The 63,627-nt window shown below is 34.0% G+C and overlaps 2 protein-coding genes across 2 annotated transcripts; both read right to left on the reverse strand.

The window, feature by feature from the left end:
- Nucleotides 1–1,744: 1,744 nt before the first annotated feature.
- LOC133195810 (dolichyl-diphosphooligosaccharide--protein glycosyltransferase subunit 1-like) lies at nucleotides 1,745–37,152 on the reverse strand. The gene is made up of 10 exons (XM_061331761.1): nucleotides 36,798–37,152; nucleotides 35,122–35,177; nucleotides 32,919–33,231; nucleotides 32,616–32,822; nucleotides 19,488–19,680; nucleotides 16,746–16,845; nucleotides 16,408–16,546; nucleotides 11,445–11,564; nucleotides 4,247–4,492; nucleotides 1,745–1,998 (listed from the first exon to the last, which is right to left on the reverse strand). Exons 1-10 carry the CDS (start codon nucleotides 37,044–37,046, stop codon nucleotides 1,813–1,815), a joined length of 1,809 nt encoding a protein of 602 aa, XP_061187745.1. The 5' UTR covers nucleotides 37,047–37,152; the 3' UTR covers nucleotides 1,745–1,812.
- A 7,754-nt stretch (nucleotides 37,153–44,906) lies between these two features.
- On the reverse strand, nucleotides 44,907–57,718 carry LOC133194732 (uncharacterized). Its single transcript, XM_061330639.1, has 6 exons — nucleotides 57,325–57,718; nucleotides 52,494–52,725; nucleotides 52,081–52,289; nucleotides 49,796–49,963; nucleotides 48,068–48,170; nucleotides 44,907–45,863 (listed from the first exon to the last, which is right to left on the reverse strand). Exons 1-6 carry the CDS (start codon nucleotides 57,365–57,367, stop codon nucleotides 45,083–45,085), a joined length of 1,536 nt encoding a protein of 511 aa, XP_061186623.1. The 5' UTR covers nucleotides 57,368–57,718; the 3' UTR covers nucleotides 44,907–45,082.
- Between the last annotated feature and the right edge of the window lie 5,909 nt (nucleotides 57,719–63,627).

The following is a 63,627-nucleotide window of genomic DNA, read 5'->3' on the forward strand; positions in this document are numbered from 1 at the left end:
CTTGAATACTGTTTGTTATCTCCATATTTCATTTCATACCAATTGTTTGTCCATGGTATATGTATTATTTAAATCAAAAATATCTTGAACAAGAGGCCCATGGGCCACATCGCTCACTTTAGCACATTGGCTAGGGAAAAACACGAATCAGTTCAATATTGAAAAGTTTACAGGGGGGTTGAATTTTACATTACGTGACGATGCTTCCATATCAATATAACAAATGGCGTTGCTGTTCTTCAGCTGCAGTTTTTTTTTAAAAAAATTTCTATATATTCCTTTGTAAAAATTTGACCCCCCATTGTGGCCCCACCATACCCCAGGGGGCATAATTTGAACGAACTTGAATCTACACTTCCTGAGGATGCTTCCATATCAATATGACGAAACATGGCTTTGCTGTTCTTGAGAAGATTATTTCCTATACATGTATATTTCTATGTAAAACTTTGATCCCCCATTGTGGCCCCACCCTACTCCAGGTAGTCATCATTTGAACAAACTTGAATCTACAATTTGTGGAGATGCTTCCATATCAGTATGACTAAACATGGCTTTGCTGTTCTAGAGAAGTAGATTTTAAAAGATTTTTTCCTATATATTCCAATGTAACACTTGATCACCCATTGTGGCCCCAACCTACCTCTGGGGGTCATCATTAAACCAAACCTGAATCCACACTACCTGAGAATGCTTTCATATCAAAATAACTAAACATGGCTTTGCTGTTCTTGAGAAGATTTTTTTCCAAGTTCTTTTCCTATATATTCCTGTGTAAACTCTGATCCCCCATTGTGGCCCACCCTACCCCCAGGGGTCATCATTTGAACAAAATTGAATCTACACTACCTAAGGATGCTTCCATGTCAATATGACTAAACATGGCTTTGCTGTTCTTGAGAAATGAAATATATGGAGATAATGAACAGTATTCAAGCTCAAAAGAAAATGATTTTTAAAGATTTTTTCCTATATATTCCTATGTATAACTTTGATCTCCCATTGTGGTCCCACACTACCTCCAGGGGTCATCATTTGAACAAACTTGAATCTGCAGTATGTAAAGATGGTTTCCTGTAAGTTCCAACTTTTTGGCCCAGTGGTTCTCGTCTCGATTTTTAAAAAAAATTTCCAGTATTTCTTAATTATCTCCCCTTGAATGAGGATGTGGTCCTTCATTTGAACAAACTTGAATCCCCTTCAAAAGGATGCTTTGTGGCAAGTTTGGTTGAAATTGGTCCGGTGGTTCTGGAGAGGAAGTCGAAAATGTGAAAAGTTTACAGTCGGACAGACTACAGACAAAATGTGATCAGAAAAGCTCACTTGAGCTTTCAGCTCAGGTGAGCCAAAAAAAAAAAACAATAGGTAAAGTTTGCTGCCTATGTTCTCAAAGCAATAAATTCAGGTAGGAAGTTAAAAAAAATAAGCCTTCTTTTCTGTCCCTGAGATAAGAAAATTTGTTTTAAATCATCCCTCACACTTTGAATGGGTATTCCAGATTATTTCCCTGGATAGAAGAAAGAACCTTCCACTTGACCTTGAATCATCACACAAGGATATTTTATAGCAAGTTTGGTTGAAATTGGTTCATTGTGAAAAGTTTACATATAACATAAAGTAGTCAGAATCTTGATTCTCTTCCATCAGAAAAGCTCATCTGAACCTTTGACTGAAGCAAGGTAACATTTCAAAGTCCTGTTTACATTGTTGGTTACAAACAAGACAAATTCAAAATACACACAAAACAAGTAAGATGGAACTTTATTGACATCCAATTTGATAACAACTTAATATTTTTGTAGAGTAAAACTCTTAGGCAAGGCTAGATCTTAAAGCTTCCATTTTGCTATCCAGCTCCTCTCGCTTCGCTGTATTGATTTTCTCATTTTCTAGATACTGTTGTTTATTCATTTTGCCATTGACTAACTTCTCTGCTAGAGTTATTGCTACTCCAAGTAGTTCCTTGTATTGTCTATCACTGCTCTGAAGTTCACTCACCTTAAGAAATAAAAAGAGGAATACAGTAAACTCACACACCAGAAACTTGGATATATGGAAAAGACGTAAGGAAGATATAACAAAATTGCATCTTTTCCCCCATCCCTTAATCACTTTCTTGGATATAGATAAATAAAGTTATAAAGAACTAAAAATGTATGTCCCCATGATTCCTTACAGACAAGTTTTACTGTATACAATTAATATACCTGAAATGTTATCTCATTATAGAAAGTTTTAAACACCAACATAACAAACCTTTAAACATTCAGTAAAATGACTATTAAAAATTTCCTGCAGAAAACAAAAATTAAGTGTGCTCTAAAATAAAAAAAAGAGATCTCCATGCTTTCAGAAATGATCAAGTACAAGGCAGTTATTAAGTAGAACACCTATAAATGTAAACAGTTTTATTCTGTGGTTTTGTAACTGAATTCTAAACTGTAATGTGTTATGGTAATACATGTATATCTTTAAAAAGAAAGAAATAATACTTTAATATTTTTATATAATTTATCAAAACACTACTGTTTAATTTGATTTATTACCTAACTAGAAACATTTCCATAGAACATGAGGTTCATTAGTAATGAAACATGAAAATTTGTATTAGTGCATGAAATTTGATGAAAACATCTTGAATAGTTTCTTTAAAACTGAGATTAATTCAGTAAATAGTAAAGTCAAAAGTCATTGGGAAGGTCAAGGTAAAAAAAAATTAGGACACAGTTGATAAATTCTCACCAAATAATGTATCAATGCATAAGCTTACATAAAAAAATATCTAGAACAGTTTCTTTGGAACTGAGCTAAACACTGAATAGCTCTCATCAGGATGTATAAGCATATGAAGTTTGATAAAAATATCTTAAATACTTTCTTTGAAATTTAGCTCAACACGAATTTAAAGTCAAGTTCAAAAGAAAAGGTGAAGGTCAAAAATGTTGATGCCATTCAAATATGCAAGCATATAAAGTTTGATAAAAAAAAAAACTTGAATAGTTTCTTTGAAATTTAGTAAAACACGAATTTAAAGTCAAGGTCAAAGGAAAGGTGAAGGTCAAAAATGTTGATGCAGTTGAATAGCTCTCATCAATATGTATCAGCTTACTAGGTTTGATTAAAATATCTTGAATAGTTTCTTTGAAATTGAGCTTAACAATACCGTAAAGTCGCATGTAAATGCCGCACTCTTGTAATGGATGCACCTACAAAGTTGGGGGAAAAATCCTGGGAAAAACTTAGTTCTTATGGATAAAATGCACCCCAAAATTGCAAACAAAGATGTAGCTCTTATTCTAACTGCACAAGTAATACAAAAAAATTTGAATGTTAAAATATTTATATCATTTTAAAAACTAAAGTTGGACACATTCTTATTTTTGTTCGCAAATTCAATTTATATATAAGCTATATTTACATGTATTTAAGTCTATTTTGTATTTTAATTGTTCTTTTATTATATAAGTTAATAGCTTAAGTACAGTGTACCTAAATATTTTTTTTTCTTAATCACCCCAAGCACATTACGACAATGTGCCAGCTATGCACTCCAAGCACGTCCGTGTTTATATAAACAAATCATCCCAAGCGCAATCAGTGTCACAATACGTATACGTAATAATTGATATCAGGTACTTAAGAAGAAGAATCTAATTTATGAATTTAATTTTTGAGAATTCATGAGGACATAAACTGCAATGCTTCACGACTGCATATTTATCACGAAATATGCCAGCGTAAAGCGTCGTAGTTCATGTCCTCATGAATTCTCAAAAATTTTAATTCATCTCTTAAGTATCAGCATATGAACTTTGATAAATATATCTTGAATTTTCATTGAAACTTAGCTAAACACAAATTTAAGAAAAGGGATGTCAAGGTCAGGAGAAAAGTCAAGGTAAAAAAAAAAATGTTAATGAAGTTGAAAAGTTCTCATCAGTTTGGTTTGATAAAAATATCTTAAAAGGTTTTTTTTGAAACTGAGCTAATCACTTATTTAAGAAAAGAGAGGTCAGTGTCAAAGGGAAGGTTAAGGTAAAAAAATTTTGATGCACTTGAAGAGCTCTCATCAATATGTATTAGCAAAAAAAGTTTTATAAAAATATCTTGAATAGTTTCTTTAAAACTGAGCTAAATGCAAAGTGTGACAGAAGGACAGATGGAATGACAGAAGATGGACATAATAAACACTATTTGCCCAGGGCATAACAAACTGAAGAATCATATTTGTTCTGAATTAGTTTACCTTTTCAGCTAGATCCGAGCCCTCATTCTTTAATTTGGCCTGCAAGTCACTTATCTGTTGTGTTAGGGATTTATAGTCTGCATCTACTTTTTTCCTAGTGGTTGCAAAGGTATTTGGATCTTTGGTACTCTTGTACTTGTTAATGGCATCATCATAGCTCTGATAGAGAGCGCTTCTACGATCATGTGCGCTTTGGACCTCCTCCACTAGGCTAGCAACTCGCATTTTACTCTCCTTGACTTCATCCTATTTAAATGGATAAAATTTTTTTTTAAATATCTGGGAGCTTTCATATTTTTGATTTAGGAACTTTGTCACATCCAACGATACTTAAATGTTAATAACTTACATATATTATTTTCCTTCAATCAACATAAAACAAATTAGGATTTGTGTTCAATAATTTAGGTCCTCCCACTGTTGATTTGAAAAGAAACTTTCATTATTGATTAAACTAAAAAAAATTTAAAAACTAAAATTTAAACTGACAAGACTGTAGCTCTACTGGTTTGAATTCATAGCAAAGGAAGAAAAGAGAAGCACTTGGACTGAAACTTTGGCAACATCAATTAACAGAATTATGTCTTTTAGTGTAGTTTGCTTGTGTATCAAGTTTTACTGAAATCAGATCTCTAGGAATAGCATTTTGAAAGAATTTCACAGAAATTTCCATTCTTTAGAAACCATGGCAACACTTTAATCAACACCAAATCAAAAACCAATAATAATAGAATCATGCATCTTAGAGTATTCTTCTTACTATGTCAGGAGTCCTGAGTCAACAAGTTGTCATTGGACCCTTTGAAAAAAAATTCATTTGATATCGTACCAGCTGACTGCAGCAACGTCTTTTGGGAAAAATACAAATCTTGGGTAAAAAAAATTAATCAATAATTTCTAAGGCACTGCCTGACAGGTCAAAAACTGCTGCATTGATCAATTTTATTGACATACTGAAAAGGGAAATAACACAATTTTCTGTTTTTCCAATTTGGAAATGGAATTTGTCAGGGGTCCAACAGCAACGTGTTGACTCAGGACCCCTGCATTATGAGGGTGACTCTTTAGTAATAAAAGATGATTTTTTTTAAAACGGACAAAACAGAAGAAATGCCGATCGCTTCAAGATGTTGAAAATTCATTTTTTGCATTTTACTTATTTTACTCACTGACAGCAGATATTAAAGAAAATATATTTGTCTTCCTTCTCTACAAAGTGGTATTATTTTTTTTCTACACTACATTTCTCTCCAATTTTTCTCTATTGTTTACTTCTCAACATGTTACCTGGCCAGGGGCTAATTAAGGTACATCCGTGTAATTATGTCACATTACCCAGGTGAAATCATAATGAAAATATCTAGTTTTGTTGACAAAAAGCACCGGAATTCTGAATGTAGAGCAGTCAGAATATGTAAAACTTTGATAACCTATTGTGGCCCCACTCTACTCTTGGGGTCATCCTTTGAACAAACTTGAATCTACACTACCTGAGGATGCTTCCATATAAATATGACAAATCATGGCTTTGCTGTTCTTGTTAAGATTTTTAACAATTTTTCCTCTGTATTCCTATGTAAAACTTTGCCCATTGTGACTCTACCCTATCCCCGGAGGTCATAATTTAAACTAACTAGAATATATTGCTGGGTATCGCGACTGAAAAATCGCATTGTGATATTAAATTTTGTATTGCAATATATCACAATATAAAACTCACATTCATTAGGTTATACCAATATAGTTCGTCGGATTCGCCACTTCTATTTGTAACAATTCCAAATTATAATATTATAAAAAACAAGAGGCCCAAGGGCCTTAACGGTCACCTGAGTATGATACAACAATTTCAAGGATGCATAGAGTATTAAATGAACTGAAAGGTGAAGCTTTGTTGCCCAAAAGCAAGAAAAATAGGGTGATCATGATCAACAAAATAATTGGTCTTAATATTCATTAACAGTTCATAAATTAGGTTCTAATCTGTTCCCCATTTTATCACTATCACTATACAGTATATTAACAAATTATCAATGCTTCTGTACTATTTTAATCCTTTGTTGAAATCTCTTACATTGGCATCTCTTGGTCTTTGATGAATATTTAATAAGACAAGTAATTTTTGTCTCATTTTTATTTATCTACTACTTACAAGTCTATCTGATCATTAAAACTATGAAAGTACTTTTTGTATTATACAATAAAAGTTTTTGCATAATTCTCTTGTTCTATTTACCTTTCAAGTACATTATTTACAGTGATAAATTATCAAAAGTAAATGGCAAAGGGGAATAACTCCTCTCAGTAGAATACAAACTAATAGAGCCCTGGCCAGGACCAGAACACTTGACCAAATGGTCCAGATGTTCAAAAATCTGGTAAAAATTCCCTTCCTTATAAAAACTTTACTCTGTTTGTCTCAGATATGCCCAGGTGCGGAGAAGATTTTTAAATAAATAATGCATTTTTACTACAGATTCACTATATTATCAATAGAGCCCCAACCCCCAACCCCCCACCCCCAAAACACCAGAGCTTCTGACCCTGGGACCATATGTTTGCTCATCATCACTTTCTTTATCTGCTTAACACTAAGGAGCAAACAGGATTATTTAATAGAATTAATGCATTTTCACTAAATTATCAAGAGCCCCACCCTCACACCAGCACATCTGACCCAGGGGTCATGAAATTCACTACTCTGGAAGAAGCACACTTGCTCATCATAACTATACACTTAGCTTCTTTGCTTTTTTAACCAGAAGAAGAAAAGAATATCTTCAAAGAAATTTTGCTTTTTCACTTTATAATCAATAGAAGCCCCCCCCCCCTTCCCCCTCACCAGAACCCTTAAACCCGGGGTCATAAAATTCACAATTTTGGAAGAGGCATCCTTGTGTATCATAACAATGTACTTTAGTCTGTTTAAGCAATACCCAGGGGCAGAGAAGAAGATTTTCAAAGAAATAATTCACCTTCACTATAGGATCTATATAGCCCCGCCCTAGCACCAAAACTCCTGTCCCCGGGGCCATGAATTTCACAATTTTGGAAGAGGCATCCTTGCTTATCATAACAATGTACTTAGTTTGTTTAAATAATACCCAGGTGCTGAGAAAAAGATTTTTAAAGAATTAAAACATTTTCACTTCATAATCAATAGAGCCCCGTCCTAACACCAGAACCCCTGATCCAGGGGCCACGAATTTCACAATTTTGAAAGAGGCATCCTTGATTATCATAACTATGTATTTAATGTGTTTCAATAATACCTAGGAGTAGAGAAGAAGATTTTCAAAGAATTAATGCATTTTCACTATATAATCAATAGAGCCCCACCCTAACACCAGAACCCCTGACCCAGGGGCCATGAAATTCACAATTTTGAAAGAGGCACTCTTGCTCATCATAACTATGTACTTAGTTACTGAACTTAATACCCAGGAGCAGAGAAGAAGATTTTCAAAGGATTAATGCATTTTCACTATATAATCAATAGAGTCCCGCCCTAACACCAGAACCCCTGACCCAGGGGCCATGAAATTCACAATTTTGGAAGAGGCACTCTTGCTCATCCTAACTATGTACTTAGTTAGTTTATTTAATATCCAGGAGCAGAGAAGAAGATTTTCAATGAATTAATGCATTTTCACTATATAATCAATAGAGCCCCACCCTAACAGCAGAACCCCTGATTCAGGGGCCATGAAATTCACAATTTCTGAAGAGGCACTCTTGCTCATCATAACTATGTTTTTAGTTAATTTCTTTAATACCCATAAGCAGAGAAGAAGATATTCAAAGAAATAATGCATTTTCACTATATAATCAATAACCCCCCCCCCCCTTCACCAAAACCCCTGACCCAGGGGCAATGAAATTCAAAATTTCTGAAGAGGCACTCTTGCTCATCATAACTTTGTACTTAGTTAGTTTATTTCATACCCATAAGCAGAGAAGAAGATTTTCAAAGAAATAATGCATTTTCACTATATAATCAATAGAGCCCCCCCCCCCCCCCCCCCACCAGAACCCCTGACCCAGGGGCCATGAAATTCACAATTTTGGAAGGGGCATTCTTGCTTATCATAACTGTGTACTTAGTTAGTTTATTTTATACCCAGGAGCAGAGAAGAAGATTTTTGAAGAAATAATGCACTTTTACTATATGATCTATATAGCCCCACCCTAGCCCCAGAACCCCTTACCCTGGGGCCATGAATTTCACAATTTTGGTAGAGGGCTCAATGCTTATTACAATCATGCTAACAGTTTGACTGCTTGATGTCCAGGAGTAAAGAAGAAGATTTTTAAAGATTGCATTAATTTTAGTGGTTTTTGCCCCACCCCTCAGGCCCCAGGGGGGCAGGGACCATGAAATTCACAAATTTTGTCCCCCTTCACCCATAGATGTTATATGCCAAATTTGGTTGAAATTGGTTCAGCGGTTTCAGAGAAGAAGCTGAAAATGTTCAAATGTTAACGCACGACGCACGCCGACGGACGAAAACGGATAGCAATAGGTCACCTGAGTGACTCAGGTGACCTAAAAATATGTCCTCCCGCACATCCAAAAATATCCAAGTACATTTTTTTTGGTTGACTTTTTACACCAAACGCACAAAAGACTTCAAAACACGTGGAGGAATGACAGAAGCGCGGGATTGAGAAAGTTTGTACTTTGTAACTCAAACTGTTTAACAATGTGTGAATTTTTTTCATGATGCCTGTCTACTCTTTATATGTACGATACGTAAATAGTTAAAAACAGTGGATGTGAATTTTTCCTTATACTGCAATCGAACTAGAAGCCGGGGAAACTTTTGAAGCGCTGTTTGATGTTACTAAAAAGAAAAACACCGAAAAGTCCACGAAAGGTTTGGTGAATATTGATGATGTTTGTCTATCAAAATTTTAAAATATTCTAAAAGAGTTATAATTGAGATTTCAAGACGGACATATTCCTAGGAATTTGCACAGAACTGAACAGAACAACCAAATTGCGAAGATGTACCTCATTCAAAACACAACAAACAGAAAGAAGTCGCGTTTTAACGTTTTATGAATGCTTCCAAAAATTATTCTCCCCCAGGAAAAGTTACAGGCAAACAAGACCACAGAATTTATTTAATGATTTGATAGAATGGACAACAAATTGGAGAGGAAATTCTTCAAAAAGACCTTATTTAATGTAGCAAAACATTACTTGTTATAAATCATCTTTGAAACCTGAAACTTTTTATTTATTGAAAACAATATCCAAAAAAGTTCAAAATCATAAGTTCATGTGGTATACAAATGTTATCTAATAATTTTAAGTCTATATTTTTTTAAGCGTTCGCTCTCTGATATCATGCTTTATTCATAAAAAAAAATTTATATTACTTGTATTCGCTCCCCTCATAATTTTTAACTCCAAAATGAAAAATAATATTTGTAAAATTATTTCGCCCTCTCGCCTCACTTTTTAGTTTTGAAAATATGAAGAACTATTTTACAAATTGGTGTGGCCTTATTGCTTATTTCCTTATATATTAAAACACAAATGGAAATATCGTGTTCTCGAGTTGATATCAACACTGCCAGAGTGTCCTTGGGTAAAGGGGTTTCACATTTGTGCAAACAAAAGGCCACACCCTCTTCCAAGGGGAGATAAACAGTGAAATTTGGTTGGGGTGATTTTAAAGGGGCCAGTTCAGTTAACATTGGCCCAGTGGTTCTGGAGATGATGAAGCCGCTCAGGTGAGCTAAAAAGTTTTTTTTTGTCTTTGTTTTAATATTAATTGAATATTGACTCCAACTTATACTCAGTCATTAATTATAAAACAAGAGGCCCATGGGCCACAATGCTCACCTGAGTAACTTTGGCCTTGCTGTTTTTCACCTGATCCCCCCCCCCCTTGTAGTACTTATTGTGACCCCACCCTACCCCTGGGGGTCATGATTTGAATAATGTAGAATCTACACTACCCCAGGATGCTTCCACATAAGTTTAGCTTTTCTGGCCCAGTGGTTCTTTAGAAGAAGATTTTTAAAGATTTTTTTCTGCATATTTCAATGTAAAACTTGGATTCCCTATTGTGACCCCGCCCTACCCCCGGGGGTCATGATTTAAATAATGTAGAATCTAAACTACCCCAGGATGCTTCCACACAAGTTTCAGCTTTTCTGGCCCAGTGGTTCTTGAGAAGAAGATTTTTAAAGATCTTTACTACATATTTCAATGTAAAACTTGGATTCCCTATTGTGGCCCTGCCATACCCCTGGGGGTGATGATTTGAACAATTTTGAATCTACACTACCCCAGGATCCTTGCATATAAGTTTCAGCTTTTCTGGCCCAGTGGTTCTTGAGAAGAAGATTTTTTAATGACCCCACCCAATTTTTGTCTTTTCTTGATTATCTCCCCTTTGAAGGGGGCTTGGCCTTTCATTTTAATAATTTTAACTCCCCTTCACCCAAGGATGCTTTGTACCAAGTTTGGTTAAAATTGGCCTGGTGGTTCTTGAGAAGAAGTTGAAAATGTGAAAAGTTTACAGATGGACGGACGGATGGCAGACAACGGGTGATCAGAAAAGCTCACTTGAGCTTTCAGCTCAGGTGAGCTAAAAAATGTCCAATTCTCCATCACTATTAACAAATAAATATTTCCAGGACTTGTATTCTGTATTAAAAAGTGAAGTTTTTTTTTTTAACTTTTAGCTGAATGGTTTTCTTTTTCTTCCTAATTATTAATACTATATCATACATAATCAGTAATTAATCATATGGCAATTTGTTATGCTTTACAGAGGATATGGAGTCATAATATAAAACTGATTATTAAATGTTCACGTTGAAAGCTCATAAGTTATATCATTAAGTGGTAGGAAAAAAAGATGTAAATATGGCTGACTTCATGACACACTTGGTAGTCTTGTGAAGAGCCAGTCTTTAATTTACCCACAAAGTAGATCAAACACTAGAACTTGGAAGTTTAGATTCCCATGACCTTTCATTAAATTTTTTTGTAACTACTTTCATTACAATTCTGCTTTGCTGTTCATCCAAAACAATAATGTGCATCATCATCACAATTAAAGTACACAAGCCTTCAGAATACAATGCGACACTCAACAAAATACTTCAGTTCGCCCGTCGCATGAAATTCATCATAAACAGCTCCATATGTACACAACGGTTTACAAAAAAGTAATACCTTGGTGATGGAGAAGTCGAGTCTGACATACACGATGACAGCCAGGAAGAGAAGGTAGAATGCTCCCACCACCAACAAAGGCTCCTGAAGTAGCAACATCTTCTGGAAAGTGTAATGGAGCTACAAAAAAAAAATCACATAATTCACAGTGTTTCAGCTAAGATCTGAAAATGGAAGGGTGCCATGTAAATTGTTGTTTTGTTGTGAGCTCCTGATAAACTGCTTCGTGTGAGTTGTGTCATTCCTTCAATGTAATTAATTTGAAAGATATACCATAATTTATGGACTATGCATTAACGGGGTTAAATTGAAAGACTCCCATTTTTAGTCAACATTTAAAAAATCCTCAGATACGGCAAATTCAGAAAATAGGACAAGGAGTTGTTTATCAATTTTATAGAAATTCCTACACAAGATACTATGTTTCAGAACATGCAAACTTTATGGTATTCCAATAAATTATCAATTTGAGACTGTATGTGTTTAACATTTAATTTTGTTTATTAATTAGTTGCAACATCCTTGAATTTGTGTTATGCCATATTTTCTCCAACTGGCCATTTCAAAGATGTTTATTTATCACTGTTATCGTCATCATTCCTTTGATTTCGACACCATTTTTTATATTGAACATATTCTAATATTTAAACCAGACCTGTACCAAAATCCAGAGAAATGGAGCCGCGCCAAACAGCTTGGACCCTGTTTTTTTGTTATTTTGGGTAACCGTGACAGCCCTACTGTTACGGCACATAGATCTGTTATACCAGCAGGTGGTTGAACCAATACAGGTGTTAACACCATTTTTTGCACATTACGTATATTTCTCTATTGGCCTGACAAATAACAAGAGGCCCAGCGGCCACATCGCTCACCTGAGCACTGTGGCTAGGAAAAAAGAAAAAGTCAGTTTAGTATTGAAAAGCTTAAATGCATAAGTGGTCCCAACCTACCCCTAAAAGGGAGTGGGGGGTATGATTTGAACAAAATTAAATCTACACTTACTAAGGATGCTTACATAATTTTTTTGACTACTGTGACATTTTTCTCTACAAGTTTGAACTTTCATTGTGGCCCCACCCTACCCCTGGAGGTCATGATTTGAACAAACTTGAATCTACACTATCTGAGGATGATTCCATATAAATATGACAAACAGTGGCTTTGCTGTTCTTGAGAAGATTTTTAAAGATTTTTCCTATATATTCCTATGTAAAACTTTGATCGTTCATTGTTGCCCCACCCTACCCCCGGCGGTCATGATTTGAACAAACTTGAATCTACACCACCTGAGGATGCTTCCACTTAAATATGACCAATCATAGCTTTGCTGTTCTTGAGAAAAAGATTTTTGAAGATTTTCCGATATATTCCTACGTATAACTTTGATCGTCCATTGTGGCCCCACCCTACCCCCGGGGGACATGATTTGAACAAAATTGAATCTACACTACCTGACAATAATTCCACATGAGTTTCATCTTTCCTGGCCCATTGGTTCTTGAGGAGAAGATTTTTCAATGATGCTATTAATTTTTTGCTATTTCATAATTATCTCTCCTTAGAGGAGGGCGTGGCCTTTCTTTTGAACAAACTTGAATCCCCTTCACCCAAGGATACTTTGTGCCAAGTTTGATTGAAATTGGCCCAGTAGTTTTGCAGAAGAAGATGAAAATGTGAAAAGTTTACGACGACAGACAATGGACAAATTTCGATCAGAAAAGCTCACTTGAGCTGAAGGCTCAGGTGAACTAAAAATCTTATTGCGGCCAATTTTGTTTCTGCAGGGGTTGAAATATACAGTAGCCCGACACCCGGGGCTAGTCATTTTAAGACTCGGGCTAGCTAATTTTAATGTAACGATAGTCCGTCGGACTAGCAGAACAGGAAAAAATTCAGTTTACTTTCGCTTTTCTGTGTAGACTAAATTCTTTTGACTAAGAACTGATTGTTTCTGTCACCAAAGCATTTGAAACTTTAATTTGTTATGTTTTCATTTTGCATAAAAAATTTTGGGGCTAGTTAGGTTAGGTTTGGGCTAGTAACTTTTACTGATCAGTAGCCCCTGGGCTAGTGGGTTTTCCAGGAAAATTTCAACCCCCGTTCTGTCAATGTACCATAGGGTATTTAAATGAGTGTATTTTTATAGCTATTAATTGCAGTTCAAAGGTGACATAAATCAAACTTGTCATAGCGGTCACCTGTCCTATGCGGTCATTTTATTTCCTCCCAATGAATTTTCCTACATAATGTAACTCTGTTAAGCAGTCACCTGCGTAACACGGTCAGCGGTCATCAAATTTCATGTAAAATCGCCGTTTTACCTCGTATATACCGGCCATTTTGTCCAATCACATGACCAGATCTAAAGTCAGGTGACTCCCAATTTTTGTCACTTATGTAAATACAGTGCGGACTCGTTATTACGGTGACGGTTATTCAAAGCACAAAACCATTTCTTAACAAATCTATACAAAATAGAACTGTTTATTACGATGTCCTAAAATGCCGGGACTCGGTATTACGATGTAAAAATTCTGTCCAAAATTTTTTTTCACCCCGTTTTTATTCAGTGTTGATCGACGGTAGACACTTAAGGAGACACTAAATAAACATTGAAACACCTGTGCTGTGACAGAGTGTTAACTTGCAGGGTCGTTAGGTGATTAGTGACGCTTGACTGCACACACCTTGACTGTTCTAGCGATGTCAGCAGAATTGGAGATGTGTCAAAGCCATTGTTAAACAATTAAACTGTTTATTTATAAATGTAGTCTCTAGTTTATCTATCTCTGTAAAGTTTATTTTATTTTTTTTTTACTATGGATAATAAGTAAAATTTATTTATTAAATAAAGGGTTACATTTAATCGTATGCATGTATGTTAAATACATAATGTGTAATTACGTTTGCAGTTAAACAGCGGGAATTGTCAGCTTGGGTATCAAACATAATTTTGGCAAAATTTGAACTCCACTAACGTTTTAACAGCTTGGATAGTGGCTTGGACTACCTCACAGGTGTCAGCAGAAATACAAATCGATAATTGCTGAACTGCTAATTGAACTCTGTTCAGTAATTTAAAAATTCAAATTTATTTTGACATTTAGCTTGTGTGTTCTCAAATCCTGTCCAAGAATATGCCTATCACACTGCCCACTTTCATCAGTTGTTCACTGCAGCTCTAAGCTCATTGAACACCCAAAACCGCCCAGTGATGTATTAATTGTTGTTATTTATGTAACGATACAAAGACATTGAAAATTTTACGAACGCATTATCTAAACGAAACAAAAGTAAAAGTAAAAGGAAATGGCGGCAGATAAATGAAGATTGCCGAAGTTTTTATAAAAAATGTGCACATTTCTTTTAAAATGAAGGAAATAGAAGAAATAGCATCATGAAGATATCTATTCATGATAAGTTATTAATAAATTATATGTATATAGTGTTTTAATGAAGAATCTGAACAGAAGAAGGAAACAAAAGGAGAAAAATACACCTCCTAATACAACAACAAGCTTTCAAAACGATGTTTTATGGATTTTACTGGGAACTTTTATTACGTTGCCCTCGGTATTACGATATTTTACCATGACAAAATGAACATCATAATAACGAGTCCGCACTGTAATTGGTCTTGTGTGGAGCAAAATCATGGAAAAAATAATTGGCCTTATTAAAACAATTTAAAATATTGGATAATCTATTTATTTTTAACAAAACTAAACAAGGGTGCTTGTGACTGAAAAGGTTAAATTATCAGGAAAACGGACTTACGAGAATCTTAATCTTATTTAATTGGAGTATGGTTTAAAAAATTCTTAATAATACACAAGGCATCCTTATTTATCTATTAATGGATACAATAATTAGGTGTTTCCTAATTATTAGTTTACGTTTGGCATGCCCAACTCCGATAGGTGTAATTGTGTAAACGCATGACAGGCTGATTTTAACACATAGGAAACATATTATTTGTAGAAGCCCTAATTAACTGTTTTGTATACTCAATGTGTCCTGATTATCTCGTGATTTTCAATTAGGTAAGGCGACCGTTAGGATTAGTCACGCTTCATTGCTCACAACACCTGTGAATTTGATATCAGTTTGTATTACGCACTGCTTTGATAAACTGAGAATATTATGACTTGTCTGTTTATTACGCTACTATTTATACATTATTAAACATAAAATTATCAGGACTAACTAAACTTGTTTTCAGAGGCAGTTTAAATAAAAAAAAAATACATTATATTTTATTCATGGCACAACATGATAATGTAATCTTATAATAAAAGAAAGTTTTGTTGTTGTTTGGAGGGAGGATAATGCAATGCCCTAGTGTATTAGACTCAATATATTTTTGTTCGAGTCATCAAACCTAGCTTGAACTTAATCTTGAGACTATTTAAATTTCTAAAAAAAAATCTAAATGAGACCATTGATATCCAAAACACATCTTTCTTTAATATTCTATGATGTAGTGTTTCAAAACTCAGAACTTACATAAATTACAAAAGAATTTTTCATGAAAAAATATGAACCTCTTTTCAAAGGTCACCTTTCTATAAAGGTCACTTTTAATGGTTCCTGCAGGTGACTGCTTAATACAGGTTTGACTGTATTAACAAACAATTGAAAGGTAATGGTTTTTTTTCCTAATTTGTTTTTTTTACTGATGACATATAGTTAAATTAAATTACTAGAAAATCTGTAACATCTATAACCTCCATAAATAATCAACTGTCACAAAAAGAAAGATAACACCTGCTTCAACCCCCCCCCCCCCAAAAAAAAAAAAAAACAAATCAAAAAACAAAGGAAGCTGCCTGTCACATTGAATTCTGAAATTTTTGGCCTGAGAAAGTTTGGGGGGGGGGGGGGGGGGAGAGAGAGAGCCTAAAATAAAAGATTTTTAAACAAACTTGATCATGTTGATGCCATCCTCATTTATACAAACCTGGAAATCTTGTATGTGTTGTTCTACAAGGTTAGACTTGTGGATGACTATGACAGGGCGACCAGTGGTGTCTAGATAAGTAAAGTGAAGCTGATTTTCTCCTTGCTGTACATCATATGGGGCTTCAAATCTCATATTTCTGTCAAAACAAAAAAGTCGTTAAATTTTGGAGGGGTTTCCCCTGAGATTTCCATTTTTCCTGCAAAATGTATTCATTTTCCTTCTAGGTCATTTCTTATCATCATATAGAAAATAAAAGCAATCCCTTTCTTCCTTTTTCCCTCGAATGAACTTAATAGCAAATAAATACCAAGCCCATCTTTTGAAAAAAGTCTTACTTGGACCCCTCTGGAAGTATGATTTTGAGCGTCATCTGGTCCACCACCATGTCATCAAATATATGATCCACGAATCTCATTTTCAAGGCATAGTTATCTCCTACAGACACATATGAACAAATCTTAATTCACATTTGGGTTCATTACATTACCATGAAATATTCAACAGTCATTACCACAGCATTTATATACATATATATATAATACTTCACCAATGTCTCTTCTGTTTGTCAGAACCTTAAAAACATATACCTTTCTATATGCATAAAACCTGTTTCCCCAGCCAGGGCCCGACATTAACTTTTTCCCTACATGTCCATTCGGATAAGTGACCAAGACATTTACTTGTCCAAACTTCATCTTCACTTGTCCGAAAATTTTTCAATAAAGATCTAATACTGTTAACTTGAAAACTAAAATAAAGTCCATTACATGTGCTTGACAGGAAGTAGGAAACATAGATTAGCTGGGGGCAATGTGCTTTTGAATACACTATGAGATCAATCACTGCTGATTTTTAAAGGACATATAAGAAAGAAGTCCTGGTAAAATATCTTGCTAAATGTTCGGTGCACCAACTAGAGAAATTTAGAAGATGCTATTTGGTTACATTTTTGTTGATATTTTCTTAGCTGACTATTCTGATGATAAATTCAACCATTTCTTCTGATAAACGTTATTTTTAGAAGTCTATAAACATTCCAAATAGGATGACTTAATTTCTGAAGTGCAACCATTGGCAATACATTGTACTTTCAGCATATTTATTGTTCGAATCATTCAATTGTCATTAGCGTAAACAATGTTATGCCCTGAAAATGATGCAACATTTGGGGCTTTCTTGATTTTATTGCAAAAGAGCTACAGTACGTTAGATAACTTGAGATAATCGTGATACTTAGTATTAGTAAACTTCAATCCCTATCGAGTGTGAATACAATTACACAGCAATCCATATTGGGATTGAAGTTCAGTTTTTATGTACTTCTTCCATCTTTAAACTACCAATCATTCTTTTTATTATTTGGAACATTCTTTACATTAAAATGCACTTGTCCAATTGGACAAGTGTCCAGCAAATATTTATTTGTCTGTATTTTTTTTTCACTGGTACTGGACAAGCGTTAATGTCAAGTCCTGCCTGCTCACCATAACAATTTTATCCTTTCAATATTTGAAGTCTACACTTAATTCAGGATTCCCTCTAATTGTCACAAACTTCTCTAAGCTGACCATTTCAATAACTGATCATACAGGTGCTAAAGGGTTCACAAGTGAATTATTTTGTGAATAGAACTCATGTATGCAGCATGCAAGTTTAATCATCCAAAGAAAACGTATAAGTGTATGCCTTGAAGACAGTTTTTCAACCTTGCGAGTTGTACATAATTTTGAAATAGAAAAAAATGTCATGTGATGAATATCTCATTTCAAGGGAAAATGTCAGGGTAATAAGTTGTAAATTGTTGCTATTTCTTGGTAATGTGTTCCTCCCTCAAATTCATGTTTTCACATTCAAATACATTTAAGAAATAAATAACAAGTTTAAAAACTTCACTGGGAATTGAAGTGGGTTGGTAACGCAGGGATCGACATTAACGGTTGTCCGATTGCCCGGGACAAGTAAATTCTCAGTTTGGGCAAGTGAAATTGTTGATGTACTTGTCCGATCGGGCAAGTGAATTTTTCTCATACAAATATACATATTTATTTAGTTTACCTTAAGTTATAAATAAAACAATAAATTGAACACTTGATTTCCGCCATGGACCTGACTGACAATGTTTTTGCATTCGGAATTCCTTGGTAGCGTTTCTGGATTATACCACTCATTTAAAACTGATCGGGTTCATTATTTTCTTTTGCAGTAAATACGTTCTACGTCTAACAAAATTTGTTAACTTCTTATTAGGAAATTAAATTATTTATTCAAGCATAGGATTTAAAAATAATTTTTAAAAATATGAATTTTATGAAAAGGAAACGGAGAGTTATTGTTGCATGGCAGTGTGTGTTAGCAGGTTAAATTTATAAGCACAGTGGTATTCATTTATGTACAAATGCAGCATGCATCGACATTTTTCAGGTAGCTCAACTTGCCAAATTGACAGTAGTGTATTTGGTCACATTTTTTTTCTTATCATAACGTTTACATTAAATAATAATTTTCTTTTTAAGTTCTTTCCTAATTTTGGGCAACCAAGTTTTGCATTCGGACAAGTCAAAGTTTGAAATCACTTGCCCGAAGGGCAAGTTAATCTGAAAGTTAATGTCTATCCCTGTAACGTGATCAAATCCAGTGAAGGTCGAAGTAAAAAAAATAAATTGCAACTATCTGTCATCTTTGTGAGACATGACACTCTGCAAATTGATTGTTGAGGAAAAAAATCATATTTAATTATACAAAATCAAATTAATATTGATAACTTTATATCAAATTCATTTTCAAAATAAAAGGCTGGTCATCCAGTAACTATGTATTTTGACAGACTATAAATTAAAATTAAGAGAGTTAAGAGAACAGAGATCTTTATTTCTTTCTGCCCAATTCCCAGGAGACATAGATAACACCTGCTTGATCAGAGATGCTCTAACAGCTTCCCACACTGAACTCATTATTAACTGGATGCACAGACGGACAGACAGAGACGGACATGGTGATTCCAATATACCCCCCTTAAACTTCGTATGCGGGGGGTGGGGGTGGGGGTTATAATGTATTACACATAAAATAGTCATTACCTTTGTTAAAGAGATATTGATAGCTGGGAACATTGTAGCCAATGTAATACTGAGTCTTCCAGCCTCCAAAAAGAGGAAATCTTGGTCTGAGCTCCAGTTCCATGAATTCCTCGCCTTCCTTTAGGTTACTTGTAGATATATTACCTATCTCATCTCTATAGTAGACATCTCGGGCAGAGGCAGGAAGAACAGTCTGTAATATTTGATACATGTGTTTTTATACTCCATTAGAATACCTGTACATCATGAAATGTTTAAAAAATCATTAGGTACTATGTGATTCATCTTAATAGTCAGCATTCTTTAAAACAAACACAACAAGAAGTCTGTGAGCAAATGCTCACTAGTAATACCCCCTGCTATGATGTGAATATACACTCTCATGTTGACATCGAATTCACACAAAAATGAATCCCACCATTAAGCATGTGTAAACAAAGATTGTGCTAAAATTTCAAGCATCTGCGCTGAGCAGTTGCTATGAAAACTGTGACAGAAATTTGATATGGACAGACGCAAGGATAAACAGGAAGTTGAAATCGAATTTGACCAAAATCAAATCCCACCATTTGGCATACCTAAACAAAGAGTGTGTTAAAATTTCAAGTATCTGTGATGAGTAGTTCCTGAGAAAACTGTGACAAAAATTTGTTACGGACAGACGCAGAGATAAACAGGAAGTTGACATCAGATTCAAACAAAAATGAATCCAATCACATGTCATGCCTAAACAAAGATTGTGCTAAAATTTCAATCATATGTGATGAGTGGTTGCTGAGAAAACTGTGACAAAAATTTGTTAACGGACAGACAAGAACACACACACACAAAGAGAGACACACAAGAGTAAAACAGTATACCCCCCTCTCCTTCAGAGCGGAGGTAAGTATACCCCCTCTCCTTCGGAGCGGGGGTATAATTATTAAATATGCAACATCTTAAAATCGTAACACTGAAGCCAAAGAGGTTTTGCATAACTTGAGTTGTAAATGGCTGGCAAAGGTGCAGTACTACCCAATCTTCCTGTTCAGCATAAAAATAGCTCACCATTTACCTCCATCATCAGGTAATCAAAGATGCTCACCTCCACTTATGTTATCTATAAGCAAGGCAAATCTCGCACCAATTTTTTTCTAGTTAGTGTGCATCCTAAGATCAATGTCAAGCAAGTTTGGTTTAAGTAGGACTTGTTAAGGGTGCAATGATAAACTGTTTGACGGTACATTTTTCCACGGTTCAATTCACGATACGCTACACTGATATCGCGGTTCAGTTCAATCGGCCCAGAATTATGCGAATCGTCTGTTTTGTTTCCTTGTTTACAATTTCAAAATGGCTTCCGCGCAAAACATGAGGTTGATGATAACGCATTAATGGCAGTTAAACTCATCTCCAGCATGTTACAGACCTCAGATTTAACACGGTGAAGGACTTTTTCTCATTCCTAATGTGATTAAAAGTTAAAGATGTTAGGACAAGTGATAAACCCTTTAGATCTAAACGTATCTATGGTAATACATGATATCTCATCACACATGTATTTCGATGAATATTCGCTGTCTTGTTGACTAAAACATGTTAACAGGAGAAATTAGCTGCAATAATGTAGCCCTCTCCAATTTTTTTTTATCTGATATTTTCTGGAGAGGGCTACAATTCCACAGCATCTCCGTAATGGTGCAAATATATTTTTTAAATACGGGCGACTGCAGGCAAAATAAATTGTTTTTACATTCAACTTACTTCTAAAAAGGCGAAATTTTTATTCACTGTCAACAACATAGCCCGTTAAACGCGAAAACCAGATAAAATAAATCTGCTTGTTTACCAGTCGCTCTCATCAGAAGCCATGACAGTTCTCGCGTGATGCACTGAGACTTGCACTTGAAAATTATAAATTACTTTGTAAAGTAGATTTTCGGGGTTACTAAATGATTGTGCTGTATGGCATCACTAAATATTGATAAATAAAACTATTCCATATGACATTTTTTTCATAAACAGCGATATTTATGCCTAAAATAAGGTAATTGCTACAGAGATCCGCTCCCTAGAGATCCCTAGTCTCATTGGCTGTCCCAAAATAAAATCGATCAAGGTCAATAAAAATGGCGGATAAATTCAAGTTGTGATATTGACATACACGAAAAATAACCGATATATGGATTGTTCTGTGTATGTTTGGATTGATTTATGTTTTGCATAACTACATTTTTGGAGTTCAGGTAAGAAATGTTAATTAGGCGTAACAAAAAAATATGTTTGTTTACGGTTACCCGACCGACCCTATATTTAATCGCCGACCCAAATTTTATTTTCGTCGTAAAAATCCAGAAGTCACTCACTGGTCAGTTAAACTTTTACATGCATCTTAATCAGTCAACGGTTTGAAATCGAAAGTACTAGAAATAGACTATTTCTAGTACTTTCGATAAAATTATCATAATTTTTTCCCCAGGCCGTTTTTACATGGCGATACCCCCATGCATTCAAGATCTCCCGCCATACATCAAACATTGCCGCTATGCTTCCTGCTATGCATGAATTATTAATGGTATACATTTTTTAAGAAGATGATTTACTTTGAATGTTATCAGTTATTAATCTATTAATAAAACAATTCAGATCACTAGCATCCTACAAACATGTTGCGTACCTGTGGTGAACTCGATGCAAATCACGGTACGGGGTATGATGCAATAGCTGTCAATTTATGTTTATTGCAATTTACTGGTATGTTATTAAACATTAAGTTTTTATTTGATTAAAATATTTATAACCATGAAAAATTAATTGCTGTAAGATAGTATACACTGTGAAAGTAATACACTTGTTATTGCACATGTGGGTTTTTCCAACATTTCCAGGTCTATAAATAGCATTTAAGTTCCGACATCAAAAAGGATTCATTAGTTAAACACATAATTTTTAAACCATATTAAGCATAAATATATGCTTAAAATAAACATGTCCTATAAACATTATCATTGTTTATTTACTCTATAAACTATGGGCTAGTACTTTGGTCAAGCGCACGTGCTTTAATACACAATGACCTACATTCAACAGCTTACGTTGAAAAACAAACATGTTGTCATTGGTGCTACAAAGTGTGCACCCTTTTTTGTTTAAAGATGACTGTAAAAGTAGGGACAGCCAAAAATGAAGTAAATTTAAAAAGGGGGTCACTATAGGGCCTATTCAGTTTATAGAGAACAAGAATAAAACAGCACATAAAACAAGAGGCCCAAGGGCCTTAACGGTCACCTGAGTACAATACAACAATTTAGAGGATCCATAGAGTATTAAAATGAAAGGTGAAGCTTTGTTGCCCAAAAGCAAGAAAAATAGGGTGATCAGGATCAACAAAATAATTAGTCTAGTATTCATTAACAGTTTATAGATTAGGTTCTAATCTGTTCCCCTTTTATCACTATTACCATAAGTATATTAACAAACTATCAGTGCTTCTATACTATTTTAATTCCTTGTTGTAATCTCTTACATTGGCCTCTCTTGGTCTTTGATGAACATTTAATAAGACAAGTTATTTTTGTCTCATTTTTATTTATCTATTATTTACAAGTCCATCTGATCATTAAAACTATAAAAATACTTCTTGTATTATACAATAAAAATTCTTGCATAATTCTCTTATTCTATTAACCTTTCAAGTACATTATTTACAGTGATTAATTATCAAAAGTAAACGGCAAAGGGGAATAACTCCTCTCAGTAGAATGCAAATTGAGCCCTGGCTAGGACCAGAACACTTGACCAAATGGTCCAGATGTTCAAAAATCTGGTAAAAATACCCTTCCTTATTACAATTTTTACTCTTTTTGCCTCTGATCAGGGATAGACATTAACTTTTAGATTTACTTGCCCTTCAGGCAAGTGATCTCAAACTTTGACTTGTCCGAATGCAAAACTTCGTTGCCCAAAATAAGGAAAGAACTTCAGAATAAATTTTTATTACTGTAAATGTTATGACAAGAAAAAATGTGACCAAATACACTACTGTCAATTTGGCAAGGTGAGGTACCTGAAAAAATTTCTATGATGCGTTTGTACATAAATGTATACCACTGTCCTTGTAAATTTAGCCTGTTAACACACACTGCCATATATAGCAATAACGCTCAGTTTTATAAAATTCATATTTTTAAACTTATATTCGGTAGGATTCTTTTGTGAATCGTGATTTTCTGAGATAACTGTGAAACAACGCTGAAGGAAGATAGTTGCTACGTAACATACATCGATCTTTACCTTAATGATCAGGATACATCGTGTTACTCTGTACTTATATTCTGTGAGTGAATAAATAATCTACTATCCAAATTTCCTGAGATGTTAGACGAACAGCATATTTACCAGGGAAAAAGCGGAATAACGAACCGGATTTTCAAATGAAAAGTATAATCCAGAAATGCTGACAAGGAATTCCGAATGCAAAAACAATGTCAGTCAGGTACCTGGCGGAAATCAAGTCTTCAATTTATTGGGGTTTTTAAATACAAATTAATGTAAACTAAAGAAATATGTACGTTTCTACGAGAAAAATTCAGTTGCCCGATCGGACAAGTACGTCGTAAGATTCACTTGCCCGAACTGAGAATTTACTTGTCCCGGGCAATCGGACAACCGTTAATGTCGATCCCTGCTGATATGCCCAAGTGCAGAGAAGATTTTTAAAGAAATAATGCATTTTTCCTACAGATTCACTATATTATCAATAGACCCCCCCCCTTTCACCACCAAGAAACACCAGAGCCTCTCACCCTGGGACCAGAAGTTTGCTCTTCATAAGTAATCACTTTCTTTACATGTATCTGCTTAACATTAAGGAGCTGACAGGATTATTTAATAGAATTAATGCATTTTCACTATATTATCAACAGCCCCACCCTTACACCAGCACATCTGACCCAGGGGTCATGCAATTCACTACTCTGGAAGAAGCACTATTGCTCATCATAACTATATACTTAGCTTCTCTGCTTTTTAACCAGAAGCAGAAAAGAATATTTTCAAAGAAATTTTGCTTTTTCACTATATAATCAATAGAGCCCCCCCCCCCCTTTTCACCAGAACCCTTGACCCTGGGGCCATGAAATTCATAATTTTAGAAGAGGCATCCTTGTGTATCATAACAAGGTTAGTTTGTTTAGATAGTACCCAGGGGCAGAGAAGAAGATTTTCAAAGAAATAATTCACCTTCACTATGGGAGCTATATAGCCCCAACCTAGCACCAGAACCCCTGTCCCTGGGGCCATGAAATTCACAACTTTGGAAGAGGCGTCCTTGCTTATCATAACAATGTACTTTGTTTGTTTAAATAATACCCAGAAGCAGAGAAGAAGATTTTTAAAGCATTAATGCATTTTCACTATGTAATAAATAGAGCCCAGTCCTAACATCAGAACCCCTGACCAGGGGCCATGAAATTCACAATTTTGGTAGAGTCACTCTTGCTTATCATAACTATGTATTTCATTTGTTTAAATAATACCCAGGAGTAGAGAAGAAGATTTTGAAAGAAATAATGCACTTTCACTATATGATCTACATAGCCCCCCCCCCCCCCCCCAGCACCAGAACCAATGACCCTGGGGCTATGAATTTCACAATTTTGGTAGAGCCACTCTTGCTTATCATAACTATGTATTTAATCTGTTTAAATAATACCCAGGAGTAGAAAAGAAGATTTTCAAAAATAATGCACTTTCACTATATGATCTATATAGCCCCATCCTAGCACCTGAACCCCTAATCCTGGAGCTATGAATTTCACAATTTTGGTAGAGTCATCCTTGCTTATCATAACTATGTATTCAATTTCTTTCAGGAGTAGAGAAGAAGATTTTCAAAGAAATAATGCACTTTCACTATATGATCTATATAGCCCCCCCCCCCAGCACCAGATCCCTTGACCCTGGGCTATGAATTTCACAATTTTGGTAGAGCCACTCTTGCTTATCATAACTATGTATTTCATTTGTTTAAATAATACCCAGGAGTAGAGAAGATGATTTTCAAAGAAATAATGCACTTTCACTTTATGATCTATATAGCCCCCCCCCCCCCCCCCTAGCACCAGAACCCCTGACCCTGGGGCTATGAATTTCACAATTTTGGTAGAGTCACTCTTGCTTATCATAACTATGTATTTCATTTGTTTTAATAATACCCAGGAGTAGAGAAGAAGATTTTCAAAGAATTAATGCACTTTCACTATATGATCTATATAGCCCCCCCCCCCCCCCCAGCACCAGAATCCCTGACCCTGGGGCTATGAATTTCACAATTTTGGTAGAGTCACTCTTGCTTATCATAACTATGTATTCAATTTGTTTAAATAATACCCGGGAGTAGAGAAGAAGATTTTGAAAGAAATAATGCACTTTCACTATATGATCTATATAGCCCCGTCCTAGCACCAGAACCCCTGACCCTGGGGCCATGAATTTCACAATTTTGGTAGAGTCATCCTTGCTTATCATAACTATGTATTCAATTTGTTTCAATAATACCCAGGAGTAGAGAAGAAGATTTTCAAAGAAATAATGCACTTTCACTGTATGATCTATATAGCCCCCCCCCCCCCCCCAGCAGCAGAACCCCTGACCCTGGGGCTATGAATTTCACAATTTTGGTAGAGCCACTCTTGCTTATCATAACTATGTATCTAATTTGTTTAAATAATACCCAGGAGTAGAGAAGAAGATTTTCAAAGAAATAATGCACTTTCACTATATGATCTATATAGCCCCACCCTAGTACCAGAACCCCTGACCCTGCGGCCATGAATTTCACAATTTTGGTAGAGTCACTCTTGCTTATCATAACTATGTATTCAATTTGTTTCAATAATACCCAGGAGTAGAGAAGAAGATTTTCAAAGAAATAATGCACTTTCACTGTATGATCTATATAGCCCCCCCCCCCCCATAGCACCAGAATCCCTGACCCTGGGGCTATGAATTTCACAATTTTGGTAGAGTCACTCTTGCTTATCATAACTATGTATTCAATTTGTTTCAGTAATACCCAGGAGTAGAGAAGAAGATTTTCAAAGAAATAATGCACTTTCACTATATGATCTATATAGCCCCGCCCTAGCACCAGAACCCCTGACCCTGGGGCCATGAATTTCACAATTTTGGTAGAGGGCTCAATGCTTATTACAATCATGTCAACAGTTTGACTGCTTGATGTCCAGGAGTAAAGAAGAAGATTTTTAAAGATTGCATTAATTTTGGTGGTTTTAGCCCCACCCCTCAGGCCCCAGGGGGGCAGGGACCATGAAATTCACAAATTTTGTTCCCCTTTACACATAGATGCCATATGCAAAAATTGGCTGAAATTGGTTCAGCGGTTTCAGAGAAGAAGCTGAAAATGTTCAAATGTTAACACACGACGCACGACGGACGAAAACAGATAGCAATAGGTCACCTGAGTGACTCAGGTGACCCAAAGACAGTGGCTAATTAGAGGACAATAAAAATACCCCCACCCCCCCAAAAAAGATGATTAGATCTATTTTTATAAAAAAGAAATGAATTTTTTATTTTTTTTAAAGTTAAATTGACAATTTATTTAAAATGTATTTATCATTTAAATTTAAAAAAAATATGTAAATGAATACTGGTAATGCATTTGTAATTTTCACTTATATGTAGATTCAGATACATGTACAAGTAACTCAACCAAGACATGCTGCACGCCGTCAATTCAGCAAAATTCCCCCCATGCATTAAATTTTGTCTGGGGAAAACGCTAAATTGATTAGTCAGTGCAACATGGAATTAAAGAAGAAATACAAAACAGTTTTACCACTGTGTGGTAGCTGTAAGGCAGTTGACAAGAAAGATATTGTCTATCGCCCCTATGGCAACCTAAACAAAAGTAAAGCATCACACAATAGTAAAACTGTTTTGTATTTCAACCAATTCATGTAAATTTGTAAATAAAAAAATTCAATAAAATAAAAAAAAATTCCTACCTACCGACCCTATTTTTTTTCAGCATGTAACAGTAAACAAACATATTTTTTTGTTTGGCCTTAAATAGCCATTTACTGATAATTTAAGCCGAAATCCGTGCGGGAGTGAATCACTCCCGCACTTGCACCATTACGGAGATCCTAAGGAGTTGTAGCCCTCTCCCAAAAAAAAAAAAAAAAGGGAGAGGGCTACATTATTGCAGCTAAGGAGAAATATGATAAATGGTTTTATACGTAAAAAAAAAAGGAATAAAAGAATGAATGTCTTCCTTTTTCATTCCAATTTAAAAGGAATATTATGAGGAAAGGTCTCTGTAGTTCCCTGCAAATGTTCGTCATTGGTTTAGAATATTGTCACATCTCAAAGATCTATCTATCAATCCAATTCAAGTTAACAAATTGATATTTTAATTATTATCAAAAAGTATGAACATTTGATATAACCCTGTCAAGTTTTTTAAAAAACAACAAACTTGAAATACTTCTTAACCTTGTCTTGCATTGTGATATGTATCGTATCGTGAACTGAATACCGTGATACATATCGTATCGTGAGGTTGGTGTATCGATGCACCCCTAGGACTTGTACTTTTTCGGGAATGGACCTGCTCCAAAAATTTTAACCTGTTCACACATCCAGAAAATACAGGTCTGTTCCAACATCTGAAGCTAGTGTCCATCCCTTGTTGCACCATCCATGCAAATTTAATCATAACAGGTCATATAGCTCTAGAGCTACTTCAAAAACTAGGGGGTTAAATTTCTTTTTAACTCTTTCCCCCTCACAAGCACCTCTCGACGCCTAGTCAGGATTTCCGCACAAGCGTCTATCGACGCCCATCCATGATTACCGCACTAGCGTCTCTCGACGCCTATACAGAATTTCTGCACAAGCGCCTTTCGACGTCTTGTTATTTTAAGACTATGTGAAAACAAGACTATGACGTCGGCAACTTTGGGGCAGGTACCAAATTGAAGCGTTATTATTGGCCTACAAAAATAGAGTATGATCACTGTCATCAATTCACGTGTACCTATAAATAAAGATGGTTTTTACCTTGTATGGTAGGAAAAACAAAAGTTGTTAATTCAAAATGGCGGATTACGAACAATGTACGGTGAGATTATTTCTATTCACGCGACGATTTAGATAAACTTTATGGGCTTTAGGATGCTGAATCGAATACATATATTCATAAAGAATTCATTTGTGCAGAAAAAATTAATTTGGAACATTATAATTGGCCAGAAAACCTTCGACATTTCATGGCGTGCGAGTTGAAAGTCACATGGCCAGTATTCTGGAGCCGATTTTTGTGTAAAAACAACTGCAACAAAAGATTTCTTGGGTGATATGTTTTCTCCAAACATTATTATAGACTATGTGCATCACAAAAATAAAAGTGCACGGCGAATAAATGCACAGAAGAGAAAGGAAGACCGTGTCTGGTACAAAATCACTGAAGCAGAAAAGAAGGCTTACTTGGCCAAAAAAAGAAATTAAAAAGATTATCCGTTTGTGTAAACTTCGCAGTGTGCATCTATGCAAAATGTGGATCTTTTCACATACCAAAATAGACATTGAAACCTTTTTATTGACTGTAAAATGATTAAATTCTAAATATTTTGTCACGAAAAATGTGTGTATATACGCTGACTCTTGACATTTACCAAACTTTTTCTTAGTTTAAAAATAAAGGATTGGCTTTAAATTATCATCATTGTAAAGATGAGATTGTGCTGAAAATAAAAATACTTGGTTTTATATACTTTTACCCAATAATTTGAGAGTAATAAGAATAAATATAAAGCACTGTGATTTTTTTCTTTATTTCTGAAAATGCCTGAGTAAATGGGGTTATCACTGATGCTAGACTGCTGTGGAGATAAGGCTGCAGCAGTGGCTTGCTACGGGAGTATACAGTAACGCCTTATCTTCAAAGCTCTGAGGGGGAAAGAGTTAATTACAGGTAAAATGGGAGGAGAGTATGCAGGTCTGATAAAACTGTCAAAACAAAAAAGTGTTCATAGATATACATTTGGACAGATATACAAAGCAATACGACATCAAAATAAGAAAAGGTGTTTATCCCCTTCTGCTGCATTCAGTAAGTCAAACGGTTTTTGTCATTAATTTGAGCTTTCTGTCTGTATCCTCATGTTGGCAATAAATTTCATTATGTTCATGTGATAATTTCTGTATAATATATGATCTATCATCACTGGGTTTTATGTTATTGAGGCTGACCTTTACCTTCTTTGCCAACTCTGTACTGGAGATTGATTATCAGTATCTTCAGATATTTGAAGAATTATGCAATAATTACAAATCTGCAGATATTTTCTGCATGTGAACACAAGAGGCCCAAGGGCCTTAACGGTCACCTGAGTATAATACAACAATTTAGAGGATCCATAGAGTATAAAATGAACTGAAAGGTGAAGCTTTATTGCCCAAAAGCAAGAAAAATAGGGTGATCAGGATCAAAAAAATAATTAATCTAGTATTCATTGACAGTTTAAAAATTAGGTTCTAATCTGTTCCCCATTTATCACTATCACTATATAGTATATTGACAAACTATCAGTGCTTTTGTAGTATTTTAATTTCTTGTTGAAATCTTTTACATTGGCCTCTCTTGGTCTTTGATGAACATTTAATAAGACAAGTTATTTTTGTTCCATTTTTATTCATCTATTACTTACAAGTCTACCTGATCATTAAAAGTACGAAAATACTTTTTGTATTGTACAATAAAAATTCTTGTATAATTCTCTTATTCTATTAACCTTTCAAGTACATTGTTTACAGTGATTAATTATCAAAATTAAATGGCAAAGGGGAATAACTCCTCTCAGTTGAATACAAATTAATAGAGCCCTGGCCAGGACCAGAACACTTGACCAAATGGTCCAGATGTTCAAAAATCTGGTAAAAATACCCTTCCTTATTAAAACTTTTAATCTTTTTGCCTCTGATATGCCCAAGTGCAGAGAAAATTTTTAAAGAAATAATGCATTTTTACTACAGATTCACTATATTATCAACAGAGCCCCCCCCCCCCCCCCCCCCCCACCGAGAAACACTAGAGTTTCTCACCCTGGGACCAGAAGTTTGCTCATCATAAGTAATCACTTTGTTTATTTGCTTAACACTAATGAGCAGACAGGATTATTTAATAGAATTAATGCACTTTCACTATATTATCAAGAGCCCCATCCTTACACCAGCACATCTGACCCAGGGTCATGCAATTCACTACTCTGGAAGAAGCACTCTTGCTCATCATAACTATATACTTAGCTTCTTTGCTTTTTAACCAGAAGCAGAAAAGAATATTTTCAAAGAAATTTTGCTTTTTCACTATATAATCAATAGAGCCCCCCCCCCCCCCAAAACCTTTTCACTAGAACCCTTGACCAGGCCATGAAATTCACAATTTTGGAAGAGGCATCCTTGCATATCATCACAATGTATATAGTTCGTTTAAATAGTACCCAGGGGCAGAGAAGAAAATTTTCAAAGAAAAAATTCACCTTCACTATAGGATCTATATATCCCCACCTTAGAACCAGAACCCCTGACCCTGGGGCCATGAATTTCACAATTTTGGAAGAGGCATCATTGCTTATCATAACAATGTACTTAGTTTATTTCCAAAATACCCAGGAGCAGAGAGAAGATTTTTAAAGCATTAATGCATTTTCACTATATAATAAATTAGGGGTGCAACGATACACTAACCTCACGGTTCGATACGTATCACGGTATTCAGTTCACGATACGATACGTATCACGATACAAGGTTAAAAAGTCTTTCAAGTTTGTCATCATATTTTTTTTAATCTTGACAGGGTTATATAAAATGTTCATATTTTTTTTAATAATAATTATATAAAATTTTGTTAACTTAAATTGGATTGTTGGGTAGATCTTTGAGTTTTGACAATATTCTAAACCAATGATGAACATTTACAGGGAACTACGGGGGCCTTTCTTAATAATCTTCGTTTTAAATTGGAATGAAAAGGGAAGACATTCATTCTTTTATTCCTCTTATTTACGTAGAAAACCAGTTGTCATATTTCTTGTGTTAACATGTTTAGTCAACAAGACAGTGAACACACGTGATGAAATATCGTGTATTACCAAAGAATACGTTTAGATCTAAAGGATTTATCATTTGTCTTAACATCTATAACTTATAATCACATTAAGTCCTTCTCCGTCTTCCGTAAATGCGTTATCGGCAACCTCACGTTTTGCGCGGAAGCCATTTTGAAATTGTAACAAAGGAAACAAAACGGACGATTCGGATAATTCTGGACCGATCGAACCGAACCGTGATACCAGTTTAGCGTATCATGAATTGAACCGTGGAAAAATATACCGCGATATACCGTCAAACGGTTTATCGTTGCACCCTTATAATAAATAGAGCCTGGCCCTAACATCAGAACCCCTGATCCAGGGGTCATGAATTTCACTATTTTGGAAGAGTCACTCTTGCTTATCATAACTATGTATTTAATTTGTATCAATAATACCCAGGAGTAGAGAAGAAGATTTTCAAAGAAATAATGCACATGCACTATATGATCTATATAGCCCCGCCCTAGCACCAGAACCCCTGACCCTGGGGCCATGAATTTCACAATTTTGGTAGAGGGCTCAATGCTTATTACAATCATGCCAACAGTTTGACTGCTTGATGTCCAGGAGTAAAGAAGAAGATTTTTAAAGATTGCATTAATTTTGGTGGTTTTAGCCCCACCCCTCAGGCCCCAGGGGGGCAGGGACCATGATATTCAAATTGGTTCAGCGGTTTCAGAGAAGAAGCTGAAAATGTTCAAATGTTAACACACAACGCACGATGGACAATGCATGACGATGGATGAAAACAGATAGCAATAGATCACCTGAGTGACTGAAGTGACCTAAAAAGTGATTCTGCAGTATCATGCCTGCAATTTAACATCAGGCATCGAAGAAACAAATATAGTGAACACTATTTTAAAATCAAAGTTGACTAAGGCAGACTCTGTTACATATTCCTCATTAAAAATGTATGTATGACAGATAATAAATTCAAAATCCTTCCTAAAATAAAAAAGCTACCTTAAATGATTTAATTGATGACAGCCCATCCTGGGATCTTTGGTAGTCATATCTGGAGAATGGTCCTTTCAGCAGGGCTCCTGTGTGCCTCAGATTAATGTGCTCCTCAACAGCAATGTTTCCCCAGTGCGAAATTTCTATGATCCTTTCCAAATTGGTGACAGTTAGGAAAGGAGAGTTGTTTTCATAGTGTACTCTCAATTCAGCCTGAAACATTAATGATCATTTTAAAGCTCAGTCACTTAATGCTTTTTTTTTTTTTTTTTTTAACTTTTTGTAAATTTTTAGAGGTCTATATTTTACCTCAGCAAATGCTTCCCTCTGTTCATATGGTCCATATGTGATTGTTCTGTCACTCTGTGAGACTGGTTTTGGAGATTTGCTGTACGACTCTATGGCAGTGTTAGTGGTAGTGATCGTTGTTGTCTGAGATTTGGTGACATATGGAGAATACAAGTATACATTGCCATTATACAAAACTTGCTGTTTCTGACTCTGTGTGATTTCTGCTGGGTATGGTGTCAAAGCATGAGCAAATGTAGAGTCCACATCAACTGTCATTGTTTTACCAGCCTCCAGATTGGATGGGAGGTCAATACGCCAAAAACTGACATCTCTGTGGAAGAGATACAATGTTCAGACCAAAAAAAATCTAACAATGAGCTCATGGGCCTTGATGGTCACATGAGTATCAAAACTCAGGAAGTACTTGGTGGCCAATGACTACCAGAGTTCACTGATGGCAACCAAATGCTACTCTAAGTCATTTTCAAATTCATCTGTAATGGTTTTGGCCTGGGTAGCTCAGTTGGGAGACCACCAGACAAATCGTGCAGGGGTCCCAAGTTAGAGGTCCAGATATACACCTTCTATTTTCTTGTTACATAATTTGGTGCCATTGACAACCCCTGCAAGTGAAAGTCCTGTCAGGGGCAAACTGTCTTCGAGAGCAATGCCAATCTAAGGTGGTAAGAATGTAAATCATATACAGTACCAATTTTGATGCACCAGATGTGCATTTCAACAAATTATGTCTCTTCAGTGATGCCCATGCCAAAACTTTGGAATTCCAAAATATTTAAATAAAAAAGACTTTGAAGAGCTGAAAAAAGGTGCCAAAGACTGGAGCCAAATATGTCAAAGGATCAGAGCTATGCATGAGGGAGATAAACCTTAATTCTGAAATAAATTTCTAAATTTTACCACAGCAATTAAATATATATCTGTATTTTCAAGCTTGTACGGAAATACTTAGCTACTGGGCTGTAGAGACCTTCAGGGACAACCAGTCCACCAGCAGAAGCCTCAACCCAGAGGTCATATTTGTAAATCAAGAATGGTACCATTTGATCATGTTGATGCACCAAATGCGCATTTCGACAAATTATGTCTCTTCAGTGATGCTCATGCCGAAACGTTGGATTCCAAAATATTTAAATAAAAAAGAATGTAATGGTTTCAGCCGATATTGACCTGGTTAGCTAGGATTGTAAAGTCTTTTTAAAAAAAGTGGTTTTGGTAACACTGTTGAAAAAATTAGGGTAGGTAGGTAGGGAATTTTTTTTTTTTTATTTAAGCAAAAAATAGATAAAATTCATATGAATATTATTTTGTATTATATTTAACTCCAACATGTACATGTTTGAAAAACACCAGACAACTAAATTTTACAGAGTTTCGTATCATTTTTAAAAAAAATTTCTCTTCATTTCATTGGATGTGGGTGGTTTCGTTCTTATTAAATGTTTGACCCAAGTGGTTATGATCCGGATACATGTTCAATTCCAAATAAAAAAGACAAGTTAACAGATAATTTAAAATTCTTTTATTAAATATCTCTTCTGCTAAGGAAAACTTTCATTTTTACACTAATCACACATGTTGTTAATTATATGATATTTACATTTTGTATGCAGTTTGAATTCAAAACAATATCTAATTATTTAAACAATTTATTATTGTAATTTTGAAGCAATTATATTTTTTACTTGTAAAGAAGGTTTTTGGTCTTTAAAGAAGGCTGTAATTGCATGTGTGAATGTTATCTAATAATTATTTACACTGCAGCATGTCCCCATATTTGTGGGTTCTTTCAAAAACATTAAAATTCAAACAGGCTTTGTTTTATGAAAAAAGTGATCTAGAATATTCCAATATACATTTGAGCAAAATGCTTTAGAAAGATAGAAAATAATTTTTATTGTACATACTTATTCATTATTCATGCTATTTGTATGACAGAAACAACCTAATTGAAAGGTATTGACACGTATATCTATATATGAAGCCGTTTGCTCTCTATTGACAGCTACTGTATACCAGTTTGATTACTACAGAAAAAAAATTCTGATAAAAAAAGATTTTTAATAGGAATTTCAATTGGATAAAAACAGATATTGAAAAAGTTTTAGGATCGGCACATTTTTAAAGGTTAGTTCAGGTTACCCGAAACACACAAATTTTTTCTTTAGGCCTAAGAGTACACTTAAATTTATGAAGTACTTACTTTTTAGAGGAAACAGTGGCCTTTGAAATTCCTAATTTTTCATCCTTGTCTTTAACCTAAGTAAAAGACCACATCATTATGAAACAAAAAGACACAGGGCATGGGATAGCTGCAGATCTGTTACTGTGGCTCGTTGGTGTGAAAAACAAAAATGGATGACCAGAGAGCTTCAGTGCCACCCACTGAAAAAAAGTGTATATTTATTGTGCACAAAAAAGTGTGCCGTTTCTCAATTTCTTTCTCCATATATTAAAACTGCCATCTCAAAATATTACAAGTGGTGTGTTCCTAACATATTTTTTCACTACTTCCACAAAAACATTTCCCAAAACCAGTGTAAATAGCCCTCCTGGGTCTGAAATTGAGACCATCAAAAATTTCGCCTACCTATACTTCCATCTTTGATGGCAAGACAATTTGGTCCAACACACTTCGTACAGTTTTGTAGTTAGAATAATCTAACTGTGTCTAGGGACAAGCCCTCACCACAGTTAAAATACGTCCCATATATTTGCAATATAGCAAATCAGTAGGGATGCGCGATTTTATCGGTATACCGGTATATCGCGATTTTTTATTGCATGATACGTATCGTGATACGAAGACTAAAATACCGGTATTTGGTACATAACTATAAATTCCAGAAATCATTCATTTATTTGTTCAATCTATTGAATGACAATTACAGGAAGTGTAAAAAAAAGTTGAAAACAGTTAAACAACTGCATCCAAACATTCCTTATATTAAATAAATAAAAATTTAAAACGTAAAGTGATATTTTTTTATTGCATATTTTTTTGGTTTTTAAGAAATATTATGGAAATTCATTTGAAATTGTAGTGAAAATTGTGTGTAAAAATATCATGATTTATCGTGATATTTTTGGGAAAAAATCGTGATATATCACGATTTGAAATTTTTGCCAATACTCATCCCTACAAATCAGAGTGGATCCACTCCGAAATGATTTTGAAGAATACAAAAGGAGTTGCACTGAAAATAACTACCAAATTAATCATAACAAACCTTTTTGAGATTGTATATGCCTTTTAACCTAAAAAATAATCCATATAAATACAAAAATTCAACTCATTTTCTCAACGTTTTTTCCTCGCTTCAAATTTAACGCCACGTTGACATTCGGAACTCTCTGGATTGTTCATAGAAAATGCACAGAGTTCGAGTTATCCCGCATGTTTATTTTGCAACACTGCCAATGCACGGAACGAATTCTATCGTTAAACCGGGTCCGTAGGACAATATCATTTTAACGACAGAATGTTCTATCTAACAGTTTTGTTGTGGAAGTAAAAGAATATGTTAGGAGCACACGGTTAGTAATATTTTGATATATATGGAGAAATAAATCGAGAAATAGCACACTTTTTTTGTGCACAATGATTGTATACTTTTTTTTCCCAATGGGTGGCACTGTAGCTCACTGGTCGTCCATCCCAATTTTTTTCATACCAGCGACCTACAGATCTGCTGCTAGGTGTGGGACCGTACATCCAAATTATTACAAAAGCAATGATAAGTGATGCATAAAGCAATGACAAAATGAAGGATAACATTGTACCTGCAGTCAAGACAGGAAGTTGGCAAATGCACACGTTTCAATGTTTTATTGATTAACCCGTTCATAAATGAAAAGCAAATTAGCTGTTGTACTTACGTTTGCACTTAGGTACGAAAGGTAGTTTTGAAGCGATGGCTCGAGTGCATATAAAAATGATTTTATTGGTGTCTTTCCAGCATTTTCTAGCGTAATTGTTGTTGTCATTTTAACAAGGTGGGTCGACAAGTCAATTTTCCTTTCCACTTTACTGTTAATGATAGCATTGTCAATGGTATCTTGTCTCGCATTGCATTCGATACAAAAAATAACGCAAAGCCCGAATGCAAAATGCAAAAGACGCTTCATGATTAAAGATGTTGTGATTGCACCAGATTTTCGTAACTCCCTTTCTTTCAACCCGGCTTCCCGGCGAGTAAAACAGGAAGTTGTTGTCAGCTATCGGCCTCGTTTTCGTAAAAAAATAAAAGTATCAGCTCCTCGATTTACCCAAAGGGACCCCAAAACATTCCAAAGAGAGCTCAAAGAGACTAAAACGGAACCTAAGAGAACAAAAAATGATATTAAGCTACGAAATGCATATTAACATGATTTATACAGCGGCATATAGGTGCCATTTCAATTTTGTACTTAAACTTTTTTTTAACTTTCCACGTCCTGAATGATGCCGATGATTTCTGCAGACTGGTAGAAATCGGCTCTTCTGTATGCATGGTATGCCGACTACATGTTCGCTCTGGGTGGTTTTGCCTCTTGTGGTTTCACCCCAACTATACCTTTAACCTGTAATTTAAGGTGTCAAATTGATTTTGACAGTTTGCTTTGACAAATTGCCAATGTTAAATTTTGTGGTTTTTGCGTGTGTGCTATGGCCGTATGCATGGTATGCAGTTCATGATTTTTTAAAGAAAGGTTATCAAATCCACAGGTGCTAGGGGACGGGACCCCACCCCCCCCTCTCCTCCGAGTACCGTATCCCAAGGGTTCTTTGACTTTTTATACGCCCGTCTTTGGACGAACAAATTTTAGGGCGAACGAACATATAATCTTATGTTATGGCGTTCATGTCCGTCCGTCTGTCTGACTGTTAGCTTTTCTCGTGTTCGGCTAATAACTTTAATACTACTAGGCCTAGGATAATCAAACTTTGTCAGCTGATACTTCTTGAGTAGAAGGTGTGTCGCGCACTAAAAGTAGGTCGCTCTGACCTTTAATTAAGATGCTATGGCCAAATATGGAAAAATCCTGTCGGCTCATAACTAGAAAACTATTGGACTTAGAATCATCAAACTTGGCCAATTTATGCATCTTAGGTAGAAGGTGTGTCGCGACCTATTTCAAGGTCACTGTGACCTTTAATTTAAGTGAAATTTTAAAAAAATCTGTCTTTTTACTATTAGATTACACAATCCCCAAAAATGCAAGAGTGTTGCAGTATCCTTATTAAAAAATGTTAAATCAAGAAAATACTTATTTTTTCATTATATACTTTACAGCAATCTATAACAAATGTAAAAGTTACAAGAGAAATTCCACCTCTCCCATGGGTGTAATTATCAAGCACTGGTCAAGGAGATTTTGATAACAGAAAATTGCATGCCAAATTAGAGAGAAATTAAGAGTTTAGTGTGAGGAGCTAACTGGTAGAGCATCTCTGATCAAGCAGGTGTTATCTATATCTCTTGGGAACTGGGCAAAAAGAATCAGTCGTGTTGGATTAAATAGTTGGCTAGCCTAACTTTTAAAATGAATTTGGTGAAAAGTAATTAAAACTATGGAAAGCCGTAGGTATGGAAAGCCGTAGGGTACCCCCACATTATTATTATTTTTTCCCCTACGGCTTTCCATACAAGATTATAATTTGGAGGCGAAAAATGATGATGTGTCCACATTGACTGGCAAGATTATAATTGTGAAGTGTGAATAATTATAATTTTAGGGCAAAATAAAAATAATGTGTACACGTTTGGCAGACAAGATTATAATTGTTGCAGGAAAATAATAATGTTGTAAAGAAAAACCAAGATTTTTATGTTTGTATGAGATAATTATTTTTGGTATACTTATATAGGAAAAAATAATAATAATGTGGGGGTACCCTACGGCTTTCCATAGCTTTCTATATAAAACTTATTTGATATTGTAATAAATCAATTTGATATCGTATGATAAACTAATTTGATATTGTACAATATAATTAAAACTAATTATTCTCGAGGGGGGGGGGGGTGATATTGGAATCAGCATGCCCGTTGTCCGTATGAATTGCAGCTTAAAGCCAGTCTGACATTAAATCTAAAAAAAAAAAAAAATCAAGTATTTAAAAAAATGTTTTAATTATGGTAGATAGTCCCTACAAATCTAAGAGTAATGCATTAACCTTATTAAAAATGTTGCATCAAGATTATACATTTTTTTTCTTTTTATAAATCTTTGTAACAAATTAAAAAAAAAAATCTTTGTTTTCAAATTTGATTTCAGAATGACATAAATATGCATTTTTATTGCACTACAAAGCAGATAGTATGTATAGATCCATTCATCTGTTGGGAGTAATGAGTGGACATACCTCCAGTTAAAGATTAATTAATGAGTTCAATGTAGGGAGGCTAGCTGTCTTAATCATTTCTGTTAGAGGATCTCTGATCAAGTAGCTCTAGTTTGTAGCATATGTCATTTGATGGCCAGCCTTTTATTTTTAATATTAATTTGATATAGATTAAGTTGTTAAGACTAAATTGATATTGTTTAATATGATATTTTTATTTAATTTTTTGAAAATATCAACTAATTCAGAGTATCATGTCTCACAAATCTGAAAGCTGGGGGGGGGGGGCTGTAGATGGGCATATGTCAAGCTCTAACAAAACTAGTTGAGTATCTATAATGTAATATTTGTTATGATTAATGCCTACACCACAGGAGATGTATAAACAAATATTATAAGGAATGGAAAAATCATTGAAATCCTTGTATCAAGGTTCACATGATTTTCTTGCACTCTAAACTGTTTATGACATGGAACAATATTTGACGGGCGTATCATGCTGTGGCGGGGCACTTTATTTTTAAAATAGAATATTTTTCTAAGACACATTCACAAAGTATTACAACTGAAAAATCATTTTATAAAAATTCACACACTCTGATACTAAAAGAGAACAAGGTTGGCAACTTCGACAGACGACTTTCGACACCTCGATGGGAAATACTCAAAAAATGAAGTTGAAAGCTACTTACCGACTGAAAGTTTTAGTGAAAGTACAGGTTTCTATCTTCAGAGATTATTAATTTTAAAATTGATACATCGCTAATTTGTGTTCCATTGTAGTTCCAGTCCTGTGAATTTTCATGTTTAACACCCGCAACTCGTCATTTCAATATTGTCAACGAACGGAAGTCGTCACGGGGGGGGGGGGGGGGTCGTTCCGGATACTTCGCGTTCCGGCCAGAACCTAAGATCATAATTTTGGTTCCGGGTTTTACCGTAAGTTTGGTTCCGCCATGGCTTCAAACTTTGGTTTGGATTGAACATATTTTATTTTATTTGTAATTTATAATTACAAAGGAATTAGGCACAAGTTCTGAAAACTAAATATTATGCCCTCTCCCTACATGTAAATTACACATTTGAATCGTCACAGTTAAACATGAACTTTTTATATACAATATTTGTAAATGTTTACAAATCAATGCATTTTGCAGATATGCAGATCTATATATAGTTACACTTAATTTTGAACAAATGCATATACTGATACATTAATTAATGCTAACAAGGAATTCTACCAGAATGTTTAATAAATGTTTGAACGAAAGAAAAGAGACGTTCATTCTCTGCAGTATTCAGTGAATCTAACCAACCAACCAACCCAACCCCCATAATAAGACATGTGTACATGTATCTAGAATGTGGATTTTGTCAAATTGTAAAGATTTATTCAAATTCTTTTTTGGCTTTCTCATACTTTGGACATACAAAAACTAATGATATGTATCCTCAACTTTACCACACGAGCAAAAGGCTTGATATTAAATTGCATCTATGAAGGTCGCTATTCAATACACAATTATGCCGTAGTCTGGTTTGAATAACATTTAGTCGTCTGTTACCGTAATCAAATTATGATTGTGGAGCAGATTTTTTAGTACTAATTTTAGATTTGAATTTTGACATTGACTGTAAATTTCTAATTTCAAGTTCCATTCGTTAACTACAGTAAGAATAAATGTAGACTTCTAAGTTTGTAATCAACATTTTGGAATATCATAATTTTGAGAATTTCTTGTTGAGTAAATAGATGTGTTACAGTGCATATCTGGAAGTATGTCCATTAAGTATCCAGACACTAAATTATTATGAAGTTTGAACATTGTTTTTATTCTCGCTTCTTGTCTTCTACAGCTAAGAGGTTCCCATCCCGTTTGAAAGTAGAGTGAATCTTTGGAAGCTATAGTTGTTTACCCTGTTACAATTCTAGCAGCATTAAGTTGCAGTTTTCCTAACTTATCGTTATTACTATGTTGACAGCATCCCCATACCACTGAAGCGTGTTGATTCAAGTTGCGGTCTTATGAATGACGTATACATGAATGAGAGAGTTTTCGATTTACTTTAAATTTTATTTTTTTCAAAAGAGATAATTTTTTGTAGGCATTAGACAGTACATTTTCAATATGCGGTGACCAACTAGCGTTCGTGTGAAAAAAAATACTCCAAGGTGTTTGTGTTCAGAGATGAAGTACAATTGGCATTGTTAAAAAAGAAGCTTAGGATATTCTATGTTTTTATTTGTACTAAACATTATTGCTTTAGTTTTAGAGGGATTAAATTTCAATAACCATTTTTTAGACCAAAGTTCCAGAGCACTTAGATATTTGTTTGTCTCTTTCAATATTTTTCGTATTATGAGACGAATGCTGCAAAGAATTATCATCAGCAAATAGTCTACAAAAAGTAACCATATTAGCAACATCATTCACATTTAAATTAAAAACAAAAGTGGACCTAAAACTGAGCCCTGAGAAACACCAGCATATAAGGGTTAAGTTACGATTCATCACCCGTTGTGTTTGCGTGCTTGAGTGACCACAAAATCAAATACGGGCGCGGATCAAAGGGGAAAAAATATCACATTTTTATAACTTGGTGACAAGCACAAGCGCTAAAATTTATTTGCGCCAATGCATTCCCACATTGCATTTGCGCTAAAATATGTATGCGCCAAATTTTCTCCTTTTACAGTATTTGAATTACAAAAAAAAATTAAATAACCTTAATTCTAATCTTTTGGATAAATTGCAATTAAATACAGAATCAAATAATGAAGCATTTTGGGGAAAATTGTTTTTATTAGCTTATTATCAGATTTGAACACTATGTTTCACACACTACTTTATAGGACAGTGTATCTATATGAATCCCTCTATCAGCAACACGAGACGGTGCTAAGCCCAAGATTTCTCTTGAAAACAAGCAGAAACTAATTGAGTACAAAAACAAAACTATTTTTGCTTTGCTGGGATACGAGGCGGTATTTGAAGCAAAGTGCCTTCAAACATGATAAGGCCTTTCAAACATGGAGAAAGCTAAAACTACTGGTATCAATAAATACAATTAATTTTTTTTAAAAATATGCATTAAATTTTACCACAATTTTGGTCTCTTTTTCTTTCTTTCTTTCTTTTTTAAAAGAAAATCTCGACATCTTTGTGGTCCCAGCCGCAGAAAATGGAAAAAGGGGGTAAAACAATAGAAATGGTTTCTTTTGTATTCATTTAGTGTTTTAATTGCAAATTACAGACGAACTCAAACGATAATCAGTTGCTTGAAGCCCTCTCAGCACCTAATGTCAGAGTCGATACCGCCGACCAGGACGATGATCTCTTTCCAGTAAAAAAAAACAAAACAAAAAAAAAAACAAATGTCAATGAATATCAAATATGAAGTAAAATCGCGATGTATTCAAATTTTTCTTAATTTACTGAAGCTGTTAAAAATAAGAATATGAGGCCTATAAATAAGGGTCATTAAGGAGGGATTCTTGTCTGGTTTCTGACTAGATGAAATATTCAACGTGTATTTGCTCATATGTGTTATATATTTAGATGTAAGGGATTTAAAAGATCATATTTTTCTTTCCTCAACGTAATTGTACAACTTTAAATAAAAATGGTAAACTGAGTTTGAAATCTATCAGGGACTATATTTTTGGCGGAACGGTGGCGTATGAAAACATCTCCTTCTCTGCTTCTCAAAATTACTATAGAACAATGAATTTAGTTAAAATTTTTAAACAATCAAAGACTTAAAGAAAATTTCAAATGTAAGTAAAATTAATAATAATGGACTTTTAAAATACATCAAATAAATATGATTTCCCAAACAAACTACAATTTTGTTAACTTTTAAAGGCTTCCAATCTAAGTACGGATTTGAGAAAAAAAAATCCGTAAAAAGTGGGGGTTTTTTTTCTCTCTTAGTAAACGGTCAAAACTTTTTGTTTTTGTATCAATTTGTTTCTTTATATGACCACTTTAACATATGTGAAAATAAGAAAAATTTAAATATACGAAGCATATAAAAATAACTAATATATCCTAAAAATCTAAGAAAAACAGAGGAAATTCGGATTAGCCAATATCTATTTTAGTTAAATTATTTATATCAATTGGGTAGTATCATCTGATAGACCCTATATGGAAATATCTTTTTTTGCAAAAAGAAAAACATTTAATCTTTTGAAATAGAAGTAGGCATCGCATGATTGGCAACAGTAATCTTTTATTCTTAAGGTCAAGGAAAAAGATAATGACCTTGACCTGACCTTGCTTTTAAAATAAAACGGTCAAATTTAATCTTATTGATACCATCACTTAATGATTATGTCTTCTTGAATCTATGAAAATTTCATTAATTTTTAAATCCTAGAAATATGAGAAGAATCCCTCCTTAAGTGTGTTAAAAGCTAGATTTTACCTTAAAATGTGCTGTCAAATCCAGTAAAAATGTACAGATTCGCCTTTTTTAAAAATCTATGATGGAAATGGAAACAGTGTTCCCAAAGTATAATACGTAATAACGTTTTACGGTACAACATGTATCAAAATATAAAGATGCTTACATGTAAATAGAAAACGCCAATAAATGAAATCAATATTTTTTCAAGTTCAAAAAATAAAGAGGGGGCTTATATCTTATTCACTTCTGCTCCAAAACTTACTGTGGAATTTTGTACAGTGTTTCTTCGTGCTATAAACCTTTAATTAACTGTCAGTAGATAGTATAAGCTACATTATTTTATTCGAATTGATCAGTCAGCAGTGGCAAAAATTCGATTTAGACTGCGCTTGCGCGGGATTTCATCTAGTTATGATAAAATATGGCGAATTAAAATAGAAGCAGATCAAAATTTGGCAGCCCATGCAGTTGCACGTCAAACAAAAGGCGAGTAAAATTTCCTATGTTTAAAAAGGAGGTTTCAACATAAAATTGTCTATCCAATTTTTTTTTTAATTTTGTAAATTACAATTATTATTTTTTCCTTAATTATTACATTTTTTACAACTATAAAAATAAATCAATAAATCGTGGTATTGAAGTTTTTTCTTTGCCTTCACACGTTTTACCAGTATGTGCATATGTACGTGCTTTTAGAGTGATTCACTTGTCCGGACGATTCATTTATCCGGTCGATTTTGTTCGAGACGGAGGCGTCCGGATTAATGAGGCGCCACTATACATGTATATGACAAACTTAGCCTCGCCCTTGGGTCTTAACCCTACACCCAGGAGACATATATATCCCGTTAAACTTACTAGAATTGGATAGGGCTAGCTGCTCATTTCAATTAATTATGCCAATAATGTAAGTAAGCCAATAATGTACGTATTAGTACTAAATGTCTGTGAGTAAAGAGGAAGAATTTTAAATGTGTAATGTATTTTCAATGTTTAACATTAAAGACCCTCCCTGTGGCCTGATATCTGAACACAAAGTTCACAAATATGGTACCTATTTACTGACTAGATGTTCAGGAGAAGAGGAGATTTACATGGTTTTTAGGCCTCCACGGAAGGGAACATGAATTCAGACGGCAGACGGGAACGGATAGCAAAAAGACTCATGTGATCTAAGAACTTGCGCCCCCTCCCCCCCCCCCCCCCAAAAAAAAAACCAAACAAACACAAACAAAACAAACCAAAAATCAAAATTAAAAAAATGGAATTTATTGAAGGCGACTTTCAAACATAAGGTCCACTGCGAAAAGTTTAAGAACTTATTGACAATACCAGTGAAACACTGCTGGGAAGAACTTAATCATAGATAGTATCAATGAACATGTTCGGATAAAAAAGTAAAATTTTGCTATACATGTTTCATTTAGTTGATTATGTTTGAATCTTCACATAGTTCGTCAATAAATTTGATGTGTTCATTGCTTGCTCTAGTGGCATGTTTTCTATACTGAATTAGGAGTGGCATTCCTTCTGTATCCAAGTTACTTTTCTGATGGACTTGGTTAGCTATCACGTCATGGCGTGGAGAGTCTTCGCTACCACTGTCCCTTGGAGAGTTCGATTCCATGGAAACGAAACCAGTTTCCACACTACACTGGGAAGATGTTGAACATATATTTACTTTTGTTGCAGCAGTCTTTTCTGCGTCGATCTCATCGTCATTTTCACTACCATCACTGTTTTCTTTATCAACTGAAGAGTTGGTATGTATATTTACATTATTGCACGAAGAAAGTAAATATCCCTTTTGCAAACCATCAATAGATTTAGTATTATTTAAGGGACATTCTTTGTTTTGCGCCTCCAGCTCTCCTCTCTCAGTTTGAGCGAGAGAAAATTCATCAAGACTATTATCTTGAAGACATAACACGTCATCCGTAAAGCCACACATAGGATTGAGTGTTTCGATGCAAGCAACTGTTATACACTCATTCGTGGTCACATTTTGTTCCTCTGAAGCAGTGTTTGTCGCTTGTTTGAAACGAAGCGTATCGTATGACGGAGGAGGCTCGTCCTGTCGCTGGAGAACAATGTCGTCATAAAGAGGCGGGGCCATACTCAAGGGTAGTCCAAGATTATTCGTTATGGTCCACTTGTCTCCGTCTTTCTTTGCACTGACTGTGATGCTCATACTCCTCATCCTACTGTTAAAGTAGTGTCAAAGGTTACATTTATTCAATCTATAACTATTATCATATACTTTTCAAAACAATGTATGTTGTTATTTTTTCAATAAACGTTAACAGACTAAGAACATTTAAAGTAAAAATATATATGGCACGCCAAATTCACAAAAAATGAGCTAAACATAGTTTCACAGTTGATAAACTAGGTTTATTGACTGTAAACTATAGTTTACGGACCGTAAACCATAGTTAACGACGTTAATCTATATTGCACATCTCTAAACCATAGTTAACGCCTTAATCTATGTTTCACAAGTGTAAACTATACTTAACACCGAAAACAATCATTTGCGATTGCAAAACATAGTTTATCTGATAAATACGGTTTCACGATTTGTAAACTATGGTTTACAACTTTAGACTAAAGTTAACGTATGTTAATTCTAATTTACGGTTGTAAACTATAGTTTACAAATATTAAAGGCGCATATATATAGTTTTACAGTTGGGAAACACAGTTTAATGCCAGAATCTCTGATTTTGTATCGGAGATGCACAGTTTTCTGTATTTTACGACTGTAAAAGTATACTTTACGATCAAAACTATAGTTAACAATAGTTTTGTCCATAAATAAAAGATAGGTTAATTCATGCCCTCGGAACCGGGGGGTGGGGGAATAGTGATCTATATATCGGCAAAATTATTGGGGGGCACGGGGGGGCGTGCCCCCCCCCCCCCAATAATTTTGCCGATATATAGATCACTATAGAAAACATAGCTACTATATGCTTGTGCCCCCTCAATAATAACGTCTGATGACTTTTTTTTTGCTTGTCAAAGAATTTTTGGTAGTTGATAGTGCCCCTCCAACTGAAAATGTAGGGCTGTGCTCCCCCCACCCCCACCCCCAAACTGAAATTGCTTTCTACGGGCCTGTAATTGTAGTTGCAGCATGATAAGATTTAGCTATACAATGATTATTTTCATTGGTTGTTATATATATATATATATATATATATATATATATATATATATATATATATATATATATATATATATATATATATATATTTCTCGTTGACATTAAAAGTAAATGTTCTTTCATTTTAAAGCAAATCTAGTTGGAAAGAAAAAGAAAAATTATTGATTAAAATGTATGTTTTCTTTAAAAGAGAAAGATAGAGAAAATTGCATTTTGACGGTTTGTAATCAAATTTTTATTCATCAGCACCGGAATAAATAAATGACATTTATCCTTGCCGTCTTTCCAATCTTTTGCGCTGATCAAACAAAATGACTAGCATTGCTGGTATCAAAAGAGTTGTTGAAAGCTTGGCTTATAAATTTAAGATTATCACGAAGAGAATTTACTCATGTAATTCTCTTTATATGTTTCGTTTTTATATAGAACTTATGGCAATGACACACATTCAGTATTTCTTCTAGCGATTGGTGCCGCGAGATTTTGAATTGAAAACTATCATTAACAGTTAACAGGTGTTTAGATTCATAAACTATATTTAACAACTCTTAACTATAGTTTACGAGTGTGAATTATAGTTTATGAAGATAAACTATGATTGGCAAATGTGAATCATAGTTTATCTCTCAAAACTATAGTTTACGATCGTTAAGTACAGTTTACGTCTGTTAAATACAGTTTATGAGAATTAATGACAGTTAACTATGGTTTACGACCGAAATCTATAATTATCGAATGTAAAACATAGTTTATCTGATAAATATAGTTTCACGATTTGCGAAACTATGATTAACAACTCTTAACTATGGTTAACGAATGTAAATTATAGTTTACAAATGAGAATCTATATTTATCAGCAAAATCTATTGTTAACATTTATTTACAGACAGATAAACTTAGATTAGCATTCATAAACTACACTTTACAACCGTTAAATATAGTTTACAGATGAAAACTCATAAACTACACTTTACAACCGTTAAATATAGTTTACAGATGAAAACTATAGTTAAGGAATCGTTAACTATAGTTTACAGTTCGTAAACTATAGTTTACAATCGACAAACCTAGTTTATCAACTGTTAAACTATGTTTATCTAATTTAATTTGAATCTGGAGTGCCATAAATTTAGCTAAGATATTTCAGTCGATGTTGCTTTTGAGCGTGTATCAGTTCTCCCCCCCCCCCCCCCCCCCGTCTCTGTAACAATAAGACATGCGCAATTAAAAGAGACTTACTTCCTGCGGTTGTACCTTCTCAGCAGACAAACAACGACTCCTATTGTTGATAAAAAGAACACAATGGAAATGATAGCTGTCACAACTGCCATCGTTGTGTAATCTAAAATAGAAAGAGCTCTTAAATATGTGATGCCATTTCTGAAATTTTCACTTTTGGAAAAGCAGTCTTTGACTTGCAGTTCTAGGCCTATTTAAGAGTGAAAACGTGGAATAAAAACAATTTCAGGTGATAAACACTAAATGATCAGGTCAACTCATGCAGACTATTCCTCGAAAGGAACCGGGGAGGGGGGGTTACAATATTATAATTTCAATAGATTAAAAAAAAATACCATTTTGAAATACCAGTACCTGATTTCTTTTTCTTTATGCAGTTAATAATGAATCATCTCGAGCCGGAACGCTCTATATTCTGCTTCTAAATTCTGATTTCCCCATATTATTTGAATTATTAAAATAATTCAAACTTAAATAAATATCTTGCATAACTATCACAATTTTTGTATGGCAATTGTCATACAGACTTATTTATTAAGTGTAGATAAATGATGTACGGCAGAACATTCTTAGATTCTTACCTATAAAAGCATTTAAGCATATAGTACGAGGGTATTGTCCCTGTACCCTAGTAGCATAATTAATATATTCATACTTTGAAACAAATCGATTAAAAACTATATCGTTTTATATTTTATTTATAGATTGATTGGGACAATCATTGCTTTGTATAAGATATAATTCAATAGCTAGTTACAGACAGCTTCCCTATATCTCCCAGAGGTAAAGAGGATGGTACCCAATCGCTTCTTCAAAATAACCGAGACCAGAATTTTTTGGAATTTTGATATTCTACTACTTTTCACATACGTCCTAAAGAAGAAGGCTTATTTAGTGTTCTTTTTGTTTGTTTTATTTTTTTAATTACATTTTTTTTCATGTCACTCATTTTCTCTAAGAAACAGAGCCATGCTAAGCGCAAACATCGCCGAATAGTCTATTTAAGAAAAAAAATGATCTGCCTCTTCTACAAATGTTGACCTTCTAGTAAATACCTCAGAAAATGAGATTTGACAAAAACTCATGCCCTGCTATAATTCTTGATTAACTAAATCAAAATAAATCTTCGACAGATTGATACCTTTTAAAACAATGAATTAACTACTAAACTTTCTCTTATAGAAAGCATTTTATAGAAAGAAAGTAAACCTAAATAAACCTACCCCTCCATCCCACCCTTAGCCCGTAGGTTTTCTAGATAATTTTTTACTTCACCTAATTCTTAAATCAAAGTCAAATTTAAAAAAAAAGGGGGGGGGGAGTCAGGTTATAACTTGAAAACTTTGACATTAGGATTTCAAACAGATACGACAAAAATGAATTGTGATCCACTGCACCAAAATCTGGGACCTTGGTCCATTTTTTAATCAACGTCAAAATCAATTTAAAAAAGATATCCCAGTTAAAGTTGGGAACTCTTTGACATTTAGACTTGCAACATAAAAGCACTGAACTTTCTCTGCCTTCGTACCAGTTTTTTTTTTAAATTTAATCATTAAACCACCTTGTAACTTGAATGAATGTTGATTATTGCGAACTCAGAGTAAATGCTTGATCAACGTGAATTATTTTTCGTATTTTTCAATTGTTTCAGAAAAATGGAATATTAATCAGTTATAATGGATCATTGGACATTGTAATTTTGGCCGTCTTTGCTGTATTACGTACAAGTGTACTTCCAGTCCGCGGTGATGACGTCGTCACAGGTTTCCTCGTCACTGACATCCCCCTCCCCACAGTTCTCTTCTCCGTCACACCACACTGAGTACTGAACACATAAGTTCTTACCGGAACACCTCCCATACAGGCGTGGACACGACCCATCTCTTTGGACATCTAATATAAATTAGGTATTAAACATTATCGGCAATCAGTTTTAGAATTCAGAGAAATCAAGCAAATTATAACAATAACCTACGTACATGTAGTTTTAAACAAGATGGGTGAACATGACGAGCGAAAAGCCTATAGTGTGACAAACATGAAGGTGAAAAATTAAATCTCAATTATATCAAAATTTTCCTTGATATTTCATCTAACATTAAAATATACTTTATATAAAATCTCTACAAACAGCAAAAAAATGAAAATTGAAAATATTTGCTTATGAAATATTATACACACACTAAAGAGGCCAAAAAGATTCATTTTCTCATACTATAACACTATTTTTCGATATGAGTGGGTCTTTGCTCCATTTATTTGAAAGTTAATCCTCAGAGTTTACATAAAAATAAACATTTTTGGGTTACCAAAAAATATGGAGCAAAGACCCATTTTACCTTAAAAATATACTTTTATGACATAACATACGCATCTTTTCGAAAAATACTTGGTCCATTAAGTCAAGGGTCATAATATAATTTAACGCACGCTCCTTTCTTTGAATTCAATTCACAAATTTTAATGCAGTACCTATAAATTGCCATACTCTACAACGGTTAAAAAAAATCTTAATCATTATTTCCCTGTACTGCTATGGTTCCTAATTAATTCTGCATAATTCTTTGTACGTAATAAAAGAACCCCACTGGCCACAATTCTCACCTGAGTCATACTGGCCCTGCTATTCTTCAGAAGATTTTCAAAGCATGTGCTCCCCATTTTTTCCCAAGAAAAATCTTGAAATATTTGTGGCCCTACTCTAGCCCCCAGGTATCATTAAATTCACACACCATAGGAATGCTTTTTTATTCTATTATTATTAATATAGCCTTCCTGTTCAAGTAGATTTTAAAAAGATTTTCCCCTGTATATCGACGTGCATTATGTAAAATTGGATATTAGCCCCATCGTAACCCCAAAGTCTATAATCCGAAGAAAAAAATTTGAATCTACCTAACTTTTGAATGTTTACATATTAATATAATTTTAGTGTGGCCCTGCTATTCGCGATCGTGAAAAGATTTGTTAAAACGTCTAATTCTCCTGTAAAACTCGTATTGTGGCCCTCACGTTACGCCTCGAGAGTCATGATTAGAAGAAACGTGAATATACACTAGATATGTCAGGAAGCTTCAATATAAGTTTCATCTTTTCTAACCCAGATGTTATTGAGAATTTTTTAAAAGAATGCAAATCTATTTTTGCCTTTTTATTGGTTATATCCCTTTCAAGAGGGCCTGTGTTTCCTGTCATTTGAAAAAAAACTTCAATTTCCTTTACCCAATGATGCTCTGTGGCAAGTTTGTTTGATATTGGTCCGCGGTTCTGTGTAATAGATGGAGAGTCAGACGGACAGACAGGTAATCACAAAGTAATTGATCCTTTCTGTTCAGATGAGCTAGCATGTCAAAAGTTTGACTGATTTATACGATTGCATAAAAATTTCAAAATCTAATTAAAAATACAATGTATTAGAATTTGTAAAAATATTTTTCATGTGATCTTGATACATTTATATAATATTGAAAATGATCGCCCCTGGAAAGCCATTTCAACATCGGCTGCGCCTCGATGGACAATGGTGTTCCTGGGGTGAACATTTTTTAACTTTACCCTCAACTACATGCATTATTTATATAATTATGCACTAATGAGTATTGGTAAATAAAAACCTCGTGAACCACATGAAAAACTATATTCTGCTATTCTGTTAAATTGGTTTTTTATGTTGATACTGAGGTCTATATCAGTAAACAAGAGTTCTATTTCTATTCATGCTTTGGTTTATCCTAAGTATGTTGGTACCAATAAATCCATTCAATATTTTTCCTTTTATGACGCCTGAGATTTTAAATTTACATTTTTCAGGATCTCCAAAACTGGGTTTATCAAAAATGCTACAAACATGTGATAGTTTTTTCATTGACAAACAAGCTTGGTAAGTATAGAACTACATGCACGTCTCTGATATCTACATGTCTACGGATCTTTTCTACGCTTGTCACGGTTCACACTTTGGTAAAAGTGTTAGTGATAATGATTTGGTCAGTTCAAACAACAATTTATACCTTTAACAGATGTAATCAGGATGTCAAATCCACTGTATGTGAGTGTTGGAGAACCAACATATGTCAACCGGAAACGATTGCCTGTAGAAATGTAATCCCCAACACCGATACTTGCGCGTTTGTAAAATTTGTCATAAATTCCAAAGAGGCCGCTTGCTGGAGTTACCATCTGTGCTTGTCCCTTTGAATCAAAGTCGTAAATATGCAAACTGAAAGAAATTTAAAAAAAAAATCGATATATCATATATGTACATGTATTTGGAAATGCAAAACTTCATTCATTTCAATATACCAAATCTCCATGTTTTCCTTATGAAAAATTTGGATATATCACAACATATATATATATATATATATATATATATATATATATTGGATAGCATGCATTCATTTACATGACAAGAAGAACGTACTTATCCGGCGTATCGTTTTCTATACTGATGCTCAATGATATGAAGTGAATCAGAAGCCGTCCATCAGGCTCTGTTACGAGGTCAGACGTACAATGCAGCTGTTGGAGGGGTCTGTCGCTCAGAGGCTGGTTTGTTAGTTTGAATGCAATGCTGTCCTTTACAAAAATCTCACGCTTTGTATTACAGTTGTTACTCATAAACTTTCCTGTCGTGATGGCCTCTACGAAAAGTCCTGTAATTGAAATAATCATTTTGTAATTATGCCTAAAAAATTTAGCTTCCTGGAATATCCCCTCACAATGTTCTGACAGTGACTTCTGATAATGACGAACGGGAACAAATGACTTCACTCTTTTTTCTTTGCAGACTTATTAAAAGAATTTGTTGGGATTGGAAGTCAATTGAGCTTCTGCGTTAAGCTGTGATCGAAAAATTAACGAAACTGTATGATAATAGACTAATTTGCCTTTACACTGGTTTATATACATGTAAAATAAGTACATGAACAGTAACACATCTTCATAAACCACGGTCAATATGTACGATCCTCTCCTATTAAAGAGTTATATACTCCGGACCGTAACTTGAGACGATGACAGTAACGTAGCTTATAAATCAGTCATTTTAAATTATTTATTATAAATACATGTATCTGTTCAATAGAGAATGTTTTTTAACAGTTATGTTTAAGAAAAATGTCACGTATGACGGTTATCTTCAAAAATTAATACCCTTTAAAACAATTGCTGTAAGTTTTTAAAATGGCAGCGAAGCAGAAAATATGTTCACATAAGCAATAAATCAAAAGATCTAAGAGGGTTCGTCTTTTCGGCTGCCGGAAAGTTGCATTCATTTAACTTTATGAGTCTTTTGTCAGGATGCTTTGAATTTCTTTATGATTTGCCTCTACTTAAAACGTCCATATGAAGTGGAATCCATAGCAGTGAAATATGGTGCTATTGACATTCTTTTCAACACATTAGCAAAATGTATTGTCCCAATAAATTGCAAATTACCGATAACATTTGATGGTATCCGGAACTAAGCGTTTTTCAATCGGTTTCCATAGTGACAACTGTTATTGCTTTCGATTATCAGTAGACAGGAAGTATGTCGATCGACATTTTGTCATCATACCGGAAGTACTCAGAGGAAAATAGAACAGGATTTACTTTGTTAACGATAAGGTTTCTTAGTCCCACCAACTCTTCATCAGTTTCTTATCACGCATCATAAGCATCATGAAATAAAAAATTTACGTGTGATCGATGACACATTTAGAAAAAGTAAAAAAAAAAATCGTGCATTATTCTTAACCCCCCCCCCTCAATTAATTAAAGAAAAAAAAAGAAACCTTGCTGTTTTTTCTTTATTAAGTAAAATATATTTTCGCTCAGTCAATCATTTTGTTATCTTTTTATTTCAAGAACGAGAGTGGTTTAAAAAATTTGTGCTTGATGACAAGTGAAAAGGAGAAAGGTCGAGGTGAAATACATGTATATTCATTTTTAACTTTTGCTGTTAACGATATTATTGGAAAGGGCCGGTCCTCTCGATTTGTCTTTAAAATCTAAATATATTCCGAAGCTTGTGTCCCCTCTTTGCAATTACATAGAAAATCCAGTGTTTACAAATATTATTTCACTGATCGCGTTTCAATGAACAACTATTTGGTGTACTAGACTAAGACTTCAGTTGTTTAATTTACTGTTATTCCGGAAATAACGAACTCCTAAACTGATTAAAATTGAAAAAATCTTTGCATAGTTAGATAAATATTTGTTTGATTAGAAATCACTGCTATGCCTCATAGAGTTATTATAATAATTTATGTAAATGTTTAGACAGCTTCATTTAGATGTTTGTCCTTTGAGGCAAAGGACTATGCTTGTCAATATAACGAGTAATTCAATATCATGACGGCAAAGATAGAGAATTGGCATATATATAAATATGTGTAACTTTGCACCTACCTAAGTTAGAATGGCTCTCGGGGACTTTAATCTTATCAAATCTAGAAGAAGATTTTTAATAGTCACTTAAATACCTCTTTGATATCACGCCTTTTTAATAAGAAATAGTTTGAAGCCATTGTGCAGTTTCTTGTACATAATTTTGATTTTTTGAATGAAGAAATGCCTACGTTTTCGCCTCAAGAATGTGCATGAATATCGCTTGCACAAATTCCTGTGAAAATTTATGTATGACTTTATATTATATAGATACACGATTAAAAGTATAATCGGGTCAGATTCTGCATTTCAACTACTTACTCCAACATTAATTCTAGGCATGTTGCAAACTTTCTTCCAATGTCAAAAGTGCTTAAATTATATATATATATATATATATATAAATATAAATATATATATATATATATATATATATATATATATATATATATATATATATATATATATATATATATATAATCATGGTTTATTCGTAAATCTACAGCGATGGCACCAATAGTAAAATCTTATCCTTTAATTTGGATTTATCTCTCTCATATTCACACTAACAATAAACACTCTAACTCGTGTTCCTATTGTGAACAATCCCATTAGGAAAATATCTAGAGGATTTTGCGCAACAGGTATACGTAAGATATGGAGATTATCGTTAATACTGGATTAACAGGTATATGTAAGATATGGAGATTATCGTTAATACTGGATCAACAGGTATATGTAAGAAGTGGAGTTTATCGTTACTAATTCACCAGTGACACTAATTTCCAAGCAATGCCGATGACAGAAAAGATAAAAGAGAGAGAGAGAGACAGAGAGAGAACACAGGTACTTGTGGACAGGACCCCCCCCCCCCTTCCAATATGCCCCACAGGTCAAAAAATATTTTTATGTATTTTTTTCATAAATTATTCTTCTAGTACACATTTACAATGTATAATTCCATAAGAAAAATCCAAAAAATAACGCAGAATTAACGTTTTACTAAAAAATCATACCCGCGGTATTATACCGCGGGTATGATTTTTTAGTAAAACGTTAATTCTGCGTTATTTTTTGGATTTTTCTTATGGAATACATTGTAAATGTGTACTAGAAGAATAATTTATGAAAAAAATACATAAAAATATTTTTTGACCTGTGGGGCATATTGGAAGGGGGGGGGGGGTCCTGTCCACAAGTACCTGTGAGAGAGAACAGAAAATATCACAGTACAGGGATGCCCACTACCGCCCAGCCCGGGGGTTGAAGTCTCAGTCTGCTGAACCTGTCCCCTAACAGTGCAGGAACAGTGTGCTAGACCGCTAGACCAACTAGTCAAAATAAAAACTTGCTTTCGATGGCGATAGAATCCTCGCAGCCCCACCCTATACTACACGGTCATGGAGAATCTCTCTCTCTCTATATATATATATTCTCCAGGCTTCAATCTGGGATAGAAGAATATTGCAGTACTGTTGAACGGAACAGTTATGCATTTATATCATTTGATCAATCGCTGTCTTCTATGCATATATTAAATCGCGATCTTGTATAAATGACAATGGTTTAACTATTGAACAATATGTTGATTTAAATGAACAAATCAGAACGTTTATGACGCGTTAAAAGGTAGATCTATATTATCGTGAGGTGCTGAAATGTAGGTATGGGTACAAAAATTCAACGATTAGTATGCATATGTATACAAATATGCAGGACTTGTATTATTTATCATAAAATAAAGAGATTTCATAAAGAGCATTTCTCTCTTTGCCTGGAAAATCCCAAAATAGGAAATCAGGGTGGCTTTTGTCCACTCTTCAATTGATGTGGGGAAACCATTGATTTTCTATTGGTTTTACTGCAAACAACACAAGGCTTCGTTAGCGGAGTGAAATCATCAACATTACATTTATAGGTAACAAAATCGCATGATTCGGCCGGCCATGGCGTAAAAATATTGAACACAAATTTTCCATTAAAAGAGTATTTATTTCAGATTCCGTCAGAAGTGCATTGAAAGATTGTTGTGAATAATGGTTAATTAATCGAATAACATGAGGACCGCTAGAATTGTACTAAAAGGTGTTATCGAGGAAAACGTTTACTTCTATTGAAATCTACTATATAGTCTTAATCTTATCAATTCCACAAAATGACATCCAAATAAAAGGAGAAAAGAACACTTTTAACAAGAAAGCCAACACTGCGTATTTCAAATTCCAGAGGATATAAGAAGTTTTTGGTAATTTATATAGAGGAAAATACATAAAATGGAACTCATTAAAAAGCACGAAATTACTTCAAATGTCCATCAAATATTACACACTTACTTCACAGTATTTGTCAATAAATAGTAACTTCTGAAAAATTGACATTTCAATATAATTTAGATGTACTTTTGAGTATCATGATATTTTATAAATTAACACGTATCTCTAATATACTGTGCATACATTTAGAAAAAAAAATTAGGATGTTACCCGACTCTTACAAAGATTCTATATTCATTAAACCCCCCTCTCGTTATATATATATATATATATATATATATATATATATATATATATATATATATATATATATATATATATATATATATATATATATATATATATATATATATATATATATATATATATATATATATATATATAGATAGATAGATATAGATATATAGATAGATAGATAGATAGATAGATAGATCGATCGATCGATAGATAAAATTGTGTGTTTCTTTGGAAGAAATGTACAAGTCGAAAATATTTTATCTGAAATGTAGTTTAGATAATGTGGATATACTGACTTCGAAAAGAAATTTTATTAAACTTGTACGCATATTTTAGCTTTTAATAAATTTTATAATAAAACGAACTAACCTGTGAAAATTAAAAGGCAACTTCTAAGTAAATGATTGTCCATTCTGAGAGTTGACCGTACAGGCTATGAATGTCCTGTAAACACTTGTTGACTTTTCTCAGTTGGACGAGACTTGTGTAAATGGACCTCAAATCTGACTTTGCATAAACACCTTTTTAATATTCCCTTTTCATATGTCACACGCTGATATCCAAAGAAAGAGGCGTTCGTCATTACTTCATTTCCTTTATCTCATTGGGTTGAAGCCTTGGTCACGTGGCTAGCTTTAAATCCTGAATCCAGTCAGGTTTTACATTTAGAAAGATTTAATTGATACACACTGGAGTTTATGCGAAGTCAGAATCGATCTTTAAGTGGATGTTTCGCAGAAGAATAATTATACACTTTAATATGTTTGCGAATTTTCGCGTTGAAATGTTAATAAATGCACAACTTCGCAGTCGTTCAATTTAAATCAATTGAACAAGCATTAAAAGAACGATTGTATATATATATATTTTAATTTCAGCTGATTTGTACAATACGCTTTGATTCTATTACTGTGTTGATGAATTATGGGAATGGATTATTCTTTCTAATTAAAATCCTCTTTCAGAAATTTAAACCCCTTACCGGCTGTACAAAAGCCAATATGGCGTATGGCCGCCGCTGTAAGTATTGCAAACAATAATATTTCACGTTTATTAAGTTTGATTTAAATACCAAGTATATGTACCCATTGAAAGCCATCTTTTAAATCAGTCGCGATCGTATCGCGTCAGGAAAAAAAGAAAATATTATCTTTCATCAAAATCAAAATTCTTACGATAGAATTTCCTATCGATATTTTAATTACTGGGTTGGTGGGGGGTTGAAATGGTTAAGTTTAAACTCAATCCGTGTTAAAAACATCAATGTAAATTGCAATTAAAACCGCGTTTTTACAAAATAGCAACAATTTTCCAAGTTCTCTTTAGCGGTATTCATCTTCACAATGTCAAGGGGTTGTAATACCGACCACACCAACACTGGGTTGTGAAGAGAAATGATATCACAAAACTTTGACATTGTGAAAATGTCGAGGGCTGTTTATTCTACTTTCTTTGGAATATCTTTTGGTGAAATTTGGCATATACGTTTAACAAACGTTAACGATAAATAAATAGAAGCAAGAAATATTTCAGAAATATTTAATTTTTCCTTTTCTGTGGCATATCAATGAGTCGATGTTAGAGTTAACCGGCACAATCACAAAATCAGATAATGAAAATCATTAACTTCTACATACTTAATTCCGGTGGACCTGCAGTAAGTGGGAAAATTATTTAAGTATGTATGTATTATTTCATTTTTTATCGACATTATTTTATGCAAATTTGAAAGAATTTAGACCAGAAATACGGAGATCATAAAATTAAATAATTTTCATCTCGGCATAGAAATCTGAAAATGACAGCAAAACGAATTTTAACGTCAAGGCGGAGCAGCGAGCTTACCTAAAATGTTGGTTTATCGCTAAGGACTGTCCAGACTAAACGACCTGTTAAAACAATAGAATATACTAACTAGAAATTTTGTACATTTGTTTTATTTGTTCTTTATAAATTGTTGAAGAATTTTCATGATATCTATCTCCTTTATGGAGTAAAGGTCAATGTCTTAATAATTTCACCATCGTATATTGGCGCCCTTTAATTTGCACTCTCCCTCTAATTTGTGGATTTTTACAAAATACGTTTTTATTTGTAAGATCGTAGACATGCTGAATTTCCAAAAAATTTGATGCCTCTTTTCTGAAAAATTACAGACCTGTATGGATAGCAGACATGCTGTCTTTAGATTTTGTGGAATAAGAGTAGGAAAATATAAGCAGTTTGATGTACAAATTTAGGGTTGAACGGTAGACAAAACGAAATTTTCCATAATATAGTTGAAAATATTTTAAACAGTGTATCAATAATGTATTCACCATTAATTTATTTATAAAATGCACAACCTAAAACGAATAAATATATCAATAATTGAATACTATTGATATCCGCCATCAGAGTAGCACTTGTTAAAAGTATATTGTTTTTAAAATAAATATACCTTGATTAATTAATTAATTAATTTGTTTGACAAATGCTACAATGTCTTGAAAACGTTTTCCCCGAAAACGAGCAACTTGTACCACAGGCTGGTGTAACCCCCCCCCCCCTTAATTCTGAGAATTTTTATTAGACACGATAACTTAGCAAAAATACACGAATTCCTAGTCTTTCATACCAATATTCCGGTATCTTATATCATTTTCCGTTTAGGATTCTGCAATACAAACACAAACTGTTAACGTACAGTAGTCTTTGATTTAAAAAAAAAAAAACATACCAAAACCGATCGAGCTTTTTTGAGGCAAGTGATGCACTATACAAGACGTAATAATAACAATTGTTGCACAAGATTTATTCGTTTTAACAATAACATTTTAATGGTATAACTAAAAACAACAACAACGATTCACCTTAATGTCATTTTTTCGCCTTTCTAAAGTTCTCACTTCCGGTCTGACCTGTCTCTTCTGGAGACATCAGCTCGAGTCTGTGTCCGGTGACGACTGTATCTTCCAAATTATTGCTGAGCAAGTCAAAATCAAATCTGCCGATTTATAGCTCACTAATAAATGGGTGTGGCATTTGTCCCTTGCATATAGTCCACGTATTACTGCTGTCGTGTCATCAGTCCATTGGCTCCTCTTCATTCTCACTAGGACTAGATGGTACACCTCGAACATCCACGGCTATTCCGCTTTTGATGAAATCGGCATATTCTAAATTAAACTTTGCTTCTCTGAACTTCATGATCTCGTCTGCTTTCAGAAATGTATAGTCGTAATAAGTAAAAATGACTCCTTTCAGAGTGATGATCCTGTGTCGGAGGTTTTGTTGGTATAGGGCGTTCTCAGCTCTCTCAGCTGTTTGGTATCTGATCTTTAATTCCTTCATTTTCCGCTTCATGTGAAGGATTTGTTCCTTGGCTTTATAGAACTTGACCTCAGCGTCTGTCAGTTTCAGAGATATTATTTCCTTTTCCAGTTTTAGTCGGAGATCATCCAGATCCATTACAGATGTTGAGTCGCCAACCTTCTTGTTTACTTTAAATAAATGTCTGAGAAATACGTACTTTTTATGTGAACCTGACAGAGTAACAATTTAGCACCTTGTTATGGCCCCCAGTAATCACCAAGTTTAAACAGGTTTTAACGCGTGTTTTAATTTTTTATCACCTTGTCCTACCAAGATTAGTTTCAGCATGACAAGTGTAATTAGAAAAGCACCCTTATGGGCAACGCCATTAATGAGGAGGTAATTAGCTATTGTAATCTAATAATCGACAAATAATTTAATACATATATATGATTAATTTCTCTTGGTGTAAACAACTTTAATATTAGTTATTATTGACCGATATACAAAATTCTAAAATGATGCTACATTATCAAATATCACTCAGGGGTGGATTTAAGGCAAATGAGCACCACCTCCTCCACCCCTCTGTATTTCTGCTAGAATGTTATTCCAGTTTATTATTTCCATAATTTTTGGACTATCCATTATTTGTGGGCAATATTATTGGTGTTGACGTTGTCCTGTCCATCTCATTCATTTTCTTACCAGTGTTAGATCTTTAATTTCATCATTAGGTACATATATTTTCATAGAATCATAAACACTAATTGTCAATGTCGTGATTCATATATTCACCTGTCTAACTGTGTCTCGGGACAAGCCCTCACCACAGTTAGAATACGTCCCATATATATACTTGCAATGTAGCAAATCGGAGTGGATCCACTCCGAAATGGTTTGAAGAATACAAAAGGAGTTGCACTGAAAATAACTACCAAATTAATCATAACAAACCTTTTTGAGATTGTATATGCCTTTAAACCTAAAAAATAATCCATATAAATACGAAAATTCCACTCAATTTGTCAGCGTTTTTTCCTCGCTTCGAATTTAACGCCATGTTGTCATTCGGAACTCTCTGGATTGTTCATAGAAAATGCACAGAGTTCGAGATATCGCCCGTGTTTATTTTGCAACATTGGCAATATACACGGAACGAATTCTATCGTTAAACTGTTAAACGGGGTCCGTAGGACAATATCACCCTGTATAATACTAATTCTTTATTGCATAATACACCCATATGGGTCAAGCAATACAATTCATAATAAGAAAAAAAAACAAAGAACAATGAATGTATTTATACAATAGGCGCAATTTAAGTAATTTACCCCTTATATGTCACACCGATGTGGACCTTTTATTTCTTAAAGAGGCTGGGGGGTTGTGGCCATTTTTAGACTATATTGATCTCCTTTAGAAGAAGAGCTCCATATGAAGATATAGAAAATGATCAAATTTTAAAACTAAAATTTTTGAAATTTTTCTTTGCCAAATGATAGTTGACAGCTTAAGATATCATATCTAAAAAATTAAGTTAAATCTGGTGGTTAATTTGTGGTTAATTTGTTGACCCCCCAGCCTCCTTAATTCTAATTGTTTTATAAAAGTGAAAACAGCCGGTATAACTTCAATTGTTGGGCTAAGTATATATTCAAGTTTCTGTATGGGTGATTTGAGATAGAATGAGGAACAATTATCTAACATGGTTTTTATAAGTATATTCCTTGCTTGTATATTCAAATTACATTGTAAAAAGAAATGAAATTCATCATCAATAATATTACATGAAGTGCATAATCTTTGTTGTCGAGGTATTTTCTTATGTCTACCAGTTTCAATCAGTAGGCAGTGGTCACTTGTTCGAAACTTAGTTAGTAATTGTCTATTCTTGAAACTATTTTCAAGCATAAGATATTCTTCCATATTAAGATTGTGTTTTATTTTACTGTACAAATACAGTTTGGAGTTTTCTGTGAATTTGGATACTTTTTCCATAGTTTTGCCTTTATAATTATCTAGTACTATTTTCTTCAACTTCTTTCTAACCGAATTTCGAATGTTGTCAATTTTTTCATTTTTTTTCCCCTGTAGTCATTGCTATTTAAATTATTTTCTTTAAATAAAGACAGTGCGAGGGTATGCCACGAGTAAAATCCCTCTTCATGCAAAGACATATTGATATTATATGATTCTTCAATCATGGGGTTTACATTCTGAGAGTTTAGTCGTACAAAGTACATCATAACTTGAGTTTTAATAAAAGAAGAAACTGGAAGTCTACCTAGATCACACAAAGATGAAATGTTGCATGCTGTTTTGTTGAGTCCTAGAACTGTTTTACAATATCTAGCATGTACTTTTTCATAGACAGATTTTTCTTGTAAAGCGAGATTATCACATGAGTTGTTATTTTTCATTGCTCTAATTATTGCTCTGTATGAAGGAAGATAATTAAATTTATTTTGCTACGAAAACTATGGATTCATCTCCCCATAACTGTTGATGTCAATTTACATTACTAATTATTAGCAGTGCATGCATTCGTCATAAAACATCTATCTTCAAAAATAATTTCTGCATACAAGGATAAAGGTGATGATTATCCTCAGTCTTTATATTCACAAGACTTGTTCTTCTTATAGGGTCCTAGACAATTAAGTTTATTAAATTTGATTAACGGTGACAATATGACTGTGTTTGAAGAACTTGACTGCGAAATATCCGAAAAAGAAATACAGGACGCCATATCTAAACTTAAAAAAGATCAATCTCATGGAACAGACTTGTTGATTAATGAATACTTTATTGAGTTTAAACAATGTCTTCTCCCTATTGTACATAATTTGTTTAACAGAATTTTGTCATCAGGCATTTTCCCCCATATGTGGGCCAAGTCGGTAATTGTTCCTGTATTGAAAAAAGATGATAGGTTAGATCCAAATAATTATAGAGGCATCAGCTTAATTAGTTGTTTTTGCAAACTCTTTACTACGATTCTAAATAATAGACTCATCGAATGGACTAAGGTTAATGATATCATTACAGATGCTCAATTCGGGTTTCAACCAAGGGTGGGCACTGCCGAAGCAATTTTTAGTTTGTCGACAATTATCAGCATGTCTTTACGTAAGAAAAAACGATTATATTGTTGCTTTATACATTTTAAAAAAGCATTTGACACAGTAGAACGCTTTAAGCTTTGGAAAAAACTAAGTATGTACGGAATTAAAGGGAAATTACTAAATGTTATACGCGCTATGTACGAGAATATGAAATCCTGTGTGAAATCGGCAAGAATGCTATCAGAGGTTTTTGAAAATTCTCTTGGTCTCTTACAAGGAGAAGTTCTGTCCCCTATCCTTTTTTCATTGT

This window comes from Saccostrea echinata, unplaced genomic scaffold, assembly GCF_033153115.1.
Source record: "Saccostrea echinata isolate AGI-Se365-2 ecotype Australia unplaced genomic scaffold, CSIRO_AGI_Sech_v1 ptg000029l, whole genome shotgun sequence".
In the NCBI taxonomy this organism is placed as follows: Eukaryota; Metazoa; Mollusca; class Bivalvia; order Ostreida; family Ostreidae; genus Saccostrea; species Saccostrea echinata.

What these genes read in the sequence shown, in the direction of transcription:
- LOC133195810 (XM_061331761.1), bottom strand. Translation starts at nt 37,046, where the DNA reads ATGAAGCGTCTTTTGCATTTTGCATTCGGGCTTTGCGTTATTTTTTGT. An exon ending in ATACTTCCAGAGGGGTCCAA is followed by an intron (nt 16,547 to 16,745) that starts GTAAGACTTTTT and finishes TTGTTTTGACAG; the next exon opens with AAATATGAGATTTGAAGCCC. An exon ending in AACACATACAAGATTTCCAG is followed by an intron (nt 11,565 to 16,407) that starts GTTTGTATAAAT and finishes TTTTTTTTGTAG; the next exon opens with CTCCATTACACTTTCCAGAA.
- LOC133194732 (XM_061330639.1), bottom strand. Translation starts at nt 57,367, where the DNA reads ATGGACAATCATTTACTTAGAAGTTGCCTTTTAATTTTCACAG. An exon ending in GAAAACGATACGCCGGATAA is followed by an intron (nt 52,290 to 52,493) that starts GTACGTTCTTCT and finishes AATTTCTTTCAG; the next exon opens with TTTGCATATTTACGACTTTG. An exon ending in AGAAGGTACAACCGCAGGAA is followed by an intron (nt 45,864 to 48,067) that starts GTAAGTCTCTTT and finishes CTACTTTAACAG; the next exon opens with TAGGATGAGGAGTATGAGCA.